General features: G+C 52.2%; 2 protein-coding genes and 1 non-coding gene across 6 annotated transcripts; all 3 read left to right on the top strand.

The window, feature by feature from the left end:
- Positions 1 to 8,004: 8,004 nt before the first annotated feature.
- Positions 8,005 to 25,414, top strand: SLC43A3 (solute carrier family 43 member 3). 4 transcript variants are annotated; one of them, XM_065944138.1, is made up of 13 exons: positions 8,005 to 8,027; positions 9,067 to 9,446; positions 9,797 to 9,926; positions 12,305 to 12,351; positions 14,899 to 14,975; positions 15,191 to 15,283; positions 15,973 to 16,112; positions 17,579 to 17,676; positions 18,695 to 18,862; positions 19,073 to 19,192; positions 22,928 to 23,114; positions 23,843 to 23,966; positions 24,414 to 25,414. In XM_065944138.1, exons 2-13 carry the CDS (start codon positions 9,263 to 9,265, stop codon positions 24,513 to 24,515), a joined length of 1,470 nt encoding a protein of 489 aa, XP_065800210.1. In that variant the 5' UTR covers positions 8,005 to 8,027; positions 9,067 to 9,262; the 3' UTR covers positions 24,516 to 25,414. The 4 variants fall into 4 exon arrangements, with proteins under 4 accessions (XP_065800210.1, XP_065800209.1, XP_065800208.1 ...); XM_065944137.1 differs by lacking the exon at positions 8,005 to 8,027 and adding an exon at positions 8,197 to 8,398 and having other exon boundaries at positions 9,064 to 9,446; XM_065944136.1 differs by lacking the exon at positions 8,005 to 8,027 and adding an exon at positions 8,197 to 8,398.
- An 8,658-nt stretch (positions 25,415 to 34,072) lies between these two features.
- Positions 34,073 to 34,179, top strand: LOC136176196 (U6 spliceosomal RNA). The gene has a single exon (XR_010664562.1). It is a non-coding gene; the product is annotated as a U6 spliceosomal RNA (small nuclear RNA).
- A 13,644-nt stretch (positions 34,180 to 47,823) lies between these two features.
- On the top strand, positions 47,824 to 52,646 carry LOC136174621 (proteoglycan 3-like). Its single transcript, XM_065944792.1, has 4 exons — positions 47,824 to 47,934; positions 50,403 to 50,534; positions 51,738 to 51,849; positions 52,588 to 52,646. Exons 1-4 carry the CDS (start codon positions 47,824 to 47,826, stop codon positions 52,644 to 52,646), a joined length of 414 nt encoding a protein of 137 aa, XP_065800864.1.
- Positions 52,647 to 62,026: the final 9,380 nt, after the last annotated feature.

Here is a 62,026-nt window from a genome sequence, read left to right on the forward strand (position 1 = left end):
AGCCCGTCAGAGGGGATGGGTGGGATACAGGATAAGAACGTCTGTCGTGGCTGGAGCAGCAGGGTTTATAGTCCACCCCGCCACACACTGCAGGGGTGATCCTGCGGGACTTGCGTGGCCCCTCCGGGCCTCAGCTGGCCCAGATAAGAGCACCACCGATCCCCACAGGATTGTCGTGAGGCTCAGAGAGAACAAGCTCAGAGCACTTAGAATAATGCCCAACAGATGGTCAGCGCTCAGTGAAGAAGCTCCTGGCGCTTGTCGTTCTTTCCCTCAGGGGTGGGGAGGCCTCGGTGTTGCCAGCGTCTCCCAGCCTGGTCCTCAGCTCTGGAGAGTCAGCAGTCCCCAGGGCACCCAGGGCCCTCTGTTCCAGCACAGCCTGTGCAGGAGAGTTACCAACAGCAGTGGCTTGATGAGAATCCAGTGAGAGCTGAGTGGAGGGCGGGGGGCAGTAGGCCGGGGGCTCCGGAGGCTGAGTGTGGTGGGGCCGTGACTCCCATGTCCGTCGTCGGCACCGGCTGGGCTGGTTTTAACCTCTGTGGGCTCCAGCCTCCACCAGAGCGCCCCCTCTCCTCCACACCTCTTTGGGGGGAGGGGTCCTTCCACATTCACTCTAGGATAAAGAGAAAGGTCTTCCTAGTGGGGCAGGGGGCCTCGCCTTCACACAGGGCTCTGGGTGGCCGGCCCACCCCCGTCAGGCTGCTTTGAACACACCTGGGGACCCACTCAAGGGTCCGGCGGTGAGACTCTGCCCCTCCCCACCCTTTCAACAGACTTCCTCAACAGACTTCCTTCCGCAGCTCAGAGTTCAGTCCACCCGGCCCCTGCTTTGGACCAGTCGGTGCTGTGAGCCGGTCACCCTGGGTCACAGGGCGGTGCAGCTGGGAGCAGCGAGAGCTCAGATCTCAGGGGCGGAGGTTCTGGAGCAGAGCTCAGCCTTTAGACTGTTAGGAGCGCTTTGCCATCCTTCTCAAGTATGACTCTGTGACTTCCTCCCCGTTTTTCGGGAACCAAATAAGTTTTCTTAACAACGACAGCTGCTATTTATTAATTAGCTAGTGTCCTAACTGGACAATTTCCTTACATCTTTAATCTACACAGCAACCTGACTCCAACTTTATAGAAAAGGACATGGAAACCCGAGGGGTCAGGAAGAGCAGTAATCGGCCCAATAACAGTGTCTTTTTTTTTTTTCATTGCCTCAAGATTTTTTTCTCCCCAATTGAAATGAAACAGAAAATGTGTGTGTTAGAGCCACGCTTTCTGGGAAACAAATTCACTCAGAAGGACAATGAAGATAGTGGAGTGCAGTTTATTACACCGGCGGGTCCAAAGCAGAGTCTCCTCTTAGCCAAGGACCCCTACCAGCATTTGTGGAAATCTTTTATACCCCATGTGTACATGTCCAAACCCACCACCCCAATTCCCTTGAGACTTACATAAACAAAGGAAGGGTAAATACAACTACAATAACCCAATCATTCACGTGTTCTGTGTTCAAACAGTCAATAAGCCCGCAGTTACATTCCAAACAGTTAATAATCAATAAACTTGTGTTTCACGTTCCAACCAGTTAATAATCGATAAGCCTATGATTACATCCTGATAGATACGGAAAATGTTTATGACCTGTCCGGAGACAGGGGTGATTACGGTATGTTTCCTCTCAGGCAATGAGTAACCTGGATGTGATCTTCAAGATTCCCCTCTCCGGAGGGGGTCTTATCCTTCCACTGTCGTTCCCACAGGCACTAAGCAGAGAGTTCAGAGTCCACTGGAGAGGCAGCCGAGCACGATCAGCACAGACAGGCCTGAGATGGAGTCCTGGCTCTATGAATTCCTTCTTCATGTGCATTTACGTTTTGCCTTCTGAGGGAGGGCCTTCAAACCTCATTCACGACCATAGCCAGGAGAATCAGTTTGATTTGCAGCAAGCCCAGATTATGAACTGTCTACAAGTTTCCGTTCTGTTCTGTTTGTGTTCATTATGTCAGAAATCAAAGCCCTTTATAGGAATGGTTCACGCTTTATCCACAAAAATATTTGGAGATGATCGTCTTTTCAAAAAACATCTTGGCTGCACCCAGAGCATGTAGGAACTTAGATCTTTGACCGGAGACTGAGCCCACGCGCCCTGCATGGAAAGGTGGGGTCTCAACCAGGGGACCACGTAACTATCTGGAAGGGAGTGAGGGGCAGGAGAGAGCAGGTGGACGCTGTCCCAAGGGTGCCCTTAGGGTGGGGGTGGGGGTTGGTCCTGGCCGAGAATATTCGGAGGAGGAGAGAGGTTGGCGTAGACATGGGGCTGACTGGGAGCTGACGCTGCTGAGGGCCAGTCACGGCTCCTGCTGGGGGTGTGGGGGGGCTGGTGAAACGCATTCCCATTACCTTGTTTGGCAAACCGTTCCTCCTTGACCTTAATAAACATACCCACCTCCCACCCCTTTGTCTTAACATCCATTGGGTGGAGCCCAAGTATCCAGACACGCTCATAAGGGGAAGGAAAAGTCTCTTCAGCACCAGTACTTGGGTGGGAAGCAAGAGACCCAGTGCTACACCCCAGGGCAATAAGTTCCCACGGCTGGTATCCGCAGAGCCCAGACTGGCCTTCACTGGCTGGTCAACTGACTCTCTGGCCTGGGGGGCGGGTCTGATCAGGTGAAAGTGAAGTCGCTCAGTTGTGACTCTTTGTGACCTCATGGTCTGTAGCCCACCAGGCTCCTCCATCCATGGGGTTCTCCAGGCAAGCATACTAGAATGGGTAGCCGTTTCCTTCTTCAGGGGATCTTTCTGACCCAGGGATTGAGCCCAGGTCTTCCTCATTGTAGGCAGACGCTGCACTGTCTGAGCCACCAGGAAGTCCTTGAACAGGTGAGCAGTGTCATCAAATGGTAACTACGGACATTAACTCTTGCAGCCGAAGGGTGATGGTTTGGAAGCAGGTAACGTCCGGGTGAGAGATGATGAGTGTCTGAAGCGGGCAGTGGCCGAGGATGCAGAGGAGAGATATTAAGGGGCGCAATCGATAGGACCTGATTGATTGATGCGGGCTGACATCCAAAGGCCGTACTTAGGCAGCCACTCCAGCCCCAAGCGTTCCACCACCTTGCTCAAGCTGGTTCCTGAATGCTCTAGCTCTGCCCCGGCTCCAAGCCAGCCTCGGCCTGCAAGACCGTCCCCTCTGTGCAGAAATCCTGGGCCCCTCAGTCCAGCTCCCCAACTAGAGTGTGAGCTCCTGGAGGGAAGGTGGTGAATCTCTTGTCTCTGAATCTCAGCACTGGGCAAAAACCCTAGAGCGCCCCCCACCCCACTCCCACCCCGGATGTTTGTGGATCCATTAAAAAAGGATGCAGGGTGAAGGGGAAGGAAGTGAGGAGGGAAGGAAGGAAGACCTCTGCGCTCACCAGCTCACCATCAGATCTTGTGTAAGCACCCCGCTCTCTGATGTTACAGGCTAATCCTCACCGGAGTCAGGCTCGAGATTCATCTCAGTGGCGTCTGCCTCTGCTGGCTTCTGGAACTCGAACCACATAAAATGGGAATGGGTTAAAGAATACCCTATTATTTGATCCCAATGGGGTCAGCAAGACGGTCACGTGGCCAGAGGGGTGCCTTCTGCAGACAGAGCTGTGGGCGGGTGGGTCACTGAGAGCAGAGGGCATTGGGCAAGTAGACAGAGCCCTGATGGCCTGTCCGCTCCCAGCTCCGGGCCTGGATTTATGCCCTAAAATCTCTCCCTCTCTCTGCACTGACCCCGTGTTCCCTCCCTCGCTGCTTCCACACTCACTGACCCCTCAGGTCCTCCGGAGACCCACACGCACGCCAGAGCGGGGGCAAGGGCTTGAATTAATTTCTGTGTCTTTGCACCTTACCATCAAATGGAAAATCTTGCATCTTAGGTCCTGGTTATCCTGAGTTGCTATATTTTCTTTCTCTGCTTTCCGCCCGTCGATTAATTTTTTTTTTTTTTTAGAAAAGACTTGTTTTCATCAGTGTCCCACTGTGGTGGTGGTGTCCCATCGCAAAGTCGTGTCCGACTCTTTGCAACCCACGGACTGCAGCGCGCCAGGCCTCTCTGTCCCCCGCTGTCTCCGGGGGGGAGGCTGCTCGAACTCATGTCCACTGAGTCAGTGAGGCGAGGCGACCGATGCCCCACGTGCCGGTGTGAACCTGGGAGTGTTAAGAGTGACGAGAAAAGGCAAGTTCCTCTGAAGTCCCCTCCCAAGGCTGCTTCTGCGGGCCTGCAGACCCTGTCCTATGGTGGACAGTCCGGCTACCGCCTGGCTCCATCTTACAGGTAGGGCTTCCGAAGGGCTGGCTTGCAGCTGTGCTAAGCTGCTTCAGTCGAGTCTGACTCTTTGTGACCTGTGGACTGCAGCCCGCCAGGCTCCTCTGTCCACGGGATTCTCCAGGCAAGGATACTGGAGTGGGTTGTCATGCCGTCCTCCAGGGGATCTTCCTGACCTAAGGATAGAACCAGCGTCTCTTCTGTGTCCTGCATTGACAGGCGGGATTAGGACCACCTGGGAATCCCCAAAGGGCTGGCTCGGGCTCTGTAGCTCCTGTAACTCGTGAGCATCTGGGTTCAGGATCAGAGCCACCACCGCCCCATGCCTGGCTGGTTACGCTTTGTCCTTGGTGTTTTGGCAGCGACCTGAAAACAGTTCCTATTTCTGACTTTCCACTGTCCTCCTAATCTCTTAACTTTTCCTCATTAAAAGCAAGGGTGGGCTTGGAGAGCTTGGGTCCCTAAGCCCCAGGAGGAGCCCAGGAGACTGGGCGTGGGGGTTTTTGTACAGTGCCTTGAATATGCAAGAAGCTGTCTCCCCCAATCCAGCTTTCTCCACGGGGAACAGGAACCAGTCACCGCGGAAGCCAACAGCTCACTTGCTCTGGGCAGGCATGGGAGCAGGGCAGCTGGGTGAGCCGGCTCTCTCCTGCTGATCACAAGCTCCAGCGGGCAATTCTATACGTCTTTGATTAATAAAAAATGGAGCAGTGAATGAATACTTAATCAGCAAGGTCTGGTGGGTTGACTCTTTCAGAACCTGGGCTGGGGGTGAGGCAGGAAGTAATCAAAGGGGTCCTGGGTACCACTCCAGGCGGTGGTCTCTGAAAAGGTGCTGCCCACCGAAAATTAAAAAAAAAAAAATCCACAAACTGAAAGTTGCAAGTTATGTTTCATTCAGGGATAGTTCTGAGGAGACAGCCTGGGACACAGCCTCTCAGAGAGCTCCGAGGAAGTGTTCCAAAGAGCGAACAGACGAGCCAAGATATCTAGGAGATTTTCCTGGAGAAAAACAACACACACACAAACACCCGCCCTCCCCCCCTTCCAAAAAGAAAGCCCACTCCATATTGTCGCACATGCAAAGATAACTGCCAGTCACAAAAGCAGACAAGCAGGGGACCAATCTAGGATCTCCACTTCTTGCAGTTATTCCTAGATAAGATGCTAACTGTCTAGGGCCAGTATCTTGCTTTCCTCCATTCTGAATCCCCTCCGAGAGCACCATCTGGTTGACTGCAGGTGCTGCAAGGAAATGACAACCCACTCCAGCATTCTTGCCTGGAGAATCTACAGTCCAATAGAGTGGGAAGGGGAAAGGGGTTCCTAGTGGGCTACAGTCCACAGGGTGGAAAAGAATCGGACATGACTGAGCACATTAGACAGCATATTAATAAAAGCAGAGACATTACTTTGCGAACAAAGGTCTGCCTAGTTACTCAGTTCAGTCGCTCAGTCGTGTCCGACTCTTTATGACCCCGTGGACTGCAGCACACCAGGCCTCCCTGTCCATCACCAACTCCCGGAGTTTACTCAAACTCATGTCCATTGAGTCTGTGATGCCATCCAACCATCTCATCCTCTGTCGTCCCCTTCTCCTCCAGCCTTCAATCTTTCCCAGCATCAGGGTCTTTTCCAGTGAGTCGGTTCTTTGAATCAGGTGGCCAAAGTATTGGAGTTTCAACTGCAGCATCATTCCTTCCAGTGAATATTCAGGACTGATTTCCTTTAGGATGGACTGGTTGAATCTCCTTGCAGTCCAAGGGACTCTCAAGAGTCTTCTCCAACACTACAGTTCAAAAGCATCAACTCTTTGGCGCTTAGCCTTCTTTATAGTCCAACTCTCACATCCAAACAAGACTTGTGGAAAAACCATAGCCTTAACTAGACAGACCTTTGTTGGCAAAGTAATGTCTCTGCTCTTTAATATGCTGTCTAGGTTGGTCATAACTTTTCTTCCAAGGAGCAAGCATCTTTTATTTATTTATTTATTGCATCTTTTAATTTCATGGCTGCAGTCACCATCTGCAGTGATTTTGGAGCCTAAGAAAATCAAATCTCTCACTGTTTCCACTGTTTCCCCATCTATTTGGCATGAAGTAATTGGATCAGATGCCATGATCTTAGTTTTCTGAATGTTAAGCTTTAAGCCAACTTTTTCACTCTCCTCTTTCACTTTCATCAAGAGGCTCTTTAGTTCCTCTTCACTTTCTGCCATAAGGGTGGTGTCATCTGCATATCTGAGGTTATTGATATTTCTCCCAGCAATCTTAATTCTAGCTTGTGCTTCATCCAGTCCAGCATTTCTCATGATGTCCTCTGCATATAAGTTAAATAAGTTAATATACAGCCTTGACGTACTCCTTTTCCTATTTGGAACCAGTCTGTTGTTCCATGTCCAGTTCTAACTGCTGCTTCCTGACCCTCATACAGATTTCTCAAGAGGCAGGTCAGGTGGTCTGGTATTCCCATTTCTTGAAGAATTTTCCACAGTTTATTGTGATCCACACAGTTAAAGGCTTTGGCGTAGTCAATAAAGCAGAAGTAGATTTTTTTTCTGGAACTCTCTTGGATTTTCGATGAATATTGGATGGATTCAATGAATATTCGATGAATAGCGGATGTTGGCAATTTGATCGCTGGTTCCTCTGCCTTTGCTAAATTCAGCTTGAACTTCTGGAAGTTCACAGTTCACGTACTATTGAAGTGTGACTTGGAGAATTTTGAGCATTATTTACTAGAGTGTGAGATGAGTGCAATTGTGTGGTAGTTTGAGCATTCTTTGGCATTGCCTTTCTTAGGAATTGGAATGAAAACGGACATTTTCCAGTCCTGGGGCCACTGCTGAGTTTTCCAAATTTGCGGGCATATTGAGTGCAGCACTTTCACAGCATCATCTTTTAGGATTTGAAACAGCTCAAGTGGAATTCCATCACCTCCACTAGCTTTGTTCATAGTGATGCTTCCTAAGGCCCACTTGAGTTCGAATCCCAGGATGTCTGGCTCTAGGTAAGTGATCTTACCTTCGTGATTATCTGGGTCATGAAGATGTTTTTTGTATAGTTCTTCTGTGTATTCTTGCCACTTCTTAATATCTTCTTCTGCTGTCTTTCCGTCTAGTCAAGGCTATGGTTTTTCCAGTCATGTATGGATGTGAGAGTTGGACTATAAAGAAAGCTGAGCACCAAAGAATTATGCTAATGGAAATTAGTCCTGAATATTCACTGGAAGGGCTGATGCTGAAACTAATACTTTGGCCACCTGATGCAAAGAACTGACTCCTTGGAAAAGACCCTGACACTGGGAAAGATTGAAGGCAGGAGGAAAAGGGGATGACAGAGGATGAGATGGTTGGGTGGCACCACGGAATGGATGGACGAGTTTGAGCAAGGTCCGGGAGTTGGTGACGGACAGGGAGGCCTGGCGTGCCGCGGTCCACGGGGTCGCAAAGCGTCAGACGAGAGTGAGCGACCGAGCTGAGCAGGCAGGCACGCCCTGCAATGGAGGCAACAGTTCCTGAAATAACTGACATATCAGGCGCTTTTTTTGGTCTGCCCTTTCTAGTTCTTGTTTTTGGTTCTCTGACTCTGCTGGGATTTGCTGACGGCGCGAGGAGCATAAACTCAGGAGGAAGCGTTGAGCTGGTGGGCAAATGCGAAGAACCGTGACCCGGGCCCGCGCACGTGGTCCAGGTGTGTGTCCCGTCCGTCTGTCTGCGGGCAAGCCCTCTGTGTGCTGTGTGAGTTTGTGGTTTTTTTCCGTGGGGCGGGAGGCGGCGGTGCTGGCCGTGCGCGCAACAGCGTTAAAACTACGTCGGTCATGGCAGCTGGGAGCGGGGAAGAGGATCAGAAAGGAAAACGCGCCGCCGGGGTCAGACGCGGGCAGGAAGGGAAGGCCCCCGGGCGTGGTCAAAAAGGCCGCGAGACTGCGAGGGCCGGGCAGCAGCAAGTCACGGAGAGCGCGGGGCCCGAGGCGGCTCTGCCCGCCGCCCCGCCCCGGGTTTCCGCGCGCGCGCCCAGAGCGGGAGACCGGCGGGGCGGGGCGGCGCGCCTGCAAGCCGGGAAGGGCGCGCGGCGGGCCGCCGGAGGAGCTCAGCGAGCCGGCAGGCCGGTAGGGCGCGGGGCCGGGGGCCGGGGGCCGGGGGCCGGGGGCGCGGGGTCGCTAGGACGCGGGGCCGGCGCCGCGGGCGCGGGGACGCGGGGCCGGAGCCGGGGACGCGGGGCCGGTGGGGCGGCGCGCTCCGGCGCTGCGCAAACCTCTGGGCGCCCCTGTCCGCCGGGCGGCTGACCATGTGCCAGGGGCCGCGGGCCGCGGGCAGCGAGATGGGGGTGGGGAGCGGCTCTCGGGTGCTTTCCCGGCGGATGGTGATGGGAAGAGGGGCGCGGGGTTTGGGGTGGAGGTATTGGGGGTCCCAGCCTTGGATCGCGGGGGATCTGGGAAGGAGGGGGCTTGGGGGGATGTTTTTGCCATCTGCCTTGCCGGCGGTGTGACTCATCAGCCCACGTGACCTGGGGAAGCTGACAAAATTCCCTGCTTAGGTCAGTGAACTGGAACTAGGAAGACACCAACTTAACCGAGTTACCGGCAGGCTCAATGAGGACTCGTGCGGGGCCCCCAGCCTCTGTGCCTGGCCCAAAACTGCTTCTGTTCCTCAGCGGCAGGCCTCTGAAACTGGGGCTCAGCTCCAGCCTCCTCAGCTGTTGCCAGCTGTGTGATGGAGGAGCTTTTGTAACTGGCTCTGACAGTTGGTCTCTGGTCCGCCCTGCCTTGCCCAGCAGTGCCCTGTGGACCAAGCAGCCTCTGCCTGACTTCTCAGGAGCCAGAGAAGCCCAGCGGATGACTGTTGCTCAAGCCTGAAACAGCCAGAAAGCAGAGAGCCACCGGGACCCTAGGAGTTTTCCAAGGGCTCAGACGCCAGGCGGGGTCAGCCCGGAGGCCAGCGGTGGGATCGCAGCGTCGGCTGCCCCTGGCGCCATGCAGGGCCGCAGCCTGCCCTTCCGTGTGGCCACCCTGGTGACAGGCCTCCTGGAGTGCCTCGGCTTCGCGGGCGTCCTCTTTGGCTGGACGTCCCTGGTGTTCGTCTTCAAAGAGCAGCATTACTTTGAGGAGCTGTGTGAACCGGATGCCGGGCCTCTGGGCAATGCCACGGGGCTGGATGGTAAGGAAGCAGGACCCTCTCTGAGCCTGGACTCAGACTTCAGCCCCGCCCCCCCTCCCACCAGGGTTTCTGTGGTGAGAAAAAGGGGGCGTCAGCCTCCCCCACCCTCAACCTGGACCTACGAGGTGCCTGGGGAGGGAGATGCCCGCTCCCAAGGCGTGATTAGCGGCTGTCACGGCTCAGCTCGTCCGAGGGGTAATGTCCCCGCCGCCCCCCGGCAGGCTGTCCGAGATGGAAGAGGCTGCCCTGGACTGGGGCAGGCCGGGTGCCCGCCTGGCAGGAAGGCTGGGACTGGTGGGGGGTTGGCCCGTCCGCCCTGGACTCCTGAGATGTGCCCGTCTCTCCTCCAGACTGCAGGGCCCGGGACGAGCAGTTCTCACTCATCTTCACCCTGGCCTCCTTCATGAACAACTTCATGACCTTCCCCACGGGCTACATCTTCGACCGTTTCCAGACCACTGTGGCCCGCCTCATTGCCATGTAGGTCCCAGGGGCCCCGGGGCAGGGCCGGGCAGGAGGACTTTGGGCAGCGGCGTCCTTTGCCGGGAGCCCCGGGCCAGGCAGCTGGGCGCCTTTGCTCCAGCGGCGCTGCCAGGAACATGCCCGGGTGTGGGCACCCTGTCTCGACCTTCCCTGTTCCCTGAGCCCCTGCTTCCCTTTCCTCCCCTCCTTCCTCTGTTGCATGTGAAACTGGGCCATCGGTCGTGCTGAAATCGGCAGGCGGCCAGGCCTGCTTCCCGTAGCGGGGGCTGGCCTGGGGCAGGGCTTGTGAAATCAGCAAAGCCTAGAACTGCCGCTGACACCCATAAGACTCGGAGCTCCCGCTGCAGGGGCGCAGGTTCGATCCCTGGGCGGGGAACCCCAGATCCCGCACGCCGGGTGGTGTGGCCACAGAGAAAAACGGAACTGTCTCTCTCTGCCTTGGTGCAGGGGACCCCGTGTCTTCATCACACCCAAGTGGCTCCTCACCACCCACTTCCTGGCCTCCCCCACCACCCCGTCACTTCCCAGAAGTTAGGCAGGACGGCGCCCCGGGGTGTCTTCGGCGGCTGGGACTCCAGGTTCCCTCCGACGGGGGTGCCCAGGCCGAGTAGTCGAGGAGGAGGAGGAGGAAGGCCTCGCTGGCTCACAGGGGTGCCGCTGAGCTGGCAGGCTTCTGTGATAAGTGGCGGCCTGCGGGGCGTGAGTAGGATGCAGCGCGGGTGTCTCCCGTTCAGCTGTCGGAGAGGCTGGAGGGCGGCCGGGCCAGGCCCTAGCCGACGGCGCGGCAGGTCCTTGGCTCCCTGGGCCCTTTGGCGACTGTCTCCGCCGTTCCTGGGCTGCTGTTGCCCTTTCCCTCTTCTCCAGCCTTGAGTGTGTGAAGCAAAACGCAGTCTTCCCACCTGTGTTTTCTCCTCCACTTTTACACAGAAAATGCCACTTCTGAGATACTTCTGGTCAACAGATGTGTCAGAAGTGAAGTGGCACGCCCCTCTCTGGCATCAGCTGGGTGTCTTAGGTGTGTGTGCCAAGTGCTTGGTCATGTCCGACTCACCGTGACCCCCGTGAACTGGAGCCCGCCAGGCTCCTCCGTCCATGGGATTTCCCAGGCAAGGATACTGGGGCGGGTTGCTGTGCCCTCCTCCAGGGGATCTTCCCAAGCCAGGGATCGAAGCTGCGTCTCTTACGTCTCCTGCATTGCAGGTGGATTCTTTATCCGCTGAGCCATCAGGGAAGCCCTTGGGGGTCTTATAACTTAACTCAGTCCTGACAGTCTCTCTGGAGGCTCTGTAGCAGACCCCACAGGTTAAGGGCTTGGTTCCACCAGACCGCCCCCAACCCCCTAAGATGCCAGTTGCAATGGTAGGTCCCCAGGTTCCCCACAACATCTGTCTGAGTCAGCTGCAACTCTTGAGATGCCCCTGACCTCCTCCTTGGATTCAGTTCTTTGCTAAAGGGCTTGCTGAATGCAGGGAGACACCTTGACCAGTTCCTGAAAGGGTGGGATAAAGGATACAGGTTAACAGCCACATGAAGAGACACAGGGCCAGGTGGGCAGTGGTTCCGAGCCCAGGAACTCCTGCGTCCCTCTGGGCTTGGGGTGCAGCATCCTCCTGTTCTGTGGAGGTGTTTGCCAACCTGGGAGCTCTGCAAACTCCTCCATTTCCAGCCCTCTTCGCTCTCTGTAGAAAGGTGGACACAGGGGTGGAAATTCCAAGCATCTCATTGTGGCTTTTCCAGAGCGCATCCACAGTTATCTCATCAGAACAGGAGAACAAAAGATGCTCATGGTGTCTTCTATGCAGGAGCTTATAAGATTATTAGAAGCCCTGTGTCAAGACCTGGGGACAAGGACCAGATATGTAGTTCTTGTCATAAATCAGAACTTCACACATAAGCCCTGTTTTTATTACCCCCTGCCTAACAAGACCCCCAAACACGTCTAAAAGGCTTATGGGATCTTGGTCGTGAAATCTATAGCATCCTAGAACTTTAAGCTTGGGGTCTACATCAGTCCAGTCATTTCCTTGATAGAAAAAAGCTTCTAAGAGAGTGCAGTGCCTTGCCCAAGGTCACACAGCAAGAGGCGTTTGAACTCCAGGTTTTGTAGGCCAGGCACAGACATCTTTAAGGGCTTGGCGGGTTAGGACTTCTAGGCTGGAGGACCTTGGATCCACCCTCCAGGCTTCTCTGTCTTTTAAAGAAATGTTTGGCTGCATTGGGCCTTATTGCAGTATGTGGGGTCTAGTTCCCTGGCCGGGAGTTGAACCCGGGCCCCTGCGTTGGGAGGTCCGAGTCCAAGTCACCAGGTCACAAGGGGAGCCCCCCAGGTTTCTCTCTTCATGACGACATTCTCCGTCTCCCCTTCTGTGTTCCAGATTTCTCTACACCAGCGCCACACTCACCATAGCCTTCACCTCTGCAGGTGAGTGCTGTCGGGAGGGTCGTGACCTCAGGCACCTGCTGGACGGGGCAGGGGCAGAAGGGGCCTGGGGGGACGCTGACCCCACAAGGACTCAGATCCACAGGCTCTGAGCTGGAAAGGGCCCTTGAGGGAGTTATTGCTGGCCTCTAAAAACAGCTTAGTGAGAAATGTGAAAAATAAGGACAGGGGAGAAATTGCTTCAGAGAGAAAGAATTGATTTAAAAGACTGCATCCTTCTGTTATGTCTGAGAATGTCCTCTCTTTTTAAAAAATGAAATAATAGGGAATTCCCTGGCAGTCCAGTGTGCACTTCTGCTTGGATTTGTGATCCTTGCTCGGAGGATGAAGATTTCACAGCATGGCCAAAAAAAGCAGAAAGAAAAGAAATGAAAACATACACGGTTGTCGCTGAAAATATCCTGACTTAGCAGTGTGCAAACTGACAACTCTACGGAGCCGAGAAAGGTTCCTCTTCAAATTTTACTGGTCTGGGTGCTGTGCTCTGCTTAGTAGCTGACTCGTGTCTGACTCTTTGCGACCCCACGGACTTGAACTGGCCAGGCTCCTCTGTCCGTGGGGATTCTCCAGGCAAGAACACTGGACTGGGTAGCCTTTCCCTTCCTCCAGGGGATCTTCCCAACACAGGGGTCAAAGCCAGGTCTTCCACATTGCAGGCAGATTCTTTACCAGCTGAGCCACCGTTCAATGCCCAGTCTGGTTTATTGCCCACTTTCGTCATGGGGAGTAAAGTGGGGAATGTGTAGAGGAGAAAGCCGAGGTCAGAGACCCCCTTGCAAAGACTCAGCAAGGGCCACAGCGCAGGTTAGTGGGAAGTGGGGCTGGGGCCCCAGCTGTGCTCTTTGCCCGCGGCGTCTCATTATAGAGGTCGACAGCTGCCTTCCGGGCTTCTCCCCCGAGTCAGGTCGCGGGGCTCAGGTTTGGGCTTAGGAGGAAAGAGCAGCTGACTCTGCTGTGAGTGACTGGCCCGACGCTGGTGGTCTCCGTTGGTGTTCCGTGAACCCAGCCGACGGAGGGTTCTGTCTGAGCAGACCTCGGGAGGCAGCCTGGATCCTCAAGCCAGTTACTTAAAACCCACTCTGCTCATCAGCTCAGCTTCGTCCCTGAAAGCCTGAATGTGACTTTCAAGTGGCCGAGTGTGGACGTAATGGCTGGCTACGTTTGACTCCCATCTGTGAATCACTGGAGCCACGATTTGCCCTTCCCCCAGAAAATGGGGCTTTTTGGTTTTGGAAAAAGTGTCGAGACCACAGTGATGCTATTTTTGAAAGGAATCTCAGCCAACCTGCAGGGCATTTGGGGAGGCACCTTTTCTAGAGACAGAAATTGAATGGTAAGGAGTGTGAATGCTCTGAAATGAGGGAGTTTACAGTGTATCTCGAGGTAGGGAACAGTAGTTACTAGAACAGTAGTTACTTTAAGAATATTATTAGGAAGCACACATATGCTTTGTTAAGGTTGAATCACCTGGTGGGAATGTTACTCTGTTTTTATTTCTCATTCAGGCCTCTGATTTCACTCGGAAAATCGCATAGAGCAGGGGTAATTTTAACACTGGCAAGAGCAGAAATCAGGCTTTGAACATTCTAAGTGCAACTGCATTCAGTTACAATTTATTAACACTGTTTTCATTGTACTTATTTTTATAGTTAGGGCTTCCCTAGTAGCTCAGACTGTAAAGCGTCTGCCTGCAGTGCAGAAGACCTGGGTTTGATCCCTGGGTCGGGAAGCTCCCCTGGAGAAGAAAATGCCAACCCACTCCAGTATTCTTGCCTGGAGAATCCCATGGACGGTGGAGCCTGGCGGGCTACAGTCCGTGGGGCTGCAAAGAGTCGGCCGCGACTGAGCACCAGCTCCAATCCTTGGTGCTTAGTTGTTCTTAGTCTGGTCTTCTTGTCCAACATTTGGCAGAGCAATTGGAATTTTTTTTTTTTTTTTTTTTTGCATGTTGGTCTTGAAAAGGGCTTAGGGCAAGAAATTCTTTTTCTTCACCCTGCACTTCTAACGCCAGGTACAACACCTACCACAAAGGAAATGGTCAAAGTCTAATGAACAGAGGGAAGGCAGTTCACGAGCATTCTCTCACTCAGATCTCACAGTGCCTTAGGAAGGCAGACGAGCAGGGACTGGTGTTCCCGTTTATCAGATGAGATGACAGTCGCAGACTCAGAATCCAGCTCAGTGCAGTGAGTGGGTGTGTGGGCTCAGCCCAGGCTCCCCTGCCCTGCAGTGTCAAGATGAAAGAGGGGTTGCGTGATTTAGTGAAGGAAGCGGGCAGCAGGTCGAGTCCTGCCTCTATCTGTAGACATCCAGCCTGCCATCGACCAAGGGTCATCTTTGATGGGGAGGAGGGTCCCTTTGCAGGAGCATGTGAGGGAGCCTTGATGGTCCCCTGATACCCTTGGGGGGTGCTGGGGAATCGGGGCCCTGAGCACAGACTTGTAGGGAGCAGGGGGAGCCCCAGAGCGCGGGGCTCCGTGTTTGGGGCTCCGGGTGGCGTCACCCCGCCTCCGTCTCGGATCCTTGCAGACTCAGCTGTGCTGCTCTTCCTGGCCATGCCCATGCTCGCCGTGGGGGGCATCCTGTTCCTGATCACCAACCTGCAGGTGCGAGGCGGCCGAGGGCGCCGGGCGGGGCCTTGGGGCAGGCGGGGGCAGGCACAAGCCCCCGCTGCTTTGGCGGCCTCTGATGGGGGGGCCCAGCTGGAGTGGCAGCTCCTGGGGCAGAGGAGGGTCTGCGTACGAGGGCCTGACGCTTGCTGGGTGTACGGGATGTGTTTCACGGGTGAGTAAGTGACTCAGGCTGGTCCTGTGTTCTCCAGATCGGGAACCTGTTTGGCAAACACCGCTCGACCATCATCACCATGTACAACGGAGCGTTTGACTCCTCCTCGGCGGTCTTCCTCATCATCAAGGTAGAGGGTGGCAGTAGCCCGTGTTTATCACCCCTGCTGCTGGCCAGGCCTTGGGGTGGGCTCCAGGCATCCATAATCAGCTTCCAGCATAGAAGGCAAGAGCCTGGACCGAGACTCGTTTTTAGAGATAAGTTTCAGCCCCGGATTCTTACCTGGACTTTTTGTATGATAAAATGCGCAGGTTATGACAATGTAAACTTCGCCACCTTCACCGTGTCTAAGTGTGCAGTTCAGTAGCATTGAGTTCATTCATGTTGTTGTACGGCCATCACCAGCACCCATCTCTGGGACTCTTCTCAACCCTGTGAAGCTGAAACTGCCCGTTAGGCAGTAACTCCCCAGCCCCCATCTGCCTCCCCCTAGACCCTGTCAACCACTGTTACAATTTCTACTTCTGTGATCTTGGCTACTGCAAGTACCTCCTAAGTAGAATCACATACTATTTTTTTTTCTTACTGTGACTGTGTTATTTCATTTAGCATCATACCCTTAAAGCTCAAAGTCTGTTTTAGCCGGTGTCAGAATTTCCTTCCTTTCAAGACTGACTACTCTTCTGCTGTGTGTGGGTGCCAGAGCTGCTTATCCATGCACCCAGGAAGGGACGTTGGTTTATGCCCACCTTTCGGACGTCGTGAGTAATGCTGGTGTGAACCTGACTGTTGCGCTGACCTGTCCCCCCTTCTCTGCAGCTCCTTTATGAACAGGGCATCACCATCAAGGCCTCCTTCATCTTCATCTCTGTCTGCAGTGTCTGGCACGTCGGGCGCACTCTCCTCCTGATGCCCCGGGGGCACATCCCCTACCCGCTGCCCGCCGACTACCGCTATGGGTAAGGACTGTGAGCTGGGGACGGTGTGGCCAGAGCCCCTTCTCTGACCTGGTGTGGGAAGAGGGTTTGGGGTGGACATGGTTACAGTAGGGCAGAGGAAACCAGTCTCTGGAGAAGAGGACTAGACCACGGATGTATCGGTTAGCTACTGCTGCGTAACGAACGATCCCAAAACTTAAGAATGTTAGGTGTTTATTATCTCCCCAAGTCAAGGGGTAGCTGTCTAGTTCTACTGATCAGAGAGTTACTTGAATGCTCTTGACAGGACTTCTCATGCCTGCGATAGTCTGGACGGCTAGCCGGGGGCCGGCTGGCCTAGGATGGCCTTACTCACATGGGATTTGTCTGCTTGTCTGGGATGGCGAGGATATCTGAGTCACGTGGCTCACATCCTCCAGCAGGCTAGCTTGCGCTTCTTCACTTACTGGTTTCAGGGTTGCAAGACAGTGTGCAGAAATGCCCAAGGTTTCTTCCGGTTTAAGGCTGGGCTTGGCACACTGTTTATTTATTTTCTAAATAAATTTATGCATTATTGTTTGTTTCTGGCCGCGCTGGATCTTTGCTGCTGCACGGGCTCTTCTCGGGTTGTGGCGAGCGGGCTTCTCGCTGCCGGGGCTTCTGTTGTTGGGAGCACAGGGTCTTGGGCGCGCAGGCTTCAGTAACCGCCGCCCCGGGGCTCAGAGCCCCAGGCTCTACAGTGCACAGGCCGATCGTCCTGGCGCCCGGGGTTAGTTGCTCCGCAGCACGTGGGATCCTCCCGGATCAGGGGTCGAACCCGTGGCTCCTGCATCGGCAGGCGGATTCTCCACCGCTGAGCCCCCAGGGAGGCCCGGTGCGTCTCTTGTGATGGGTCGTCTTGGTTGAAGCCGCTCACGAGGCCAGCCCAGATTCAGGGGTTGGGAAAACAGAGCCTCCAAGTTCCTTTGCAAGGAGTAGAGAGGAGAGCAGGTGAAGAAATGGGACCATCTCTGCGTCCGCGTGGTGCAAGCAGCAGCGGCGGGGACGTTTGCTGGAGGCTCCTCACTCCCTGGCGGCCCGGCATGCTCTCTGGCCTTGTCTCACGGTAGTCCTTGGATGCACATCCGAGTCTCCATCTTCCAGATGAGAACAGTGAGGCTCAGAGACTTAGGTCTGAGCCGCGTTGCCGCAGCGAGGAAGAGGCAGGGCTGGGATTCGAACCCACGCCTGTTCCACCTTTCCTGCCCTTCCCTCACTCCTGTGTGTGGCTGCAGGTTAGAACTGCTGGGATTACCTGGAGATGTTTCTAAAAAAGATAGCGGGAGCCTGCCTTCCACGCCCAGACCTTCTGACTCAGCTGCTCTGGGCCTGGACGCGGGGGCCGGGGCTGTGAAAAGGTGATCCCAATGTGCAGTGAGAGGGACCATTTCCCTTCCCCGCAGCCCGCAGGCGTGTCAGGCTCAGCTCCCAGTCCTTGGCTTGGGCTGATAGAGCTTCCGTTTCCACAGTCTCTGCTCTGGGGACAGCCCCCAAGAGGAAGACAAGAAGGCAGCTGAGTCCAAAAAGCTGGAGCTGCAGTCAAAGGAGTTCATTTCCCCGAAGAAAGGTGAAGTCCGCTGGTTAACCCATTTCCCCCCCACCCAGAACCTGGTCTTCCCCTGCGGCCAGCGTGGTTCTTCACCTCCAGAGCTTTGCCGGGGACTCAAGGCCAGAGAAGGTCAGGTGGCAAAAAGACCTGTAGGATCTTCCCGATCCCCTCAGCCTCCAGGGGGTCCAGAGGGGGGCAAACATTCCCACTTCGTCTCTCCTTTCCGTCCCCGGTTCCTTTCCCATCGCACCGCACCCCTGCTCCCCAGAGTTCAGTCTTCCATCGCTCGCCTTCCCTTCCCCGCCCACTCCTTGGTGTGCCTTATCTGTCCAGTATCCGCACGTCCCGTGGGTCAGCGCTCTCTCACTGACCCATCTCCAGTTCGCCTCACCTTTCTCTGTCTGTTTCGGGCCTTGGTTATAAATGTCACAGAGCACTGCTGGCTAAGGTAGAAACAAGAATAAGACCCTGGGAAGTTCACCCAATGAAGGAAGGAGTGAGCTTGTCAGGCTGCATCCAGGAGCAGCCGAAGCAGATGCCCCTGGGGACCCCAGGGTCAAATCCTCGCCTGCCTGCCCCTCGAGGAGACCGATCCCATTGGGCAGCCTGGGGTGAGGCTCAGAGCTCACCTGGACCGTGAAGAGCAGGGCGGGGAAGGTTTCTATGGGAGACTCAGATGCTGGTCCTGAAAGAGGAGGGGGGGCGGTTCGCAGCCGCTGAAATCCTCGCTGTCCCCCACCATCCCGCACTCTCCTCTGACTTTCTTCTCTCCTTGCCTGTCTTCCTCATCCTGCCAAGAAGGTTGGTAGTGTGAGAAGCGTCCCAGCCGTGAAGGGTCAGATGGCAGAGCGTGGGAGAGCCGTGGCCGGCGGTGGGGCTGGGATGTTGCGTGGAGGTGGGGGTGTTGCCCTCGGAGAGCCTGGGGAGGCAAGAGCGAGTGAGCTCAGCGCTCGGGCTCTCCCGGTGAGACCTCTGCACCCTCTCCTCCCCCAATTTAATGGTAACTCTTGGCCTAATGTCCTTCCCCCGCCTTCAGAGACCCCTGGAGAGCAGCAGGCACCCGGCTCCTTCTGGAGCTATGTCTTCTCTCAGCGCTTTACCTGGCACGTGGTGTGGCTGTCCGTGATACAGCTGTGGCATTACCTCTTCATTGGCACCCTCAACTCCCTGCTGAACAACTTGGCCAGCAAGGATAGCGCGCTAGGTAGGCGGTGGGACCGGGAGACATCTCCTCTGCACATCGCCTCTGGGGACTTGGCACCAGGGCTGAGCTCAGCAGGGCTCTGTGCTCCGAGGGAGGTCTGAGCCTGGGGTGTGGGCTGGAGGGTCAGGCAGGGCAGGGGCAGTGGGTGGCCTCCTCTGGAAGGCAGTCCTAAAGAGCTCTCGCCACCCAACCCCTCTCTGCCCTCTGCAGTCAGCACCTACACAAACGCCTTTGCCGTGACTCAGTTCTTCGGAGTGCTGTGTGCGCCCTGGAACGGCCTGCTCATGGACCGGCTCAAACACAAGTACCAGGAGGAGGCGAAGAAAACAGGTGAGCCCCGCGCTCCAGAGGGCCAGGGAGCCAGCCTGGGGGAGGTTTTTGTTTACCTCCACGCTCATCGTCTTTTTTTCTTAAATCCTTTTCTACTTGTATCTATCTATTCATCCATCCATGGCTCGTTCATCCATCCCTGCATCACCTGTCCTTTTATCCATCCATCACCCATCCATCATTCATTCATCCATCACCCATCACTCATTCATCCATCACTCATTCATCCATCACTCATTCATCCATCACTCATCCTTCCATCATCCACTATCTATCCTTTTATCCACCCATCATCTATCCATCCATCAATCATCCATCCATCACTCATTCATCCATCACTCATCCTTCCATCATTCATCCATCATCTACTATCTGTCCTTTTATCCACCCATCACCTATCCATCCATCACTCATTCATCCATCATTCATCCTTCCATCCTTCATCCTTCATCCATCATCTGTCCTTTTATCCACCCATCCATCCATCACTCATTCATTCTTCCATCATTCATCCTTCCATTCATCATCTGTCCTTTTATCCATTCATCACGCATCCGTCCATCCATCCACCATCCATCCATCATCCGTCTATCCATCCACCCACTAGTCACTGAGTGCCATTTATGTGCCAAGAACAGTTCCAGTTCGGTCACAGGCCTGACAGTTACGCCCTTGTTCTCGCGCTGTTCTAGTCTAGAGAGTAGAGAAATGCCAGTAATCAAGGTTTGCGGTCCCTGAAATAAACCTGCAGGGGGCTGTGGCAGCACCCAGCAGGGTAGCGATGCTGTGTGTTCCTGGCGGAAGCCGCCTCTAGGCTCCCAATGGAGGAGTGAGAAGTGGCAAGATAAAGGTGAGGGCCTGGGGGCGTGGCCCAGGAACGCAGCGGGGTCATTGTTCTTGGTGGTGAAAGAGAGTGAAACCTTGAGGAAGCCGAGGAGCCCTAGAAGGTGGTTCTGGAATAGGGGTGTGCTCGGGCGGGGTCAGAGAGGGGGGAGAAGGGGCAGGCGGCGTCCTGCCAGGGAGCTGGGGCCTGATCCTGGGATGAGAACTCCGCGCGGCCTGTGGGGTCTAGGTTCCCCAGCCAGGGGGTTGGACCCTGGCCACGGCAGTGAGCGTGCTGAGTCCTAACCGCTGGACCCCAGGGAGCTGCCGGCACGCCTAGAGTTTCATCTCCCCCCGCCCCGCTTCTCCGAGCTGCTTCTAAAGCAAACCTCAGACATCAGGTCATTTCATCTGTAAACAGTACAGTTTGTAGTGCCAACAAGTAAGGCCTCTTTTGTTTAAGTGCAGCATCGCTGGGAGGAATATCATGATGACACCTGAGACAGCCTCCGATAATATCTCAGTGTCATCTGTTCATGAAGTCCTGTTAGAATTTCGCTAATGGTCTCATCTGTGTCTTTTCGTCACCGATCTGTTCAAATTCGGATCCATCCCGGGGCCACACAGTGTAGTAAGTCTCTGTGTCCCCCACCCGCTTTTCCCCCTTTGTTCGTTTAATGAAGGAAGTGGGTTATTTGTCCTGTCAGGCTTCCCACATTTTGCATTTGGCACCCTCTGCATGTCATTTTAAAGTGTTCCTTTGATTGGACTCTGTCTGTAAACAGGCAGACTGGGGATTCAGTTTAGTATCTTTTGGCGAGAATAACAAGAGGTGGAGCCGTGGGCTTCCTCCGAGCTCTCATCCGCAGACCCTGGGTACCGGTTGCCGCCTTCTTATGATGTTACGATTGATCCGTGCACTCAGACCTTGTCAGTCTGATCCGCCTGTTGTAAAAGTTTGTCATCAGCTGCACAACTTGCAGCTACTGATGCTCGATGCCTAGACCCATTATTGTATTAGGGTTGCGAAATAGAGAATTTCTATTACTCTTTCCTTCTGCTTTTCATAGCTAAAACTTTCTCTAGAAAGACAAACTTTATTAACTATTTTGTTTACCCTGAAATAAATGCGTATTTTTCCTCTGTTTGAGTCTCCCTGGTGGCTCAAATGGTGAAGAATCCGCCTGAATAATGGAGACCCAGGTTCCATCCCTGGGTCAGGAGGATCCCCTGGAGAAAGGGAATGGCAACCCATGCCAGTGTTCTTGCCTGGAGAATCCCAAGGACAGAGGAGCCTGGCGGGCTACAGTCCATGGGGTCGCAAAAGAGTCAGACATGAATGTGCAGTGCACACTTTTTCCTCTTCTTTACTAGTTTCAGAAAAGTGAGTTGGTATCTAAGCAACTTCCAGGGGTAACCACTCATAGTTTCTCTTTCGAAATCTTACTTTAAGTATGTCTGATGTGTTTCAGTCCGTCTCTGATGATCCTTCTTGAGGTTCAGGCTCCCTCATCCTTGACCCCTAGGAGTGTGACCAGTCCAGCATCTGTGTCCTTTACAGAAAGTCCCGTTGGTTTTAGAGAGTGCTTGGGTCCCTTTGACTGGGTGGTTTCCTGACCCAGACCTGAAACCAGCCATCCCTTCAAATAGTCCTGGGTCCCTTTGAATGAGAAACGGTGTTTAAAGATGGCAATCTGGATGCTGGGGTTTCCAATTCTCCTGGGCTCTCATTGGGTTTAGGCCTCAGAGGTAAGATATACATAATCTTTTGGATGAAAAAAAATAAATCGTGAATACCTAATACTGATATTTTAGTTCAAATTTTACTTGATTTTTGCATTTGTACCTCTTCTCTTCTGAAAATCATGGCTCCTAAAATACTATACATATATACTATATATACATATACTGTATGCTATATATACACACACACATATATATATTCTATATATAGTTTTTTTAATATAATTTATGGATAATTAATTACTGGTTTAGCAGGATCAGTGCTGAATGCTGGCATGCCTTCCTTTCCCCCATTCTCATTCTGCAGACATGTCCCCTAGGAGCTGCCAGTCAAAATTATGGTATTTTAAGAGTCAGCAACTTGATATAAAAAGTTGTGTTCATTGGTTTCATCTCATTGGATTTTTTGGGGGGGGGGGAATTGCTTTGCTTGTGTTCTTCCTATTACTCTGATTTAATGTTTAAGAACATTTTTGTATCAAGAGTTGACATTATTCCAAAGCCACGACTAGGAAGCGAGATCCAGCCACCACGTTTAGCTCCCTCCTGGGGCCCCTGGCCTCCCTTCCTGTCCTCATTTGTAATTGCTTTGATTCTTTTTTTCCCCTTGAAGACAGACTCTGTTTGCGTAAACAGTTTCTCCTTCTTAGATGAAAGGCAGCACCCTGCAGGCTCCTGTCCTGGGGCCGCCCCGCAGCGGGGCCGGGCCGTCCTTCCGCCACTGTTGTTGTCTCTGAGACCCCGTGGGCTGCAGCCCGCCAGGCTCCTCTGTCCATCACCAACTCCCAGAGTCCACCCAAACCCATGTCCATCGAGTCGGTGATGCCATTCCACCATCACATCCTCTGCTGTCCCCTTCTCCTCCTGCCTTCAATCTTTCTCAGCATCAGGGTCTTTTCCAATGAGTCAGTTCTTCGCATCAGGTGGCCAAAGTATTGTAGCTTCAGCTTCAGCATCAGTCCTTCCAGTGAATGTTCAGGACTGATCTCCTTTAGCATGGACTGGTTGGATCTGGCAGTCCAGGGGACTTTCAAGAGCCTCCTCCGAATGTTCAGGAAGTGAGTTGTCCGCCTGTGCCGGTGGGCTGGGGATGGGGCGCACGGAGAGGAGGGGTCCGCGCGGCCCCCCGCCGTGGGCGTCGCGGCAGCCTCCTGTCCCCTTTCGGTCCAGGGGCCCCGGGCAAGGCCGCCGCCCTGCGCGCGGCGGTGCCCTCGCTGGCGCTGACGTCGCTGCTGTGCCTGGGCTTTGCCGTCTGCGCGTCCATGCCGGTGCTACCGCTGCAGTACGCCACCTTCGTGCTGCAGGTGATCAGCCGCTCCTTCCTCTACGGCTGCAACGCCGCCTTCCTCACGCTGGCGTAAGTGGGCTTGGCGCTCCCCGATGGGGGGTGCCCCGGGGCGGGGGGAGGCGTGCTGGGGGCGCAGCAGGCAGGAGGAGCCCCAGACGTGGTGGGGGCGCGCACTGGAGGCTGTGGGCGGGCAGAGCCTTCACACCCAGGACCGCCCTTCGCCTCTGCTCCCCTCTGCCTCTGTCATCTGCCTGGCGAACTCCTACTCACCCTCCAAAGCCCTCTTCTGTTGTAGCTCTCCCAGGGAAGGACAGAAAGAACGCTTTTTCTTTTCTCGTGGCACTCTGTTCTCCTTTTTTCTTCTTTTCTTGGGGGGGAATATTTTCTTGGCCCTGCCGCACTGCTTGTGAGATCTTAGTTCCCTGACTGGGGATCAAAAACCCACACCCCTTACATTGCAAGTACAGCGTGTTAACCCACTAGACCACCAGGGAGGTCATTCTTCTTGCTTCTTCTGCTGGTGCATGCATCACTTAGCATATGGTGGATGTATCTGTGTCTTTCCTGAGACCTCCTCGGGCCCTGCTGTTTTCCCCGGGTTGATCGCGGGTCTGTCTCTGTGGTCCGTGGCTTGAAAGCCTGAGCAGAGGTGAAGGGGGGCCCTGTGGGTGTGGGTAAGTGACGGCTGGCGTAGCCTAGGGGGACGGGAGCAGGGGGCTGACCAAGACCCATCAGAGCCCGGCCTCTCCGTGGAGCGAGGGTCGCCAGAGCCCGCCAGAACCTCCTCTGCCCCCCAGGTTCCCCTCGGAGCACTTCGGGAAGCTGTTTGGACTCGTGATGGCCCTGTCGGCTGTGGTGTCTTTGCTGCAGTTCCCTCTGTTCACCCTCATCAAAGGCCCGCTCCAGGATGACCCGTTATACGTGAGTACTGGGGGGCGGGGACCCTGGCCTTAGACTCAGATCGGGGCGACTGCGTTGGTCTCCAGCAGGGATTGTCCCTTGCCTGGCCGGGGTGGCCTGGGTGTGGTTCCCACGGGAACGTTTCTGCACATGGCTACATCCTGGGTCTTGCTTTTCCAACGGGAGTCCGTGGGAGAACCCAACCGTGTGCTGGGGAGCCCCGAAGCCAAAGGGTTAACGTGGATGGCCTCCCAGGTCATCAGGGACTCTGCAGGCCTCAGTTTCTCCACCTGTGAAATGGGCACAGCGTACCTCCTTGCCCTGCCCTAGGGGGTCGGAACGAAAAGTCACCCGAAGTCCATCACAGAGGGCGCCGTCAGGTCTGAGTGGGACGCAGAGGAGAAACCGGGTGGGATTCTGGCCCCTGCACGGCGGTGGACTTGGCCTCACTGCCCCCTCACCCTCCAGGTGAACTTGATCCTGGTGCTGCTGACTCTGCTGACGTTCCTGCATCCCTTCCTGGTGGACCGGGAGTGCCAGCGGAAGGAAAAGCTCCCCGAGGTCGCCTAGATCAGAGGGCCCCCTTTGCAGCCCCGAGGATGCGTCATCTTCCTCCCCCTCGGAGGGCCCCCCAGAAAGACTTGGCCCACCCAGGCTGCTTGTATTAAGTAGCCGTTATTCTTTCCTTAAGCCATACTCACTCTGACTGCCAAGACTTCTCATCCGCAAGACAGGAGCAAAGGCACAGAAAGGCTCTCAGTGTCAGAGGCGGGAACAGCTGGCCCTGGCGGACGCCTGGCCCGAGGCGGGTGATGGGATGGTGAGCTGTGTCTCCTGCTTCTGCGGGTCTCTCTGCCCCTGAAGCCCGAGCCGGCCTGGGCCCTGCGCGCCGGATGCACTTCCCGGAGAAGGCTGAGGCTGTCCCGCCACCCAGCGTTCAGCAGTGGCACCCAGCTTGCCCCCAGCGGCCCAGAGGAGGAGCCCGGGGGGAGAGAGGCAGGTGGGTTGGGGCGGCGGTCCTGGGCGGGGGTCCCAGGTCTGCCGCTGATGCCCAGCAGCCTTGAGCAGACCAGCGCCCGTTTTCCCCTCTGTGAAAGGAGAGGGGGTTTGGAATCGGCCTTCCTTCTGGCATTCGTGTTACATTGGATTGGCCAAAAAGTTCATTTGAGTTTTTCATAAGATGTTACGGGGGGCGGGAGGTGGGGTGAGGGGGAGATAACCCGAATGAAATTTTGGGCCAACCCAGTAGAAGGTTTTCAGAATAGTGTCAGCCCAGCCACCCTCAGAGCCTGCTGGACCCAAGGATCTCTGAGGAAGCCTTTCGGGGAGGTTTTCCTCTTCAAGAAGGGAGATGATTATTTACTTCGCATAGGATATAAAAATGTCCTCTGGGGAATGGTTTTTATAACGTATTGAGTTATGTCCTAAATCATTTCATTAAAAGAAATAAAGTCTTTCTGTCTAAGACAGCTGCTGCTCGCAGGCTTTGGGGTTGTGGTGATGTGCGTGCGTGAGTGCCTGCGTGTTCCCACCCCAGACCCAGCCCGGGGGCGTCTGACCGCAGCCCCAGGCGTGGGGCAGGAGCCCTCAGACTGGGGTCCGGCCACCTGGTCCTGGGGCCTGGCTGGGGAGCCCCCAGGAATGCCCTGCCTGCCTCCTCTTGCTCTCCACCCTACCCCCCGCGCGCCCCCCACTCCCCCAGCTGGAACCAGAAGGTCTGACCCAAGCCCCAGCTCCCCTCGGGGCAGCCGGGCAGCCCCTGAGCCTCTGAGCCACGAGGTCCACGAGTCCTCTCCACCCCGGAGGGCGCCTGCGAGAATGGAAGGTGGTTTCCGCTGCCTGGCGTGCGCGGGGCACCCTGGAGCACTAGTTTTACTCAGGCCGGAGAGGAGGTGAGGGATGGGCTGGGCGAGATGGGAGAAGATCTGGAACACGCCTGGGGTTTTACTAGCCGGGAGAGCACTGAGGACCGACTCCTGCCCTCGGTCATTCTAGGGTCTGTTCTAGGCACTGGGGAGTCGAGAGAGGTGCCCGAGGGTCTGAAGCCAGCTCTTTTCTGAACTGCCGAGGGCTAATTTTCCAGGCCCGGGCCTGGGTCTGCAAACAACATGATTTCTGATAGATGCTTTCACCCAGTTGTCTTGCTCAAAAGCTTCCAGTGGCACCCTGTGGCCCGTGGGGCAAAGCCTAGATTCCAGCCTGGCAGTGCAGACGGGCAGCAACGTGATTCCAGCTCCCGCCTCTGCTCCTCACCTCCCGCCCCCGGGGCACGGCTCATCCCCGCGGGCCCAGGTGTGCGCTCTAGCATCTGTGAGCCCACCCGTTCCTCCCGCTCAGCCCGTCTCTGCCAGGGAGCTCTGCCGGATCCTCTAGGGTCCGGCTTGAAACACCATCTCCTTTGAAAACCTTCCCGTGGCTTTCAGCAGCCCTGAGTTCTCGGGACTTCGTCATACCCTTCTTGGAGACTGGCCCCCGCCTCCTCTCGGGACCCCTCTTCCCATTTGGACAGAAAGGCCCGGGAGGCAGCCTCTGGGTCTCACCCCCGGCTCAGGGACTCGCGCCTGCTTGCCAGGTATGTGGTGCCAGTTACTGCCTGTTGGAAGACTGATCACTGAGTGGAGTCTTGTTCTGGCTTCAGCTTTAACGAGGCACAGAGCCAGGCACGTGGGGTGTGGTGGGCTGGGCCACAGTGGACTGGGAGCCAAGCCAGCCCTCTTGGCATCCCAGCTCGGTCACCACTGTGACCTTGGATGGACCGCTTCTCCACCTCTCAGTTATTTTATCAGTGTTTGGGGAAATAAACCTGCCTTTCTGGACCGGGTTAGAAGTTAGGTCAGGTGCCTAGACCCGGTGTGGACCTAACAGATCAAAGCTGGCATTAGAGCTAATGAATTAAATTTTAACAAGGTTGCCTCGTGTCCAGCAACTGGTGAATGAATTGATGAAATGGAATGACCACATGGTGGACTATTGCTTGGTGATACGAAGGAGTGAGGTATTGATACCTGCAACCACATGCGTGAACCTTGAAAACATGCAAAGTGAGGGAAGAGAGACCACGAATGTAGTATGACTCATTCAGACATGAAATGTCCAGAACAGGCACATCCTTAGAGGCTTCCCTGGGGGCTCAGCTGGTAAAGAATCCTCCTGCAATGCGGGAGACCTGGGTTTGATCCCTGGGTTGGGAAGATCCCCTGGAGACGGGAAAGGCTACCCACATCAGTATTCTGGCCTGGAGAATCCCATGGACTCTACAGTCCATGGGGTCGCAAAGAGCCGGACACTACTGAGAGGCTTTCACAGAAGGGAAATGAGAACTCTTAGGGCTGGGCCCGTGAGCTGCTTCTCACTGACTCATCTTCCCCAGAAATCACCCCTGACTCTCTGGATATAGGTGTTCTCTGCACTTCCTGAGAGATCCAGGCACCTTACTTTTTTTAGTAACAGCTTTATCGGGATAGAATGCATACACCGTGCAATTCACTCATTTAAAGTGCACAGCGCGTTGGTTTCTGGTGTATTCAGAGTTGTACCACCGTCACCACTGTCAAGTTTAGAGCGTTTTTATCATCCTGGACACCCTTCTGTGAGTTCCCTGTCCGATGCGATCAACCGCCCTTCCCAACAAGGAAGCGGGCTCGCCGGGGGGTTCACGAGGGCTGGTTCCGCTCAGCCGCAGCTGGGCAGTGGCGCCCTGCTCTCTGCTGCCAGCCTCAGCATTCAGGGGCTGCTGCGGGCGGTGCCAGGCGGGGTCCTCTCTTGGGGGGACAGTCCACCCGGAGGAAGAGGAGGGTGCTTGCTGCCCCCAGGACGGGGACAGTGTGAGTCAGGGGCTGTGTGTGACCGTCTGCTTTCACCACCAACTTGCGGATGAGGACAGTGAGGCTCTGACGGCAAGCTTCACCAGGACCATCCAACTAGTGCCTGGTGGAGCTGCTGCTGCAGCCCACGTCCCGGGACGCCCTCGGTGCTCCAGTGGCTGAGACTGTGCTCCCGGTGCAGGGGGCTGGGCTTCGACCCCTGACCAGGGAACGGGAGTCCCACATGCTGCAACAAAGACCCCGCATGCCGCTACTGAGACCTGGTGCAGCCAAGTAGATAAAACAGATACTAAAAAAATAAATAAAACAGCCCACATCTGTCTGCCTCCTAAGGTCACATTCCTTTTAGGTGTGACCTTTTCTTTACGTTCTTCCTGTTTTTTAATGCTGTAAGTTTATTTGCAAACATTATCTAGGATGAGTTTGATCCCTTTTTTCTTAGAGGTTGCACCTCTCCATATGCTCCTCTTCCTATCTGTCTCATGGATTATTTGTTAAGCAGTTGGTGTCTCACTATCAAGAAAGGTGCTGGAAATCCAGACCCAAAGAACACAGTCTTCACAGCTAGTCACCTCCACGTGCTGTCCACTGAACGTGGTATATTCTTCCCCGGACACTCCTCGTGGTGGCTTCTGTGGACCGCAGAGGTTGAGAACCTCCGGCTGCCCTGAGCCCACCCAGCGCTGCTGCAAGTTCTGCGAAAGATGCACAGACCGAAGCGGCTCACGCCTCGCGCGCCTCGGCCTTTCCTTTCCACTCTTGGCATTCGTTCTCACGTAAGAAAGGCACGGCTGCTGTGAAGCAGGTCAGACAGTGAAGAGCTGCGTGATAGGGAGCTATCGCCGTCCATTTCAGCACCAGAAGTGCCTGCGGTGAGGACGGGGCCTGGGTGCTCCCCGTGATGCAGCTGCGTGTGTGATGACGGAAACCGTCTCCCAAGCCCTCCTTCACGGCACCACGCCGCTGTCACAATCCTGACTGTAAACGGCCACCTACACCCCCGTCTGATGGCCGTGGCACAGTGACCTCCCGCTCTGCCCTGCGTCTGGGGCGATGTGCCTCTGTCTCTCCTGTCCCCCGGCGCTGCCTGGGCGGGCGTCCCAGATGGCGGAGACTCGGGAGAGGGGCGGGGGGCAGCAGGTCAGGGCTGTGAACAAAAGCAGCCAGAGGAGCCCCTGCGGGAGTTTCTGGGGGAACCCCATCACGGCTCTTAATCCTCTTCCCTTGGGCTCCCCTGGTTGCTTAGCTGGTAAAGAATCTGTCTGCAATGCGGGAGACTCGGGTTTGATCCCTGGGTTGGGAAGATCCCCTGGAGAAGGGAACGGCTCCTCACTGCAGTATTCTGGCCTGGAGAATCTCATGGACTATATAATCCATGGGGTTGCAAAGAGTCAGACAGGCTGAGCGGCTTTCACTTGATCTAGGACTGACTGTTCTCCGGCCTGAAGGCGCTGGCTGTCTGCTTCACAGGGCGTTTGATCCTCTGCTAATTCGAAACCTGGGGTCCCTGCAGGCATGGCCCGGAGCTCCTCTCTCCGCCGATCCCTCGGCCTAGATGATCCCCGAATGCATCGCGTGTGACTCAGGCACAGCCCGAGTCCCTCCTTGAACGCTCTGTGGGAAGAACGCTCGCGTTCCGGCGCCAAGCCCACAGGCCCCCATCCAGACTCCGGCCCTCTGTTGGTGGTAAGGAGTTCCAGATGGGCCACGTCTGACCACTCCTGGCCCGTTGCTGCCCACCGCGGGGCTGACTCTCCGGGACCACGCTCAGGGCCATCTGCGTTCCCTTTCCCGAGCCCAGGGTCACCTCCCAAGCCTGAGGGTAGACTCAAGCCGTTGGTGCCGCAGAAAGGCTCTGGGAGTCCCAGACACGGACCAGCTGTGTGACCTCAAAGCATCCCTTCATCCCCGGAGCCTCAGGTTCCTCGCCTGTGATGGAGACAATAAACGGCACAGGGCTGGTTGGAAAGACTAGAGCGGACTTCGGGGAATAAAACATGGAGGCAGCCGGAGTCTCCAAGACCAGCTTCTGGCTCTCTCTCACCTGAGCTCCGGACTTGGTTCGGGGTGCCTCGGTTTCTCCATCTGTAAACTGAGAATAACAATAGAATTGTATCTTGGGGTTGGGAGGATGAAGTGAAGTAATGACTTCAAGGCACTTAGAACATGACATAAACTGCCTGGCTTCTGGCAGGCAAGCACCCGCGTGCTATCGGTAGCATCTGTGATTCCCCGGGGGGCGGACAGAGTGAGACCTCTAGGCCTGGGGGAGCCTGGAACGTCACTGCGTTGGCTCAGGGCAGAAACCAGCCTGCAAGCATTTGCCCAAGCTCATTTCTATCCTCCTGCATGGTGTAGAATGGGAAAGCTTCAAGACAAAAAAAGAAAGACTTTCTAATTATCCCAAATCTCAAGCCAGTGAAGAATGTCGACCTTCACATCCATCTTTTGCCCTACTCTTTGCTTCTGCAGGAGTCCTTGCAGGAAGTCTGTGGGCACAGAACTGCCAATCACCAGGGACTGGGTTGTGGATTCCTTCCGGGCCAGGGGTCAGGGACGGCTGGGGTCCAGGCAGGAGCGCAGACAGCCACCCCTGCACTTGTTCTCATGTCCTCAGGCTGTGTGTTCTTGAACGGGTCACAGCTTCTCCCTGCTGCTGAGGATAAAGAGGCTCCACGTGAAAAGCACTTGGCCCTGGCTCAAAGCAGATCTGGAGTAATTTTTATTGTTAATATACACACAATATGGCGTTAAAGGTCAAGTGAATGCTTTGTTTTTTTCTCTTTATATATTTTATTGAAGTATAGTTTATTTACAATGTTTCAAATGCATAGCAAGGTGATTCAGTGATTCTTACACACATATATTATTTTTGAAATTATTTTCCATTAATGTGCGTGCTTTAAAAGTGAAACAATTTTACTCTCCTTGCTTGGAATGCATCGCACCCAACCCATGGTTAAGTCCTACAGTTTCTCCAGCTTTCAGCTCCTATCTCCCTTCTTTCCTTTCCAGCCTGTTACCCTGTATGGATTTTCATTGCACCAGGCACTTGTCTAGCATAGAGCTTGTTGCAGTTGCAGTTTAATGTACAGATTAAAAGAAAAACAATAATGCAAGACTTCCATTAGTCTGGGAACTCCAGGTAGGCAGTAATTGTATCTTTTTTTCCCTAATGACAAAGTTATCTTTTTAAAGTAATTTTTAATAAATGCATCTGTTTTTGGCTGTGCTGGGTCTTCCTCACTGTGCTTCAGTAGCTGAGGTGCGTGGGCTCAGTGGTTGCAGCTCACAGGCTCTGGAGCTCGGGCTCAGTAGTTACGGCCCACAGGCTTTTACTCTATGCCCTGTGGGGTCTTCCCAGACCAGGGGTCACTACTGTGTCCCCTGCATCAGCAGGCAGATTCTTAACCAGTGACCAACCAGGGAGGTCCAATGCCTGTGTCTTTTATTACCCCTGTATCCTCGGGCTTTGCCCCCTCCCCACCTGGCACAGAGGACTTCCCTTCCGGTTCAGCCAGTAAAGAACCCTCCTGCAATGCGGGAGACCTGAGTTTGATCCCTGGGTTGGGAAGATCCCCTGGAGAAGGGAAAGGCTGCCACTCCAGTATTACGGCCTGGAGAATTCCATGGACTGTACTGCTGGGAGCCAGCTCACGAGATCCCACCCATGACAAGGTCATGAGGAGAAAACCTGACGGGCAAGGCAGATCAGGTTTTCAGGGATTTTGAAAAGCTGCCCCCGGCGCTCACCTTAAAGATGATATCTGTCTTTCTGCTTCAATAGACTACTCCCTAATTTCTGTGACACAGGCAGAAGGCCTTCCCTGATCTCTTCCCAAATAAGAATCAATTTAGAACTTTAATCAGTAAGTTTCCCGGGTGGTGGTATTTTATGAGATTATCCAGGGTGAAAGGAGTGTTTTAATTTAAACTCCTTTTCTGGTATTTTAGTTTGTTTGGCAAATGCGTTTATGCCCTTGGTACTAATATGCATGATTGCTTATATTAATACCCTAATCATAAAACAGCATAAAGAACCTGATCATATAAAGGCCCTAGTAGACATAGAGCTCTTTGGGGAGTGAGGAAGTCCTATTAGAAAACATAAGAAAAATTATTCTAAAGGTGGTTATTGGGTTGACGTTTGCTTGCTGTGTTTTTGCTTTTAATGTGCTAAGGTTGTATTCTAGAAACCATTGTTAATATAGTTAAAGATCTAGAGAAATAAGAGCTTAGCCCTAGCATGGTAACAATGAGATGGTTGTTAATTGTCAGCCAGGAGTGCTAGGCAGAAGCTGCCTCACCGAAGCCGCAGAGTCTGTGTGGGGTAAACTTCTTAGATAAACGCAACTGACAACTTCTGCAGAAGGATTAATTTTTGTGTTAACAAGGTTATACTTCTACTCTGCACTGTTGCCCTATGAGACTGCTACCTTTCAGTTAAGGTCACCAGAGAAACAGAAAATAGGTTTACGTTCACCTGACCTGCATAAAATGTTAATAGGCCCCAAGGCCAGAAGATAATGTACAAGACCCTCATGAACAAAGAAGTATGCAGAAAGCACCCTGGTTTCATGAAGGACAAGCTGATGTAATGTTAAACTATCTTCCCCTTAGAAATGTACTAACTTAGGGTATAAAAGCCACGGTAAAAAATAAAGCATGGCCAGACCCTGCTGCACCCCCCGTCTGCTCTCTCTCTCCCTCGCAGACTTGGCCCTATCAAGGCTGGTCTCACGTGTCTCTCTCTCTCTTTTGCTGACGCCGTTCATTCTGAGGGTACCCCCTGGATCCTGCCGAGGCTGGACCCTGGCACTGTACAGTCCATGATGTCGCAAAGTCGGACACAACCGAGTGAATTTCACTACCTGGCACAGAATTGTTGTCGTTCAGTCGCTCAGTCGTGTCTGACTCTTTGCACTTACATGGACTGCAGCATGCCAGGCTTCCCTGTCCTTCACCATCTCCTGGAGCTTGCTCAGACTCATGTCCATCAAGTCAGTTTGATGCCATCAGCCATCTCATCCTCTGTCGTCCCCTTCTCCTCCTGTCTTCAATCCTTCCCAGCATCAGGGGCTTTTCCAATGAGTCGGCTCTTTGTATCAGGTGGCCAAAGTTTGGAGCTTCAGCATCAGTCCTTCCAATGAACACTCAGGTCTGATCTCCTCTAGGATGGATTGGTTGGATCTCCTTGCAGTCCAGGGGATTCTCAAGAAACTTCTCCAACACCACAGTTCGAAGGCATCAGTTCAGTGCTCAGCTTTCTTTATGGTCCAACCCTCACATCCATACATGACTACTGGAAAAAACATAGCTTTGAATAGATAGACGTTTGCTGGCAAAATGATGTCTCTGCTTTTTAATATGGTGTCTAGGTTTGTTGTAGCTTTTCTTCCAAGGAGGTACACAATAGAGGTTCAAGAAATACTAGATAAAAGAGACACAGGAGGAGAGAGAGACAGAGAGATGGAAGGAAGGAAGGGAGGGAAAGGAAAAAGGGAGGGAAGGAATGAATGACTGTTTGAAGGCAGGGGGCCTCTTTCGCTTCCACCACCCTAAGATCTCCGTTTGCCATTGGCAAGGACTTGCTTGCGGAAACTGCAGGATGACTTGAACCAGGAGGCTTTGGAGCAGGTTGGGGGTGTTGTGTTGGGGAAATGGATGAAATCATTGTATATTTTATGACAAGAAAGACTGAAGCATAAAAAACGTAAAAATTTTCTCCTTGTGTTTGGCGTTCCCCCACCCCGCTAGTGAAGATGTGTGTTGTGTGTAGGCATTAATCAGACCACCTGAGGAGACAACATTCCTTCTTAATCTCACAAAGGATCACAACTCCTTAGGCGATAACCTTCCTTCTTAAACTTGGAAGAGGTCCCGGGGCCTCTATATATGTAGATATGTTCACTATACGTGTAGATCTGGCTTGTGCAAGCTGTCATTGAAAGTGAAAGTGTTCGTCACTCAGTCGTGTCCGGACCACCTCCCCCCTCCCCATCTCATCTTCTAACCAACCGCTGGCCGCCTGTCACCTGGACCCCCCAACTCGGGGGGAAGGTACCACTGGTAACAGAGGGTGAGGGCAATGCTGCCAGACCCCAACTAGGCACAGGACAGCCCCTCACAACGAAGAAGAATCCTGGTCCCAAGTGTCAGAAGTGCTCAGCTTGAGGTCAGGAGGGGCCAGATCAGAAAGAGTATTTTTCAGAAGTACTTGACGGCCGGCTGTTGGTTAGAAGATGAGATGGGGAGGTGGTCCTGGTAAAAGATGGTCAGCGGTTGGTTAGAAGATGAGATGGGCTGCTCGCTTCAGCAGCACATATACTACAATTGGAACGATACAGAGAAGATTAGCATGGCCCCTGTGCAAGGATGACACGCAAATTCATGAAGCGTTCCATATTTTTAAAACCACTGCAATATTGTAAAGTAATTAGCCTCCAACTAATAAAAATAAATGGAAAAAAAAAAAAGAAGATGAGATGGGGAGGTGGTCTGGGTGAAAGATGGTCAGTGGTTGGCTAGAAGATGAGATGGGGAGGTGGTCCAGGTGAAAGATGGTCAGTGGTTGGTTAGAAGATGAGATGGGGAGGTGGTCCAAGTGAAGGATGGCCAGTGGTTGTTTCGAAGAGGGGTGGAGGTGGTGGGACTGGTTGGGGAGAGGAGATGGTGAAGGTGCTGGGACTGTGGATGTGCGAGTGATGGAGAGGGTGGGTGGAGTACGGCCCCGGGGTCTTGGCTTTGGGGGGGTGGGTACAAGGTGATGGCTTCTCCAGAGGAAGGGACCACACGAGGAGGAGCAGGTTTGTGTAGGGGTGTGTGCGTGCATGTGTTGAATTCATAACACATGTAGGACACCCAAGTTGGAAAGTTTATTGGGTGACTGGATAGGTGAGTCTGTAGTTGTGGACCAGACCCAGGGAGTGGCAGTTCCGGGGCTGGAGATAAAGATTTAGGAGTGATTAGTATATATCTTGCAGCCTGAGACAGGGTGGTGGATGGGCTAAGCCACAGGGCAGGCATGGAGTTAGGAAAGAAGGGCACCAAGAAGCCAGGGGATGGCCAATATTTAACTTTCTGGAAGAGGAAGTGGAGCCCCTCAACAGAAGCTGGGAAGGAGTGGCTAGAAAGGTTAAGAAAACACGCTGTTTTTAAGAAGGAGGAAGTAAAGAGATATCAGGCGTCACAGAGGTCAGGTAGGACAAGAACTGAAGAGTGTCTGTTGGGTTTGGCAATCAGGCAGCCAGTGGGGACCTTGGCAGGAGTACTTTCTGTGGAGCATCGCAGGTTGGGCAGAAACCAGAGTAGCCTGGTAATACAGGGAGTTGAGTTGCTGGCCAGTTAAGTCTACACTATGGGCTTCCCTGATAGCTCAGTTGGTAAAGAATCCGCCTGCAATGCAGGAGACCTGGGTTTGATCCCTGAGTCGGGAAGATCCCCTGGAGGAGGGAAAGCCTACCCACTCCAGTACTCTGGCCTGGAGAATTCCATGGACTATACAGTTCATGGGGTCACAAAGGGTCAGACACGACTGAGCGACTTTCGCTAAGTCTACACTGCTCATTGGAGGGGCTCGGTTTTGGTACAAAGAAAAGTCACCTCATCCTTTGACCTCACCTCCAGGAAACAGCAAATCGCCCACATGCTGGCTCAAATCCCAGCAGTGCTGTGGTTTGGCGCCTGGAAGTGTTTCTCCTCTCCTGCCTCACCTATCCGGCCTGTCCGTCTTTCAGAGCCCAGGCCAAGGAGCACCTTTTCAAAGGAGCCCTCTCTGCCTGCCCTTGCCCTCAATGCGACTCTGGCAGCGTTACTGAAAGTGGGATCCGGCTGCTTACTGCTCAAACACCAATAAACAGGCCAAGTTGGTGGGAAGGAAAGTTTGCTTTATTTCAGATGCCAGCAACTAGAGGCGTAGGGCAGACATCGGCCCAGAGGCTGACACCCCAGCCCCTCAACAGTCAGGGGGGCAAGAGCTTTTACAGATACAGGGAGGGGGCTACATGCAGAACCAGCACAGCCAGCCCTGACAGTCGCCTTGAAATTGGTCCTCGGTGGTCTGACCCGCATCATCTGGGTTGTTTTGGGTACGGTTCATCTCCATCTCTTGAGGTCAGTTCTCAGAATTGCGGCAGAGTTTTCCCGGCTGCAGTCGGTCATCATGTGGTCACCCTCCCCACCTCGGTCTCTATAAAACAGCTCCCAGGACACGGCTCAGAATGCTATCCACAGCCCTTGAGAAGGAATTAAAGGTCCTTGACGATGCTTAATGAATGCAGTATTATTATTTGATTTCCTTTGTTTCTGCGTTTTCTCACTTCTGTCACTGAACTTACTCTGTGGCTCAAGTCTTTTTCCAGAGACAAAGGCAGGCTGAGGACCTGGGGGCCAAGGACCACAGGGCCCTGGTCTGTTTCAGTAGCACAGAAATCGGTATCTTACAGCACGTGCAAGTTTTATCCTTCTGTGTCCACTCGATACAGGGCCTTGTTTTACCAAGAGGTTCGTTTTGTCTGTCTTGCTTTATTGGCTACCTTAGGGCTCCCTGAGATTAGAGACCCTGACTGTCTATTGAATGTATGAATGTATGACTCAGTGCTCAGAAGAACCTGGCCCGCCATAGTGCTCATGGCAGCTGGGGCTCGGAAAGACACCTGTGGTATTCAAATTAATGGACTTATACTCTGATCTTCACTCAGCTGGACTTTCTCCAGGAAGTAAATGGTAAATCAACTAATTGAAAAGCTCCTTCTATGACCTGGGTAGAGTTCCAGGCAGTGACTAAGAAAGACAAGGTCCCCGATCCCTTGGAACTTTCTTCTCCAGAGAGACAGATAATAAATAAAAAACCAGCAAAAGAACAAGAGTGTATCTCTTTGAGTGTTGAAGTGTTAGTTGCTCAGTCCTGTCTGACTCTTTGCGACCCCATGGACTGTAGACCCCCAGGCTCCTCTGTCCATGGGATTCTGCAGGCAAGAATGCTGGAGTGGGTTGCCATTTGGTTCTTCATATCTCTTTGGTGGAAATAAATGAATAATGTGGATCAAAGTAACTAGATATGGGGAATGTGTTGTGTGGGCTTCTTTAGAAAGAGTTCTCAGAGAATGCTTCTCTGAGAAGGCAACCTCTGAGCTGAGCCTGCTGGATGAGAAGGAGCCGGTATCAAAGCTTCAGCTTGGCCAAAGGAGCAGAAATCAGTATGACAAGGGTCACACACACCAGGGTGGTTGGACAAGTCGGCGGATGGGGGGCCTTGCCGGCAGTGGTCATGAGTTTGAATTAATTGCTAGTGCAAAGGCAGCACGTTGAATGGGAAACATGGGCATGATGGGCTCAAATGTACATTATCCAGCGTCGTGGCCTGGGCTAGGGAGGTGGCCGCAGAGATGGAGAGAGACAGATGGCCTGGGGAGGTATTGAGGTGGAAGCTGGGATAGGGGGATGGGCGCTGACTGCAAAGACATTCCTTCTAGCCTTGCTGTGTGTGCACCATCCCGGGAGAGGAGATGCCCGCAGGGGAAGTGGGCGTTATCTCACCTTGGGGGCAGGAAGAGCACTGAACTTGAGTCCAGTCCAGAGCACTTTTCATGTCTTAGGCATGGAGACTGAACTGGGTCATGTCTAAAGATCCTTTGAACCCTAGCATTCATCAGTTGTTGTAGCTTTCAAATAGGGAAGTGTCAAAGGAACTGTGAATCAAGGTTGATTTCGTAGGGCAACGGCCCAGATCCCTATCTCCTGGGCTGCTCACTCCTGGGGTGATGTTAGCCCTTCTGCCATCTCTTACCTGCCCCAGCGGGATGTTGGTTGAGCCCAGGCAGCAGGCAGTTGATCAGCCCTGAAGTTCTGGTTCTTGCCCTTCGTTGGTTCTCTGAGGGTGGGACTTTGAGCTAGAGGAGGCTAACCAGCTTCTTATGGTCTGAGGGGAAGGGAGGTGGGATCTCTGCCTGGAATAAAACCTCTCCTCTTTCCTGTTCATATTTCCTGACTTCTCCCTGGGTTCTTTGGGAGGTCCCCCAGCCGATTTGTTTGGGGTGCTTGCCTGTGCCTATCAACACCCCCACCATCAATGACACCAACCGTAAATTTCGTCCTGAGAAGGAAATGGACCTTGAGGGTTGTATGTGACTTTTATGCCATATAACAAACTGGCAGAAATTTAGTGACTTCAGACAACATATATTAGCTCACAGTTCTGTAGGTCAGAGGTGTGGGCGTGGCATTGTTACCTAGTCCAAGCTTGCTCTGCTCACCACACAACAGGCCAGTGAATCTGAGAGATGAAGTGTTGAGGCAAGGAAGAGATGGGCAGCCGGCAGACCAAGAAGATGGCAAGCTATCGCCTCAAAGCAACCATCTTATTGGGGTCTGGACGCCAAGTTCTTTTATAGAGATGAGGGGAGGTGAGGATGCAAAGTAAAAAGGCCCTGAAACTTGCAAACATCTCCTACAATGGCAAGCCTCAGCAGGGGATGTGTTAATTTCTTCCTTTCTGCCTTCCACAGGTGGGTCGGTCTGAACAAAGGTTCTTTAAAAGTCAGGCAGAGGGGCAGGATTCTGTCAGGCAACCCATTCTGTATGATTATAATAACAAAAGCAAGGAAAAGCAAGTAAAAGAAACAGTTCCAACATAAAGTCAAAATTGGCTTCCTCCCCTTCAATAGCATGGACTGGTTGGATCCAACCAACCATTTGGACATCAGTCCTGAATATTCATTGAAAGACTGATGTTGAAGCTGAAACTCCAATACTTTGGCCAGCTGATGCAAAGAACTGACTCATTGGAAAAGATCCTGATGCTGGGAAGGATTGCGGGCAGGAGGAGAAGGGGATGGCAGGGGATGAGATGGCTGGATGGCATCACCGACTCGATGAACATGAGTTTGGGTAAACTCCGGGAGTTGGTGATGGACAGGGAGGCCTGGCGTGCTGCAGTCCATGGGGTCGCAGAGTCGGACCCGACTGAGTGACTAGACGGACTGACTGAACCACAACAGCGTGGCTACACATTTTCAGCTCCTGGGTCTCCCGAGGCTGGAATCAAGGTGTTGGCTGAGCTGTGTTCTTATCTAGAGTTCAGGGTCCTCCTCCAAGCTCTTGCAGTCGTAGCAGAATTCTGTTCCTGGCTGGCTCTGAGGTGGGACTGCTTCACATTCCTTGCCCTCCCTTCCATCCTGAAAGCCAGCAACCGAGAACCTCCCTCCGGGTGAATTCCAATCGAGTTTTTAATCTCTGACCTTAGAAAGAGCCTACTCCCTTTAAACTCCTCCTGGTTGTTCTCCCTTTTATAAGGTCCATAAAACACAACACCACAGGAGAAAAATTCGTCCTATACAGCCCCAGGGATTATTAAGCATGTGTGCCCGGGGGTGGGAGAAGGATCTTGGGGGACATCTTAGAATTTCAATCACAAGAGCCAAGGAGGACATTTTCTTTGGTGCAGAAGTTTGGTGGTGATTCCTAGTAATTTAAGGACAAACCATCCAGTAAAGTTAGCACTTCCTTTGCCTTTTGGGAGGACATAAAACAATAGGGATTGGGGGCAGGAGGAGAAGGGGACGATAGAGGATGAAATGGCTGGATGGCATCACCGACTTGATGGGCATGAGTTTGTCAACTCCGGGAGTTGGTGATGGACAGGGAGGCCTGGTGTGCTGCGATTCATGGGGTCACAAAGAGTCGGACACGACTGAGCGACTGAACTGAACTGAACTGAAAACAATCTCATGGAAGGTGTGGAACATCACACCATGTATTGTCTCTGATTGCAGAGTTCACGGCCCCTTGAACTCACTGGTAGTTTCCAGGTTGATACACCCTGGGGCAGGCTGTGGGAGGCTGGAAGTAGGAAGGTGAGCTGAGCAGAGTGAGCTGGGTGTGCGCAACTGCAGGGCTTTCTATCTTCAAGCTGTTATGCGATCGCGGGAGCGACATAAGCCAGACTGCCTTGGTATTGGCCACCGTGCCCAAGCTGACCTCTGCTCCATGCCCCATAGACCCATGTGCACACTGGTGGCAGGGAAGACCCCTGAGAACCAGGCCTGCCCTTGGACAGGCTATCCTAGGACTACAGCAAGTTCTCCCATGAGCCCCAAGTTGGGATGAGTCTCCGAGAATGAGATCAGGAAGGATGAAGCGCAAGGGAGGGGAGAGGAGGGGTTCTGCTAGGATCCCCCATGGCTGTGCTGATATAGAAATGGATGACTGAGGCTCTTCAGGGCCATCCAAGCTCTGTAGTAACTTTGGGGCTAGAAAGGGGGCTTCCTAAGACTCGGGACCTCGCAACATTGGCCTGGGATTTCTTGGGGTAAGAGTGCAGGTCTGAGACTCAAAGGCACTAGGCCCAAGACCTCTGGCTCTTTGCTCCCATGAAATCCAGGCATGCTGAGCCACGCACCACAGGCAGAGAACAGCCCCACTCGCCACAACTGGAGAAAAGCCCCCCAAAGCAATGAAGACCCAGCACAGTCGAAAGTAAATGAATTTTTGAAATATTTTAAAGAAAGGACCACCACAGTCAAGTAAGTCAATAAATAAAAATAAATATTAAAAAAAGATGCCCCAGCTCCTCCCCACCACCCCTACCAGCCCAAGATCCATAGGAAGCGGGATCCTAGAACGACAGGGAGGAGGCTGGGCAGCTCCCAGCGTGTCTGCTACACACGCAGGGTCTCATTTATTCTCAGCAAGGTAGGTGCTGTTATCCCCAGTTTGTGAACAAAGAAAATGAGGCACAGAGAGGTTAAGAAACATGTCCAGGGTCATACAACTTTTAACTGGCAGAGTCGCAATTCAAACACGGACTGTCTGACTCCAGAACCCACACTCTCAGCCACTGCTCTGTACCTCCACTGGATCTTGAGGAAATGGATTCTTTATGGTCGCTCAGCTGTGGATTTTAGACTGTGGATTGTGTAATCTCGGGGCACAGGTGCCAAGCCACCGACTAGGCTCTAAGAGTCTGCTCCATCCTGTCCTCATCTGATGGTAATAGCTCCCTCCAGACATGTGCAAAGTGCTCCTGCAGGGGGTCTGAGATGGGGGTGAGCAGACACAGCTCAGAGCTCCTGTTTTGCCTGCAAAAAGAATCTTCATGACCCAGATAACCACAATGGTGTGATCGTTCACCTAGACCCAGCCATCCTGGAATGTGAAGTCAAGTGGGCCTTCGGAAGCATCACTGTAAACAAAACTAGTGGATGTGATGGAATTCCAGTTGAACTATTTCAAATCCTAAAAGATGATGCTGTGAAAGTGCTGCACTCAATATGCCAGCAAATTTGGAAAACTCAACAGTGGCCACAGGACTGGAAAAAGTTAGTTTTCATTCCAATCCCAAAGAAAAGCAATGCCAAAGAATGCTCAAACTACCACATAATTGCACTCATCTCACACGCTAGCAAAGTAATGCTCAAAATTCTCCAAGCCAGGCTTCAACAGGACATGAACTGTGAACTTCCTGATATTCAAGCTGGATTTAGAAAAGGCAGAGGAACCAGAGATCAAATTGCCAACATCTGTTGGGTCATCGAAAAAGCAAGAGAGTTCCAAAAAAACATCTGCTTTATTGAATATACCAAAGCCTTTGACTGTGTGGATCACAATAAACTGTGGGAAAATCTGAAAGAGATCGGAATACCAGACCACCTGACCCGCCTTGAGAAACCTGTATGCAGGTCAGGAAGCAGCAGTTAGAACTAGACATGGAACAACAGACTGGTTCCAAATCCAGAAAGGAGTATGTCAAGGCTGTATGTTGTCACCCTGCTTATTTAACTTACATGCAGAGTACATCATGAGAAATGCTAGGCTGGATGAAGCACAAGCTGGATAAAGATTGCCAGCAGAAATATCAGTAACCTTAGATATGCAGATGACACCACCCTTATGGCAGGAAGCGAAGAAGAACTAAAGAGCCTCTTGATTAAAGTGAAAGAAGAGAGTGAAAAAGTTGGCTTAAAGCTCAACATTCAGAAAACTAAGACCATGGCATCCGGTCCCATCACTTCATGGCAAATAGATGGGGGAACAGTGGAAACAGTGACAGACTTTGTTTTCTTGGGCTCCAAAATCACTACAGATGGTGACTGCAGCCATGAAATTAAAAGACGCTTACTCCTTGGAAGAAAAGTTATGACCAACCTAGACAGTATATTAAAAAGCAGAGACATAACTTTGCTAACAAAGATCTGTGTAGTCAAATCTACGGTTCTTCCAGTAGTCATGTATGCATGTGAGAGTTGGACTATAAAGAAAGCTGAGTGCCGAAGAATTGATGCTTTTGAACTGTGGTGTTGGAGAAGACTCTTGAGAGTCCCTTGGACAGCAAGGAGATCCAACCAGTCCATCCTAAAGGAGATCAGTCCTGGGTGTTCACTGGAAGGACTGATGCTGAAGTTGAAGCTCCAATACTTTGGCCACCTCATGTGAAGAGTTGACTCATTGAAAAGACCCTGATGCTTGGAAAGATTGAAGGCAGGAGGAGAAGAGGACAACAGAGGATGAGATGGTTGGATGGAATCACTGACTCAATAGACATGAGTTTGAGCAAGCTCCGGGAGATGGTGAAGGACAAGGAAAGCTGGTGTGCTGCAGTCCATGGGGTTGCAAAGAGTCAGACACGAGTGAGTGACTGAACCGAACTGAGGGGAGTGTTGGGTTGGGTCTTTGTTGCAGTGAGCAGGCGTCTCTAGTTGTCATGTGGGGCCTTCTCTCTAGTTGTAGCGCGTGGGCTCTCTGGGGCATGTGGACTCTGTAGTTGCAGCTGGTAGGCTAAGTTGTGGTATGTGGGATCTTATTTCCCCAATCAGGGATCGAACCCAGGCCCCCTGCATTGGGAGCGTGGAGCTTTATCCACTGGGCCACAAGGGAAGTCCCCTGTCTTGGCTCTTGCTGAGTCATCCTCTGATTCCTGCATCTGTCTCCTTAGTCAGTGGATACAGAGGAAGGATGCCTCCATCCTTGACTCAGGATGGGAGGTACAGGGCCCTGATTTTCCCACCCCTTCCAATGTGTACACTATTGACTTTCATTTGAATTATGGTGCTGAAGAAGACTCCCGAGAGTCTCTTGGACTGCAAGGAAATCAAACCAGTCAATCCTAAAGGAAATCAACCCTGGATATTCCTTAGAATGAATGATGCTGAAACTGAAGCTCCAATACTTTGGCCACCTGGTGCAAAGAGCCGACTCATTAGAAATGACCCTGATGCTGGAAAAGATTGAAGGCAGGAGGAGAAGGGGACAACAGAGGATGAGATGGTTGGATGGCATCACCGACTCCATGGATATAAGTTTGAGCAAGCTCCAGGAGTTGGTGATGGACAGGGAGGCCTGCTGTGCTGCAGTCCATGGGGTCACAGAGTCGGACATGAGTGAGCGACTGAACAACAGCAGTGAGGGAAAGGGCCCTGTCCTGCATGTGTGCCAAGGTCGCCCCGCCCGCACCTTTTGCTCATGTCCTTTCTGCCTGAATCACCTGTTCCCCTCCCTTCTGTTCACTGCTAATGCATCCAGATGAGCATCAGCTCCTTATTTCCCTGGAGGCCTCCCCTCCCTCTCACTGTGGAATTTCTTCAGCATCAGTGGAGAGTGCTTCTTAGCTTGGGTCTTAATCTTTCTCCTCTTGTTTAACCTGGATGTGTTTCCTCTTACCAGCCAGACTGTAAACAACTTGAGGGCAAGGATTATACTTCGCTGTGATTTTGTTTCCACCTAGATGGATGGCATGATTTTGGACATACATCAGGCACGTGAAAGGGAAGAAAAATTTTGTGCCAAGGAGAACTGAATTTGAATTCCAACCCTGCTATTTGCCTGAACAATGTACTTAACCATCCATTCACGGAACAATCTTTACTGAGGACCTACTATGTGCATGCACTGTACTAGGCACCAGGAAGTAAACAGATGTGGTCTCTGCTATTCTGGAGCTTATAGCCTAGAAGGGAGATAGATGTTAACCCACTAACCAGACAATCTCTCAAAAAAGGGAAAATGACTAACTCCAACAGGCACTCTGAAGTTCAAGCGCATGGAGTTACAAGAGTGTATGTAGAGGAAGGTGACCTGATGTGGGGAGGGATTGTGCAGAGTGGGCCAGGGGCCACCCTGAGCCTTGGTTTCCTCACCTGGACAAGGGAGATATCAGCCACCTAGCTCACTAGGTTGTTGTAAATGAGGTAAGTATGCAATGCAGCAGGTGGCTTAAAATGAGCAGTGTTATGTTACCGTAATGAAGGCTGGTAGGTGGACCAACTGAGTCATTAAGTTCTTTTTTTTAAAAAAACCACTTTTATTATTTTTAACTTCACTGCTTTGTATTGTTGTGTTTTTTGGTTGCACTGGGTCTTTGCTGCTGAGCGCGGGCTCTCTCTGACTACGGGGAGCGGAGACTCGTCCTCCTTGCGGTGCGTGCACTTCTCCCTGTGGAGGCCTCTCGTCGCAGGGCGCAGGCTCCTGGCACGGCGATGTCTCCTGGCAAGTGGATTCTTATGCACTGTACCACCAGGGACATCCTAAGTGAGTGGTTACATTCTCAAGGACGTGGGGCCAGGCAGAGGTGAACACTTCTGTGCTCAGACTGGACTGTGATTCTGATACATCTCCCACCAGAAGGGTCAGCTGGGAAGCTCTTTGAAAAGGCACACATGCCCTCCACTCTGGATCTACCAGCCAATCAAAATGTCCCAGAGTGGGGTTTGTGTATTTTACAAAATCATTAATAAGGCGTCTTGCAAAATTTCAGAGGGAACACACACAGATCACAACCACTGAAACACGCACAGCTGGAAAAAGCAGGAAGACAACCATCTTCCCCTTCCTGCCCTCCCTTCCTTCTGCTCCTGGAGGCCACCAAGGTCAACAGGCCAGCGTGGATCTGTTTAGCGTGGCAGCTCCACAGTCCGCGGCTATATAAAGGAAGCTCACAGATGGACACTCGCATACGGCTTTTTCCTTTGTAAAAGTGTTGAGACGGAGCAGGACCATATGGTCCTTGCTCCCCCCCTCTCCCCTCCATCATCTGCCTGCCTTTTGCATGTGGAAACCTTTAGTCAAAAAATAAAAGTTCAATCAGAAAAGTGAGGAATGCTGAGACAAAGGAAAAGAGTGTAAGGAGAATAAGTAATAATAAAGTACTCATTAAGCATAGTCAAAGACTTCAGTTCTTTCTCAAGGGCTGCAGATCACATTCTGAGCCACACCCTGTGAGTTCTCTTATCGATACTGAAACACCGGGTGGAGAAGTTAGCTACACTAATGACCGGACTGTACCCAGGACAGAAGCGCCCACAATTCCGAGAACTGGCCTCAAAGAAGTGGGAACAAGTGCACCCCGGAACGGAAGATTAACTGTAGCTAATACAACCAAGACGATGCTGGTCAGACCAGCGATGACCAACCTGAAGATGACTCTCAGAGCTGACTGTGCCGTTTCTGCGTGTGGCCCCCTCCACTCCCCATGTCTATAAAGGCTCTCATGCCCTGCTCGTCAGGGGTGGGGGGGAGTCAGCCTTTGGACACACGCCACCCTCCCCCAACAGCTGCCGGCACCTGAAATAAAGCAGCTTCTCCTTTCCACCAGCCTGGCCTGTTCATTGGCTTTTGATGGGCAAGGAGCCGGACCCCACACGCGCCTTTTGGGAGCAGGATTCTCATACCAGGAGCTTGTTCTGCAGTTTCCCGTTCTCTTGTCGCTTCGCAATACAGCATCCGTGCCTGTTCCGGTTTACAGACAAAGGTCAGGTCTTCCTTTAAGAGTCACATTGGGAGTTCCCTTGTGGTCCAGGGGTTAAGACTCCGCCTTCCAGTGCAAGGACGCAGATTCAATCCCTGGTCAAGGAGCTAAGATTCGAACTAGCTGTGTGGACTTGGGCAAGTTACTTAACCTCTCTGATGAATCTGTCAACCAGAATGGCAGAGCCTAATGCCCTCAGGTGAATGTAAGGATTAAGTAAGTAAGATAAGGATGCTAAAGCCTTAATGAAGCACAGAGTTGGATGGGGTGGTGATGTTACGTGCAGACTTCCAGCCCCATGGTTAAGACTCTGAGCTTCCCCTGCAGGGAGTGTGGGTTTGATCCTTGGTTGGGGAACTAAGACTCCACCTGCCTCGTGGCAAGGCCTAGAAAGCTGTGTCCAGTTTCACACCAGACAGGCATCACCGTGATGACCAAGGGGGTCCCTGAAGTCACAGGGATGTCTTTGCCCAGGGTCAGCCTAGGGGAGGGGCCGGCCAGAGGGATGGGCATCCAGGGAGAGAGGGCAAGGGCAGGCAGGCGGATAAGGAGACAGAAGGTCTGTCTCTGACTTGTTGTGTGGTCCTGGGCGACTTATTTCAGCTCTCTGAGAGGCCGTTTGCCAATGTGTGAAACAGGACGTTTACATGAAACAGCGCTTGAAAAGCTTATCGTGGTGCTGGTTCCCAACACCAGCCGATGTTACTGGTCATCCCAACTGCTGAGTGAAATGGTGTCCTTGGCCTGGGCCCAGGACCGGGAGAATAATGGGGGAGGGTGGCCCTCCACTCCTCATCCAAGGGAAGTCTCCAGTTTGAAATCTGGGGGCCAGGTTTTCCCTCTCTGGAACTGACTATTTCCCTCAACCCCCAAGTCAGGTATATAAGCTGAGTCGGGTCTGTTGGCCCCGGTAGATAACAGCTGAGACTGTTACTCTGCAATCAGCCCAGAAGTGACCTCTCAGACACTTCTCCATTTGCAGGGCCCCGGGGAGAGCAGAGCAGGGGCAGGCATCCAGGCCGGTCAGCCTCTGGGCGCCCTGTCCCTGGTGCTCTGAGCACTGGACGGCTGGGCAGGAGACCAGGAAAAAAGATGCACTGTCCCGCAAGGGTGTCCCAGAGTGGAGGCCCCGCCCTGACCAGTCCACGGGCTCGGGGCCGTGACGTTATGCAGAATCAAGCCTTAGCCCTTGCTGGCCTCTCCTTGGATCGCAGTGAATGTGGCTGGAAGTCAATTAGTATTTACACATTTTGTTCACCATGGTACTTTGGCATTCATTCTGATATTTAAGGAAAATTGCATGAAATATTTATTTATCTTGACTACTGCATACTTTTGTGTCCCCTTAAATTTTGCAGCTGAGGTCGGCGTCTTACTTGCTGCCTTAGTGCTCAGCTCGGTGGTGACAGAGAGCCGGTGGGAGATGGGGAGTCCGGGTGGGCGGGAGGGCGGCCCACCTAGCATCCGAATGACCTTGTAGGAAGGTCTCCATTCCACCTGCTGTCTCCTTGCCAGTAGATGGGGCTCAAGCCTGGACGAAATGGCCTGTTCTAGATCAGTGAACCTGAGAGGGGTAACTTTACCCCCCACAGGACATGTGGAAATGTGTGGGGACATGTCCTGTGCATGGCTGGGGAGGCATGATTGGCTTCCAGTGAGCAGAGATCCAAAGGTGCTGTTAAACTTTCTATGAGGCACAGGACCGGTCATGCCCCCAGCCTCCAAACAGAATGATTTGACTCCCAATAGTAAAGATACAAAGGTTGAGGATCTTGATCTGGAGCCATGGGATGAAGGAAAGAGCATAAAATTTTCACACATTAAGAGAAGGAGATGGAGAGAGGGGAGAGGGAGAAACAGGAAGAGAGTGAAGAAGGGAAAGAAGGAGAGGGACAGACACAGGGAGAGGGTTTTGAGCCTCAGAGGCTTGGCAATCCCAGTTCCCCCACGTCCTGCACAACCTTGGCAAGTCGCCTGCCCTCTCTGAGTCTCATTCTTCACATTTGTGAAGTCGGGCTAATGGCACGTTCTCATGGGACCGAGGTTAGGAAGATGAGGATTCAGGATGGGATGCACATGCAGTCTGCACTTGCGGTCCACACAAGCGCTCAGGAGGGCCGAGCCTCCCACCTCCTCCCCCGGTCTCCCTGCTCCCTGGGATCCTCACGGCATTTGCTGGAACACTGACCCAGGGAAGGCTGCTCCTGGGACTGAAGAGGACTGCTCAGACCTGGACCCTTTAGGGGCACTAATAAAAATTCAGTCTGGACAGTAGTCACGGGGGGCTTCTGGAGCATACTAGGGTGTTAGGGCATCTATGTCCACGAATTCCAAGGAAGAGGAGGCAGTTCAACTTCCAGGGACCCCTGGATGCAACAGCTGCCACTACCTGATGGTACAAACACGGAACACATTTAGGAAAGCTCAGGTAGGTGGCAAGGAGGCTGCTATGTTGGTCTGGGTGTGGGGGAGGCAGAGTGGATTCAACCTTCTCTTCCCTATTATTTAGACGAGTGATTCTCCAAGCATAATATGCATCAGAATGTGTTAGTTACTCAACTGTGTCTGGCTCCTTGCGACCGTATGGAGTATAGCCCACCAGGCTCCTCTGTCCATGGAATTCTGCAGGCAAGAATACTGGAGTGGGTTGCCATTTCCTTCTCCAGGGGCTCCTCCCTGACCCAGGGATCAAACCTGGGTCTGCCACATTGCAAACAGACTTTTTACCATCTGAGCCACCAGGGAAGTCCCAGGATGCATCAGACATCTGGTTAAAACACAGGTCTCTGGGGTGCATCCCCTCAATTTCAAGTTTAGCAAATCTGGGGTGTAAGGGTTTATATTTATAACCCATTCTCAGTTGATGTTATTGTTGGTCTGGGGACTGCACTTTGAGAACCACTGGTTTAGATAAAAAGCTTTGGGGTGAGGTGTACCTGTGCTAAATCCTGGCTCTGCCTTCATCAGCTGTTTCATCTGGACAAGTCACTTCACCTTCCCGGGCTCCTGTGTCTTCACTTGCAAAATGGCAATGTATGGTTCCCACGTCGGAGTTCTAGTGAGGGTTAACTAACACATGAAAAGTATTTAGAACAGTCCATTCTTCTTCAGTCTCCAAGTCACGTCCAACTCCTTTTGTCCCCATGAACTTCAGCACGCCAGGTTCCCCTGTCCTTCTCTATCTCGCGATGTTTGCTCAGATTCAGACAGTCATTGAGGCTGTCTAACCACCTCATCCTCTGCAGACTCCTTCTCCTTTTGCCCTCAATCTTTCCCAGCATCAGGGTCTTTTCCAATGAGTCAGCACTTTGTACCAGGTGGCCAAAGTATTGGAGCTTCAGCTTCAGCATCAGTTCTTCCAATGAATATTCAAGTTTGAATACCTTTAGGGTTGACTGGTTTGATCTCCTTGCAGTCCAAAGGACTCTCAAGACTCTTCTCCAGCACAATTTGAAAGCATCAATTCTTTGGTGCTCAGACTTCTTTATGGTCTAACTCTCACATCCACACAGGACTACTGGAAAAATCATACCTTTGACTAAATGGACCTTTGTTGGCAAAGTGATGTTTCTGCTTTGTAATATGCTCTAGGTTTGTCATAGCTTTCCTTCCAAGGAACAACTGTCTTTTAATTTCAAGGCTGCAGTCACCTCCACAGTGATTTTGGAGCCCAAGGAAAGAAAATCTGTCACTGTTTATACTTTATTCTCTTCTGTTTCCCATGGAGTGATAGGACCTGATGCTATGATCTTAGTTTTTAGAATGTTGAGTTTTAAGCCAGCTTTTTGACTCTCCTCTTTCATCCTCATCAAGAGGCTGTTTAGTTCCTCTCCACTTTATGCCATTAGAATGATATCATCTGCATATCTGAGGTTGTGATATTTCTCCTGGTATTCTTGATTTCAGGTTGTGATTCATCCAGACCAGAATTTCACATGATGTACTCTGCATATAAGTTAAATAAGCAGGGTGACTATAAACAGCTTTGTCATACTTCTTTCCCAATTCGGGACCAGTCAGTTGTTCCATGTTCTGTTCTAAGTGTTGCTTCTTGACCTGCATACAGGCTTCTCAGGAGGCAGGTAAGGTGGTCTGGTGTTCCTGTCTGTTTAAGAATTTTTCCACAGTCCTTTGTTGTGATTCACACAGTCAAAGTCATTAGCTTAGTTAATGAAGCAGAAATGGATGTTTTCTGGATCCAACAGATATTGGTGATTTGATCTCTGGTTTCTCTGCCTTTTCTAAACCCGGCCTGTACCTCTAGATGTTCTCCGGTCATGTACTCTTGAAGCCCAACTTGAAGGATTTTGAGCTTCATCTTGCTGGCATGTGAAATGAGGACAATTGTATGGCAGTGTGGACATTCTTTGTCACTGCTATTCTTTTGAACTGAAGTGAAAACTGACCTTGTCCAGTCCTGTGGTCACTACTGAAGTTTCTTCAAATTTGCTGCCACATATTCTGTGCAGCACTTTCACAGCATCATCTTTTAGGATCTGAAATAGCTCAGCTGGAATTGCATCACCTCCACCAGCTTCCTTTGTAGTGATGCTTCCCAAGGCCCCCTTGACTTCACACTGAGGATATCTGGCTGCAGGTGAGTGACCACACCCTCGTGGTTATCTGGGTCATTAGGATGTTTTTTTTGTATAGTTCTTTTGTGCACTCTTGCTATCTCTTCTGCTTCTCTTAGAGCCTTACTGTTTCTGTCCTTTATGGTAACCATCCTTTCAGGAAATATTCTCCTGATACCTCCAATTATCTTGAGGAGTTCTCCACTCTTTCCCATTATATCATTTTCCTGGATCCCTTTGCACTGCTCCTTAAGAAGGCTTTCTGCAGACTCAGGGACTTGCAGGAAACAGTGAATTTTCTACCCCGCTATTCTCTGTGCAGAGTATCTGCAGGAAGTGCTACCGAGGAAACCTTGTCTCCACCCACAACCGCCTGTTCGATAACTGGATTTCATGCTGGGCCAGAAGGATCAACCAAGCAAAGCTCTGGCTTGGCGTCATCATCAAGCTCTGGGTAAATGAGGGGACAATTTCCTAGTATCAGAAGGCCTTTCTCTTTTTTTCTTTTCAAGTTGGTTTAATACTGTAAAATCAATTCACTGTCTTAAAAAAGATCTTATTTATTTATGGCTGTGATGGGTCTTTGTCACTACGCTGCCGACTTTCTCTAGCTGCAGCTAGCAGGGGCTGATCCCTAGCTGTGATGCTTGGGCTTCTCACCGGGAGGCTTCTCTTGTTACAGAGGATGGGCTCTAGGGTGCACAGGCCGCACAGTTGCTCTCAGAGGCTCTAGAGCCCTGGGTCGGTAGTTTTGGCGCTCAGGCTTAGGTGCTCTGTGGCATGCGGGATCTTCCAGGACCAGGGACCGAACCCATGGCCCCTGCATGGGCAGGCAGCTTCTTCACCACTGGACCACCAGGGAAGGCCCGGGGGGGAGGGTGCGTCTGATTGCCTCAAGGCCCAGCTGCTCCCATCTAGCCTCATCCCGGCACCTGAAGCTGGCTTGTACTGACCTAGGAGAGGTGATGACTGAGCGCTTCTCTTCCTCACCCATGTCCAGTGGCTTCATGCTTGCAGCTTGAAATCTGCCACAGTGGATGCATTTACACCAGAGAAATGGACAATTATTATAAATCACATTTCTTTCTTCCCTCTGCCTCATAACTTCCACCAAAGCTGGCCGTGACATGTCTATCAGCCCATCACTGGAGGCAGGAGGTAGAGTTCAGACCCAGCTCTGCGCGTTACTGGCTGAATGACGGCCTCTTAGTTCAGAGTCCTCATCTCTAAGTGGGTCCTTCTCTCAGAGTGACCTTGGGGACTGTGTCAGAATAAGTTCTGTTACATTTGCTGCTCACATGTGGTTCAAGGACCAGCAGTATCAACATCACCTGGCACTTGTTGAAATATAGGATCTCGGGCCCCACCCCAGACCTCCTGAATCAGAATCCACATTTCCAGCAGATCCCTAGGAGGTGTGTCTGCTCAGTGAAGTTTGGGAAGCCTCCTCTGTGTGGGAGCTGGGAGTGATGTTTGCTCTTCCATGTCATTGCCTGACAACCCTGGGGGGTGGGTCTGTGTGGTGGGGTCCTAGCCAGGTGACACAGTGAGAGGAGATTATAGACAGTGTCCAGAGAGATGCTCAGGGGACTTTCAGGAGCCCCAGCCTCTGTGTTCCTGGACCTCCGCCCTCTGACCCAGCCTCTCTCTTCTCTAGTGTCTGTGGAAGAAGTATTGCTGGATTGATGGGAGTTCTTGGAATTTTACAAACTGGGCCCGTTGGCAACCTACGTTTGGGAATGGCCACTGCATAGCCCTGAGTACCACAGGTGAGGGGCCAGGGGCCCAGACAAGGCAGGGAGGTGGACTTGCACACACGTCCCCGTGAGCTGCACACACACGCCTCCCCTCCTAGAGAACCCCGCCCTGTGTGTGAGCAGGACTGGGGAGCAGGGATCCTCAGAGCCCCAGCGAGGTGTCCTGGACGGGGCTGGGGGCTCTCTCTGTCCTCCAGACTCAGCGAGGCTCCTTCCCTTCCTCTGACGGGACGGTGACAAGGAGCGAGTGTAGGACAGACGGGAGGGACACTCGGGAATGGGAGGTGTGGCCGAGGGGCACGGGAAAGACGTGGGAACTAGGGCCAGCTGACAGATGAGTCCCCAGCTCCCAACAGCACGGCTGCCCGACGTGCGGGACTTTAGAACGGGGGAGGCCATGCGGGCTGGGGTCAGATGGCCGAGGTCCACATCTGGCTCCTGCCACTTGTCTGCTGAGATCAGGGTGGGTTATCAGTCCCCCGAGCCTCAGTGTTCCCATCTGTGAAATGGGAGTGATGACAGCCCTGACCTCGTGGAGTCACTGTGAGGGTGAAAGCACAGTCCATAGGGAGCACTTAGCGCTCTGCCTCTGCAAGGGAGGCGATCAGTGAAGGTGGCCAGCTGGGACATGGGGAGACATACGGCCCTCAGCTTGGTAGGAAGAGGTGAGCTGTGAGGCACATGGGACTGGGGTGGGGTACACAGGCCACACAGGTGGGCAACTGACATTATTGTGCTCTCTGCCCCCAGGGGGTCGCTGGCGACGAGCTCCGTGCAAAAGGCGGCTGCCCTTCATCTGCTCCTACTAAGCCAGAGATTGGAAACCCTCCTCCCGGCCCTCCTGCCTGCCTGGTCTCTCTGTCAGTCCCCTGGCCCCCCAGCCTCCCCGGGTCATAAAGTCACGTTCTCACAGCATCTCCTGACTGGTTTCTTCGCTGAGCACTTTGGAGGAGTCCCCTGGGTTGGAAAATCCTGAAAGTCCTCGTTCTGGCCTTGTGTGCAGGGCGGGGGGACTTTGAGAAGTAACAGCTGGAGCAGGACTCCTCCAGCGGGGCGGGAGCGGGGGCGCTGGGGGGTTTGGCCGCAGCGGCCCCTGGGGGCAGAGTGGGGGCCGGGCGGTGGACCCGCTCCCGAAGGCACCCCCTCCAGCCCGCCCAGGGTCTGGTGGAAGACGGTCCTTCTTCACAGGTTGGGGAACTGGCAGCTCTTTATTCGGATTCAGCGAGGCATGCGGGGTGTGGCCGGAAGTGGTGGCTCTCCAGGTGGAGCCGGCGAGGTGGACTGGCGGACGGGATGGAGCCCTGGGTGCCTCCTGGGGTCCCCACGTGGTGGAGGAGAAAGTGGTCTCTCCCGGGGTCGCCCGCTCCTTCAGCCCCGGTGTGGTCTGCGCCTCAGGTGTCGGGCCCTCTTTAACGTTCTCGCAGCCGTCTGTGGGTGAGTCCAAGGGTCCCCGCTGCTTCTCAGACAGCTCCCAGCTCTCTCCTTCCCTAGAGAGTCGCTGTCATCCTTACAGCCGGTCCTCGGTCCTTGGTCCCCTACTTCCGGCTCTGCAACTTGGGGCAGATGTAGTTTTTCATCAGAGGAAATCTTCTCAGCCTTCAGCTTTTCTTTCTCCACTTGACTCCTTTCCATTGTCTGTGGGATCGGAGTCACAGAGCCACCTTCCTCCCTGGCCACCCCCGGATTCAGGATCTCTGCATGTAAAGAGGCAGGGACTCTAGAGCTGGACTTGCAGAGACTCCTCAGGGCAGCTGCGTGTCTGCAGTCTTGCCCCACTGCGACATTCTCAGCGCTGTCCTTTCTGCAAGATGCAAACGATGACCACATCTTTTGCCGTGAGATCGCTGAGTGTTCTGGGCTAAGCATTTTCTGTGCATTATGTCCTTCAATCCTCATAACATCCCCATGAGGTATGTGTGAGGTGCATCCAAATCTCAAACGAAGAAAGTTAGTAGATGATGGAACGAGTATCAGCCCTTCAACTACCTGAGCCTAAGTTCATGCTCTTAACCATCAGACCCTCAGGTGGGAGCCTGGGTTCTCCTGGGGTCTGTGTGGGATGGGGGTTGTGACTCCATTCAGTCAGTTCAGTCGCTCAGTCGTGTCTGACTTTTTGCGATCCCATGGACTGCAGCGCACTAGGCCTTCCTGCCCATCACCAACTCCCAGAGCTTGCTCAAACTCATGTCCATTGAGTCAGTGATGCCATCCAACCATCTCATCCTCTGTCATCCCCTTCTCCTCCTGCCTTCAATCTTTCCCAGCATCAGGGTCTTTTCAGGTGAGTATATTCTTCCCATCAGGTGGCCAAAGTACTGGAGTTTCAGCTTCAAAATCAATCCTTCCAATGAACATTCAGGACGAATATCCTTTAGGATGGACTGGTTGAATCTCCTTGCAGTCCAAGGGACTCTCAAGAGTCTTCTCCCACACCACAGTTCGAAAGTATCAATTCTTCTGTGCTCAGCTTTCTTTATAGTCCAACTCTCACATCCATACATGACTATTGGAAAAACCATAGCCTTGACTAGACAGACCTTGGTTGGCAAGGTAATGTCTCTGCTTTTTAATAAGCCATTTAGGTTGATCATAACTTTCTTTCAAAGAGTAAGCATCTTTTAATTTCATGGTTGCAATAACCATCTGCAGTGATCCCCAAAATAAAGTCTGTCACTGTTTCTCCATCTATTTGCCGTGAAGTGATGGGATCAGATGCCATGATCTTAGTTTTCTGAATGTTGAGCTTTAAGCCAACTTTTTCACTCTCCTCTTTCACTTTCATCAAGAGGCTCTTTAGTTCTTCTTCAATTTCTGCTTTTCAGAGTGGTGTCATCTGCATCTGTTCAGTTCAGTTCACTTGCTCAGTTGTGTCTGACTCTTTGTGGCCCCAGAGACTGCAGCACACCAGGCCTCCCTGTCCATCACCAACTCCTGGAGTTTACTCAAACTCATGTCCATTGAGTCGGTCATGCCATACAACCATCTTATCCTCTGTCGTCCCCTTCTCCTCCCGCCTTCAATCTTTCCCAGCATCAGGGTCTTTTCAAATGAGTCAGTTCTTCGCATCTGCATATCTGAGGTTATTGATATTCCTCCGGGCAGTCCTGATTCCAGCTTGTGTTTCATCCAGTCCAGCATTTCTTATGATGTACTCTGTATATGAGTTAAATAAGTAGGGTGACAATATATAGCCTTGACGTACTCCTTTTCCTATTTGGAACCAGTCTGTTGTTCCACGTCCAGTTCTAACTGTTGCTTCCTGATCTGCGTACAGATTTCTCAAGAGGCAGGTCAGGTGGCCTGGTATTCCTATCTCTTGAAGAATTTTCCACAGTTTTTTGTGATCCACATAGTAAAAGGCTTTGGTGTAGTCAGTAAAGCAGAAATAGATGTTTTTCTGGAACTCTCTTGCTTTTGCAATAGTCCAACGGAAATTGGTAATTTGATCTCTGGTTCCTCTGCCTTTTCTGAATCCCGCTTGAGCATCTGGAAGTTCACGGTTCATGTACTGTTGAAGCCTGACTTGGAGAATTTTGAGAATTACTTTACTAGTGTGTGAGATGAGTGTAATTGTGCGATAGTGTGAGCATTTTTTGTCATTGCCTTTCTTTGGGATTGGAATGGAAACTGACCTTTTCCAGTCCTGGGGCCACAGCTGAGTTTTCCAAATTTTCTGGCATATTGAGTGAGGCACTTTCACAGCATCGTCTTTTAGGATTTGACAGAGCTCAGCAGGAATTCCGTCACCTCCACTAGCTTTGTTCATAGTGATGCTTCCTAAGGCCCACTTGACTTCAATTCCAGAATGTATGGCTCAAGGTGAGTGATCACACCATCTTGATTATCTGGGTCATGATGATCTTTTTGTACAGTTCTTCTGTGTGTTCTTGCCACCTCTTCTTAACATCTTCTGCTTGTGTTAGGTCCATAACTTTTCTGTCCTTTATTGAGCCCATGTTTGCATAAAATGTTCCCTCGGTATCTCTCATTTTCTTGAAGAGATCTCTAATCTTTGCTATTCTATTATTTTCCTCTATTTCTTTGCATTGATCATAGAGGAAGACTTTCTTATCTCTCCTTGCTATTCTTTGGAACTCTGCATTCAAATGGGTGTATCATTCCTTTTCTCTTTGCTTTTTGCTTCTCTTCTTTTCATAGCTATTTGTAAGGCCTCCTCGGACACCATTTTGCCTTTCTTTTTCTTAGGGATGGTCTTGCTCCCTGTCTCCTGTACAAAGTCACGAACCTCCATCCATAGTTTTTCAGGGACTCTGTCTAGCAGATACAATCCCTTGAATCTATTTGCAACTTCCACTGTGTAATCATAAGGGATTTGATTTAGGTCATACCTGAATGGTCTAGTGGTTTTCCCTACTTTCTTTAAGTCTGAATTTGGTGATAAGGATTTCATAAGCTAAACCACAGTCAGCTCATGGACTTGTTTTTGCTGACTGTATAGAGCGTCTCCATTTTTGGCTGAAAAGAACTTAATCAGTCTGATTTCAGTGTTGACCATCTGGTGATGTCCATTTGTAGAGTCTTCTCTTGTGTTTTTGAAAGAGGGTGTTTGCTATGACCAGTGCATTCTCTTGGCAAAACCCTATTGGCCTTTTGCTCTGCTTCATTCGATACTACAAGGCCAAATTTGCCAGTCAATCCAGGTGTTTCTTGACTTCCTACTTTTGCATTCCAGTCCCCTGTAATGAAAAGGACATCTTTTTTGGGTGTTAGTTCTAAAAGGTCTTGTGGATCTTCATAGAGCCGTTCAACTTCAGCTTCTTCAGTGTTATTGGTTGGGGCGTAGACTTGGATTACAGTGATATTGAATGGTTTGACTTGGAAACGAGCAGAGATCATTCTGTAGTTTTTGAGATTGCATCCAAGGACTGCATTTTGGACTCTTTTGTTGACTATGAAGACGATTCTATTTCGTCTAAGGGATTCCTGCCCGCAGTAGTAGATATAATGGTCATGCGAGTTAAATTCACCCATTCCAGTCCATTTTAGTTTGCTGATTCCTAAAATGTCAATGTTCACTCTTGCCATCTCCTGTTTGACCCCTTCCAATTTTCCTTGATTCATGGACCTAACATTCCAGGCCCCTGTGTCATATTGCTCTTTACAGCATCGAACTGTGCTTCCATCACCATCACATCCGCCACTGGTAGCACCCGCAAGGCACGCACCCTGTAATGGTATGTCCTATGGAAACAGCATGTGGGCCCCTTCCTCTGTCTGTAAGAAGGCCCATGGACCCCACACTACAGTCTCCTTCAGAGTGATAACTTCCAGTCCTTTTTATGGAACAGATTAGGGTCGGGAGGCATGATCTTTACAAGGCAGAAATCTCTTGAGGGGGCTAAGCAGAGAAGATCAATGTCTGGAAGGAAAAGAAATCAGTTTCAGGAAAACACTTTATTGCTGGGGGTGGGAGGGGCCAGCTGGAGGCTGCCCGGAAGGTCCAGCTCGGTAGGAAGAGTGGAGCAGGAGGCTGAGCCACAGTGAGCGACTGCAGGGCCTCCTGTGAAGACAGAGCCGGAAGGGCTCTCAGCCTCTTGTTCCCTGACTCAGCCCCAGGAGGGTCTTTCCCTCCCCGCCCCACAGCGCAGTGGAGATGAGTCTAGAGACCCAGGAGGCCCGTCCTCTGGAGGTCTGGCTCTGGGAAACTAGCACCATCCCCCCAGGCTTGCTGACAGTCACCCCCTCTCCCATTTTCCCTTGGGGGCCCAGGGTCACACATCCAACTGCTGCCCTAGGGAAGGCCGGCCTCCAGGGACGCAAATTCCAGGCCCTGAGGCAGGCTAGTGAAGGGTGTCCAGTGACCCCAGAGGAAATGGGAGGGAAGGAGGGGACAGGGGCCTGGGGCGAAGGGAAGCAGGTGGGCAGCGCTGGCCTGTCCCTGCCTGCTGCTCCTGCTGCCTGCCCGGCATCAACCCTTAAACAGGGGCTGGACCATGCTGGACACTTGCTGGTCACCTGCGATTGAGACCCAAGCGATGGTCCTCCTCACATTTTCTGCGTCCCAGGGACACACGCATCCCTCTGGCTCTAAGGAGAGGAGGGCAGGACGCCACCCCGTCCTACAGATGAGGAACCAGGCTTGTCCTCCTGCCCAGGTCGTACAGACCGTCAGAGACCAAGCGGGACTTCCACACATGTATCCTGATCCTAAATGTTTGGTGGGACTTCCCCGGTCCCGTCTCCAGTCTTCAAGGTGGACTCTCAATGCACTGTACTTGCATCTCCATGTCTGAGGACATTTTCTCCCACAAACAGCTATTGCCTTAATGTGCCTGGATATTAGCAAGTCCCTGGAAACAGTCCACGGCTTCCAGGAGTGGGTGTGTGTAGAATTGCAGTCTTGTGCTCCTGAGTGGAATAATTCTGGGGCATGTCCCGGGCACCGCTTCCCAGAGTTTCCCAGCAGGAGTAACTTGCAGCTATCCGCTGAGGAAGGTGGCTTTATCACACACAGTGTACTGGCTGCCTTCTCTTCCCTGTATGACCCCTCCTCTGAGTTCCAGCATCTCCCAAATATTCTACTTGCTCAAATCCTGTTTCAGGGTCTATATCTGGGGACTCAACATAAGTCAAACTGCTATTAAACTATGTACAACTCTGTGTAAGATCTCAAATATGATCAGACACAGCTTCAGGAACATGAGGATGATTGCAATATAAGCACAAAGTGAAATTCGCTCAGTTGTGTTTGACTATTTTCGATCCCATGGATTGCAGCCTGCCAGGTTCCTCTGTCCATGGAATTCTCCAGGCAAGAATACTGGAGTGGGTTGTCATTTCCTTCTCCAGTGAACACAAAAGAATCTGCTAGTTATTTCTGCTTTCTGTGCCTCTGTAAAGCACCCCCTGAGAGGGTGAGTGCATACATGCGTGCTAAGGCACATCCCTCATATCCAACTCTCTGTGACCCCATGGACTGTAGCCGGTCAGACTCCTCCATCCATGGGATTCTCCAGGCAGGAATCCTGAACTGGGTTGACATGGCCTCCTCCAGGGGATGGTCCCAACCCAGCGACTGAACCCATGTCTCTTATGTCTCCTGCATGGCAGGTGGTTTCTTTACCACTAGCGCCCCCTGGGAAAGCCCTAGCTGTGGCAGGCTCCTTCAAGGATGGCCTTGTGTGATCAGTAACTATTGTCCCTTTGACAGAACCAGGTTAGAGAAGTTGTGACCTGGTTTGTGCCCAGGCTGAGCATCTGAATGTGACCCATGGAGGGATGCAAGGATCTCCAGAGCATGTGCTTTCAGGCAGTAGGATTTCATGACTTGAAGTGTTGGCTGCTTCCTGGACATGATCAGAAGTGATTCAACATGGAGGGGAGGCAGGACAGTGCCTTCTACTATTTTTTTTTCTCTTTTCCATTTTTTTTAAAAGGCATTTGCTTACGGCTGTGCTTGTCTTCGTTTCTGAACTCAGGCTTTCTCTTGTTGCAGCAAGTGAGGCCTACCCTCTAGTTGCAGCTCACAGGCTGGATTGCCTCAAGGCACGTGGGATCTTCCCACACCAGGGACTGAATCACTGTCCCTTGCATTTCAAGGCAGATTCTTATGCACTGGATAGTCCCACGACCTCTAACCTTGTGTTCACCTTGGGAAACAGGATTCCAACCACACTCGGGTGGATGGAGTCCACTCCCAGTTGAGGACGGAGGGTCTCCTAAACTCCCTCTGCTGGTGGGTGGGGGTGGTGAGGAGAAAGTAAGGTGTCAATGCTGTGAAGCCCTTTTCTCCAAAACTCCTCAAATTCAGAGAAGTACAGAAGGTCCCAGGGTCTTACAGGCAAAGGAAAAGCTTCACTTAAACATTATTTCATTTTTTATGTGTTTGATTTGGCTGTGTTGCATCTTCTGTGGGGCTCCAGGCATCTCTAGCTATGGCCCCTGGTCTCTAGAGCTCACGGGCTCAGTACCTGAGCCTCGCAGGCTCTGTTCACGGCAGCAAGTGAGATCTAATTCCCTGACCAGGGATGGAACCCAGGCCCCTGATTTGGGAGCTTGGAGTCTTAGTCACTGTGTCACCAGGGAAGTCCCACCCCAGGGTCTTAAGAAGCAAATCAAGAACCTTAATATTTTGACTGTGGCCCCGATAGGAGAGGTTACTTACTTAAGTTTGCAGAGTCAGTTGAACAAATTAAGAAATCAAACTGAGGTCCGTTGTAACTGCTGTTGTCTTGATTTCAATAACAGAGGTTTTCCGACACAACTTACGGGTTCAGCTCTGAGCTGGGTGCAGAGTTTTTGCTACTGTCTTTGGGGACTTTGTGTTCTGGGGAGCCATTGCTTCTCTTTGTTCTGGAATTAATAATAAAGAGTAACAAAGTCCCTCATTTATTAAGCATGAAATATGTGCTGCCCTCTGAGACTTTGTGCTAAGGGAAACTTCATCTTTTTCCTCACAAATCTCTTCTACTGGCGGTGTGTTTGTGGCAGATGTGTGACTTCTACCTTTGGGGGTTAAAGTCAACAAGGAGGCATCTGAGCTCCTGGAAAGATTCTGGATAGTGATGTGGGCTCCATCACATGGTGCATTTCCTCCGTGACAATTTCCCGCGCAGTCTATGATACAGTGCAGGGGACAGGATGCATCTTAAAGCTCCTTAAGATAAATCTTAAATACAATGAGAGGACAGGCCTTATATCCCCAGAGATGGGCTTGCGTGTCCTTCCCCCTGCAAAATGATTCTAACCAAACTCTGGGCAACTCAGCTGGTGTCTTAAACTAGAATCCCTGGAGTTCCCTACATCATCCTGAAATCCCCAGAGCGGGACCTCAACCAACTCTCAGTGCTTACTGGTTGACTAGGGGACAGTTGGGTCCTTGCTTCCTGACAAAGGCTACCCCCAAACCCACATGCCACGTACTGTCCTCAGAGCTCTACTGGAGTGGAACTCAGTAGAGGTAGGCCCTTTCATCAGCCTTGGTTTGTGGATGGGAATATTGAGAGCCAGAGTGGCTGACTCTGGAGTGGTGATTGCATTCTACATCAGAGCACACTGCCTTCTGCATGATGTGGGGCTGGACAGACTTCACAGAAGGGGCAGAGTTGAAACCCCTTCGAACAGAGATACAAACAGTGAGCAGGGTAGGTGGGGTTTCATGGATGCTGAAAAGGTAGGCACCATTAGCTAATTGGGGTAACACAGTTGAGCGAATCAAGGACAGCAAGGACATGAGAGTCAGACACTAGGGTCAGACATGCGCCTTCGAACTTGCTGTGTGGACTTGGGCAAGTTACTTAACCTCTCTGATGGATCTGTCGACTAAAATGGCAGTGTCTAATGCCCTCAGGTGAATGTAAGGATTAAGTAAGTAGGATAAGGATGCTAAAGCCTTAATGAAGCACAGAGTTGGGATGGTGGTGGAGCTTCAGAGATGTTATGTGCAGACTTCGGCCCCAGGGTTAAGACTCCGAGCTTCCCCTGCAGGGAGTGTGGGTTTGATCCATGTTTGGGGAACTAAGACTTCACCTGCATTGTGGCAAGGCCTAAAAATCTGTGTCCAGTTTCACACCAGACAGACATCACTGTGATGACTGAGGGGGTCCCTGAAGTCACAGGGATGTCTTTGCCCATGGTCAGTCTAAGGGAGTGTCCGGCCAGAGGGATGGGCATCCAGGGGAGTAGGCCAAGGGAAGGCAGGCAGATAAGGAGCCAGAAGGCCTGTCTCTGACTTGTCGTGTGGTCCTAGGTGATTATTTCAGCTCTCTGAAAGGCCGTTTTCGAATGTGTGAAACAGGACATTTACATAAATCAGCCTTGAAAGCCTATCATGGTGCTGATTCCCAACACCAGCCGATGTTACTGATCATCCCAACTGCTGAGTGAAATGGTGTCCTTGGCCTGGGCCCGGGACTGGGAGAATAATGGAGGGGTGGGGTGGGTGGCCCTCCACTCCTCCTCCAAGAGAAGTCTCCAGTGTGAAATCCAGGGACCAGGTTTTCCCTCTCTGGAATTGACTAATCCCCCCAACCGCCAAGTCAGGTAGATAAGCTGAGGGTCTGGTCCATTGGCCCCGTGAGATAACGGCTGAGACTGTTAGTCTGCAATCAGCCCAGAAGTGACCTCTCAGACACTTCTCCATTTGCAGGGCCCCGGGGAGAGCAGAGGCCAGGCAAGAAGGCCTAGGTGACCCATCCCTGGTGCCCTGAGCACTAGGCTGGAATCCAAA

The sequence above is a fragment of the Muntiacus reevesi genome, chromosome 9, assembly GCF_963930625.1.
Source record: "Muntiacus reevesi chromosome 9, mMunRee1.1, whole genome shotgun sequence".
NCBI classification, from domain to species: domain Eukaryota; kingdom Metazoa; phylum Chordata; class Mammalia; order Artiodactyla; family Cervidae; genus Muntiacus; species Muntiacus reevesi.

Coding starts and splice junctions, on each gene's coding strand:
- SLC43A3 (XM_065944138.1), top strand. CDS start 9,263: ATGCAGGGCCGCAGCCTGCCCTTCCGTGTGGCCACCCTGGTGACAGGC. Junction 17,677..18,694: donor GTTCATTTCCCCGAAGAAAG/GTGAAGTCCGCT, acceptor CCCCGCCTTCAG/AGACCCCTGGAGAGCAGCAG. Junction 19,193..22,927: donor GGAGGAGGCGAAGAAAACAG/GTGAGCCCCGCG, acceptor CTTTCGGTCCAG/GGGCCCCGGGCAAGGCCGCC.
- LOC136174621 (XM_065944792.1), top strand. CDS start 47,824: ATGTCCACGAATTCCAAGGAAGAGGAGGCAGTTCAACTTCCAGGGACC. Junction 47,935..50,402: donor ACACATTTAGGAAAGCTCAG/GTAGGTGGCAAG, acceptor TTCTCTGTGCAG/AGTATCTGCAGGAAGTGCTA. Junction 51,850..52,587: donor CATAGCCCTGAGTACCACAG/GTGAGGGGCCAG, acceptor CTCTGCCCCCAG/GGGGTCGCTGGCGACGAGCT.